This window comes from Chenopodium quinoa, unplaced genomic scaffold (assembly GCF_001683475.1).
Source record: "Chenopodium quinoa cultivar QQ74 unplaced genomic scaffold, ASM168347v1, whole genome shotgun sequence".
Taxonomy (NCBI): Eukaryota; Viridiplantae; Streptophyta; class Magnoliopsida; order Caryophyllales; family Amaranthaceae; genus Chenopodium; species Chenopodium quinoa.
Genome location: NW_018742974.1, coordinates 438,503 through 510,591, shown reverse-complemented (window position 1 = coordinate 510,591; position 72,089 = coordinate 438,503). Strand labels below are relative to the sequence as shown.

General features: G+C 38.1%; 2 protein-coding genes and 1 long non-coding RNA gene across 9 annotated transcripts; 2 read left to right on the top strand and 1 right to left on the bottom strand.

Annotated features, from left to right (window-relative positions):
- The first annotated feature begins 7,160 nt into the window (after positions 1-7,160).
- LOC110729217 lies at positions 7,161-15,911 on the top strand. 5 transcript variants are annotated; one of them, XR_002512845.1, is made up of 5 exons: positions 7,161-8,178; positions 8,360-8,588; positions 8,684-8,913; positions 13,378-14,063; positions 15,122-15,911. It is a non-coding gene; the product is annotated as an uncharacterized LOC110729217 (long non-coding RNA). The 5 variants fall into 5 exon arrangements; XR_002512847.1 differs by having other exon boundaries at positions 7,163-8,588; positions 13,378-13,435; positions 13,626-14,063; XR_002512846.1 differs by having other exon boundaries at positions 7,162-8,588; positions 8,701-8,913.
- A 927-nt stretch (positions 15,912-16,838) lies between these two features.
- Positions 16,839-19,191, top strand: LOC110729216 (probable glutathione S-transferase). The gene is made up of 2 exons (XM_021908927.1): positions 16,839-17,420; positions 18,271-19,191. Exons 1-2 carry the CDS (start codon positions 17,106-17,108, stop codon positions 18,610-18,612), a joined length of 657 nt encoding a protein of 218 aa, XP_021764619.1. The 5' UTR covers positions 16,839-17,105; the 3' UTR covers positions 18,613-19,191.
- Positions 19,192-21,341: 2,150 nt separating this feature from the next.
- Positions 21,342-47,069, bottom strand: LOC110729215 (kinesin-like protein KIN-14Q). Of its 3 annotated transcripts, XM_021908925.1 has the most exons (17): positions 46,871-47,069; positions 26,483-26,605; positions 26,231-26,284; positions 26,018-26,119; positions 25,727-25,932; positions 25,424-25,634; positions 25,269-25,345; positions 25,084-25,183; positions 24,886-24,984; positions 24,605-24,781; positions 24,216-24,501; positions 23,408-23,569; positions 23,103-23,318; positions 22,965-23,002; positions 22,587-22,750; positions 22,379-22,504; positions 21,463-22,245 (listed from the first exon to the last, which is right to left on the bottom strand). In XM_021908925.1, the coding sequence occupies exons 2-17, from the start codon at positions 26,562-26,564 to the stop codon at positions 21,463-21,465; spliced, it is 2,883 nt and encodes a 960-aa protein (XP_021764617.1). In that variant the 5' UTR covers positions 26,565-26,605; positions 46,871-47,069. The 3 variants fall into 3 exon arrangements, with proteins under 3 accessions (XP_021764615.1, XP_021764617.1, XP_021764618.1); XM_021908923.1 differs by lacking the exon at positions 46,871-47,069 and having other exon boundaries at positions 21,342-22,245; positions 26,483-26,929; XM_021908926.1 differs by lacking the exon at positions 46,871-47,069 and having other exon boundaries at positions 26,018-26,098; positions 26,483-26,930.
- Between the last annotated feature and the right edge of the window lie 25,020 nt (positions 47,070-72,089).

Below are 72,089 nucleotides of genomic sequence, written 5' to 3'. Positions count from 1 at the left end.
TCTCACTTTTTCCCAAATATTTCATACCCTTTACCCTAAGCTTACATTACAAGCTTTAAAGACCTTCCGACCTTTGTGCATAGAATTGTGTAGATGTGAAAGTAGTTTTTTGTCAATGCAAGGGATGACTTGATGTATTCCGAGTCGACTATTTAGGTTGAGTGCTATTCTCTTTAAATACGCTAGTGTTGTGAGTTTGGGAGGGCATTGTTCACAATGAAGGGGTGGTTGGAGAGCGATCGAGTACATTCTTTACCTGCCACATGAGAGTTGAGTTTGTGAGCACTAGTCTTGAATTTTATATGCTCTTGTGGTTTGCTCTACTTGACAATTGCTAGGGAAGATAGGAAGTCGAATGGATTTGAATGATTGATTTTGAGCATGTTTGTTAGATTGACCTTGAGTTATATTTTGGATCTTTGATTTGATTTGGGGTGAAATCATGGTTTGTTTTGATTCATTGCCTTGCTTAAGGACAAGCAAGGGTTTGGCTTGGGGGAGTTTGATATGTCTATTTTATATAGTGTTTTACCCCCATCCCTTGGTCATAATTAGTAGTGTTTTTGGCTATTTAGAGCCACTTTTATTACTAAGTGGTGTTTTCTAGTGTTTTGGTAGGTAGTTTTTGTTGAGTTTTGTTGGAAATTGCATCTTTGGAGCTTTTTCCCAGGATTATAGCGGAACGACTACAAGCATTGGAGGGCACGGCCGCTTGCATTGGACACCGAGTATTCAAGACCCGAAGAGGTGATTTGAATTGGGCTAAGAATGAAGCCCAATATAAGACAATCTTATAGCCAGGCCCGGTCGAGAAATCATTAGCTTGATCGGGCGGTTGCCCAGAATGAGAGGACGAAGAAAAAGGCGAGCCCGATCAGGCGGCCCTACGCCCGATCAGGCGCGAGTTACTGAGGAGTTATGTTCAGCGAATTACTTGGTTTTAATTAGGAGTAATTATGAGTTTTGTATAAATACGTTTTAGAGTGTTTTGTTTAGCACCTCTTCTATTAGACTTTCTCTCTCTATTTAGTTTTATTTTCTGTCTCTACAACTCCATACTTTGTTCTTAATTCAAATCCTAGTTTACGATAACTTCGGTAACAATTTCTTCTTTATTAATTTCAGTAATTTTATTTCTTTAATTTATCATGTTTCTTTTAATTGCTTTGATTAGTATAGATTCAATTATGTGTGAGTAGTTTTCTTTCTAGGGTTTGTGGGGATTCGTAAATAATATTTGTTATTGTTGATTGTCAATGCTTAATTAATTTCCTATTGATTGATTTAATGCTATGCAATTAGATTAGGCCTAGTTTAATTGTATGAGTTTAGCAATATTGATTCGAGATTCGAGAGATTCGAATTGATGTTTAGGCTTAGTTTTAATAGGCAGACTAATTTATAAATGGTTAAGGCGAGATTCGAGAGATGAGATTTAATACCGGTAAATTAACTCTGTGATTCTAATATGTAGCGAAAGCCCTTTATGATCTAATTAATTGATGCATTGATGATTGATTGTTATGTTTTACCTTGGAATATTGTTTATTGGTGAACCTATGCCCTAGACTTTTATTTCATTGATTTTCCTCCTACTTTTATTCCTTCCCACTTTTACTCTTAGTAGTTTAGTTCCCTTTTATAATAAAAATTTTGTTACTTGATAATAGAGATTATATTTACTAATTAGGAATAAATTGACTTGTTTCCCTGTGGTTCGACCCTTCTTCCCTATCTACATAGTTAGTGGATTTAGGTATTATTTTTTATTAGGTGAGTACGATTTTAGTCTATCACTTCTCTCCTTTATTACAACTTAATTAAATCCACCCACACATCATTGATATAAACTAAAAGTTTTTCCTAGGAGTTCGTAAAAACTCCCTTTGGTGCAGATAATTGTGGGCGGATCGGAGGTAGTAATTGAATATTAATAAAATATTCAGATGTTATCCACATTAAAAAGAACGTGTGTGATATTTTATTTGGAACTCTTTTAGATATGGATAATAGTAGAGATGATGAGAGTGAAAGAAAATCCCTAAAGGAATTGAATCTAAAGCCTCATCTTTGAATCAACCCTCAAGGTTACATCCCGCCGGCCTCATACACCATGTCTAATGAGGAGAAAGAAAGATTTTTGAAAGTCTTAAAAAAGATGAAAGTTCCTGATGGATACGGATCTAATTTGCAAAAATATGTGAATCTAAAGCAGCGAAAACTTATTAATATGAAAAGTCACGACCATCATATTCTCATGCAAGATATCCTTCCTGTTTCTTTAAGGGCGTCGAATGCCACAAAGTTATTGACTTGCTTGAGGAGTTGTCAGGCTTTTATAAAAAGATATGTTCAACTGCTATAGATACCGGAGAATTAGATACCATTCAATCAAAGCTCGTGTTGACACTTTGTAAGATGGAGATAGAATTTTTACCAACATTTTTTACGATCATGGTTCATCTACTAATTCATTTAGTGGATGAGGTCAGACTTGGCGGACCGATTCATTACAGATGGATGTATCCCATTGAATGGTGATTTTTTTTTTATTATTATTATCTATTTATTTATTTATTTATTTATATGTTTTAAATGATATTTTTCCTTTTTTCACATTCACATACATAATCGTTATTATAATTCAAGGTACTTGGCCTTTTTAAAATCTCATGTAAGCAATAAAATGCAACCGAAAGGTTCTATAGCGGAAGGTTACCTTTTGTGGGAGACAATTGCATTCTGTTCGAGATATTTAGAAAGTGTTGAAACTATATTCAATAGACCCAGAAGGAATGAAGACGGTGTATCAAACACTGAAAATTATCTATATAACTCTGGTGGTCGTGTTGTTGGAAAGAAAGAAAATGTTCGTGTAGATAATAGAAGTTTAAAGCAAGCACATCGTTATGAACTAACATCGGTTCTAGAGTAAGTAGCAATGTAGCGTTATGTGTTTCTTTAAAGCGTCCAATATTTAATTGTTATTAACATAAAATTATCAATCTCGATAGTGAGTTTTTAAAAAAAACGACAAGAGAATGGCGTTGGAGGAAGTCAATCTAATGAGTCTATTGAAAATCAGTGGATAATTAATGAATTTGCAGATTGGTTGCAAAATCAGGTTATATGCTATTACAATTAGGTTTTTTTTTTCTTCTAATTTTCATTTTATATAACAATTTTAGTCTAACTATATATTCTCGAATTGTAGGTCCATAATTTAGATGATAGCACGGTAGAAGGAAAGTTAAGAAAAACCTTAGCAGGTGGCTTGAGTAACCGCGTGAAAAGGATGAAAAGTGTTATTATTAATGGTTACAAATTTGATATTGTGGATCGTGAGCGATTTCGAACGACTCAAAATTCAGGAATCATGGTGGAAGCCGAGGGCCACGAATATTATGGAAAACTCAAAGAAATTTTTGAATTATATTATTATGGTTCTTTTAAGGTTGTATTGTTTCATTGTGATTGGGTCGATATTCATAAGGGTATCAAAACAAACCAAAATGGAAGTGTTCGTGTCAATTTCTCAAAGTTGATGCACACCGGTCGATTTTTACATGATGATCCATTTGTTTTCTCATCTTAAGCAAAGCAAGTTTTTTATGTTAAGGATGAGATACAAAAAGGATGGTGTCATGTTGTGAAGACTAAGCCTAGGGACTTGTTTGATATACCTGAATAATTGGCTTAAAACATTTTGGAAAAATTTTCTATTAGTGTGTGTTTGTTTTTGTTCGAGTACACAACTTCGATTAGGTGTAATTTTATATTCGATTTATTTATTGAAATTTGTCAAAGTTGTTAATGGAATAAATGTCTTTAGCCAATCTTGTTTCTTATTTCAACTCTTGTGATTAGATTTTATTGCTGCTCTTGTTTGTTATTTCAATATTGAATTAAAAGATTGGTAAATTGTCAATGGTTTAATGTGTAATTCAAAGGATTATTATTATTTTTTGGGGGAAAAATGAGCAAAATTATCAGATTACCGTCATTTATGTGATTAATTTGGAGTTGCTATGTTTTGTTCTTATTCAGGTTGGTTCTAGGAAGTACATTGTCATTATTCTTGGACGGTGGATTTACACCAAGAGACTCAAAGGTGCTAATGTCAATGACAAGGTGAGGTTTTTAACTTGAGTGTGTGTCGATTTTGAGACTGCCTTTCCAGATTATTCTTATTATTGACACAAAGTGGTGTAGACTGAGATTTATGATGAATGAGGCAACTTTTGTCGAATGTGACCCATAATTTTCTTACTCTAACGGCTAGATTTTTGAGTTAATATAAGGCATTATTATGTTACACTCTAGTTGTGTGGAGATATTGCAAGACTAGTGTCATATAGTCTTTGGATTTCACAAGATGCTCTGAATTAGTTCGAATAATTCAAGTTTGTTGTGAGTCTTGTGAGGGTTTAGACTACAGTGTTTCTGATTTTTTGTATCGATTTCTCATTATTGCAAGACTAGTGTCAGTTTTGACGAGAGTATTGGTTTAATGATATGCATGTCTATGCAACATTTAGCTGGGAGGATTTTGCTTCAAAACGTAGGTTGATTGGGGTAAATTATTAACTGGACCGTATAAGCCATCTAATTTTGTTGTAGGTAAGCTTTAGTGTGTTAGTAGGTAGTTTGCTGAATGTTGGTCTAGCATGTTCATAATGATCAAATTCACACCCTTACTCATTATTAATCTATTGATTTCACGTGGCAGATCCCTTTCACGAAGTGAGAAGGAGACTAGAGAAGAAGAAAGAGGTAATTTTTTGTGATACCTATCATTATTGTTTGTAGCTGGAAAAAGCAAATAAATTATTTGTTCAAATTATTGCTGCTACAAGTTGTTACCCTAAATTGCTTTTTGATATATGTATACTCTTTGCTGGGGTTTCTTTGTAAATTCCTTGTATGCAAACTGCTATCTTGTCTCTGAGCAGGGCATGTAACAATTGAGGACTGCTCCTTTTACCTGGTTGTGACTATAGCTTCTGCTGTTTTGAGTATTTTAGGTTGAGCTTGTGACTTATTCAAGTAAATATTGATATGTGTTGCCCTCTGGATGTGGCTATGTATGCTATAGGCCTATAGATTGTCATTTTTAACTAGAAATACTAATCACTAGAGTAGAAGGGATATATACATTTCTATCTGTTCAATTTGTGTCAATAATAGACAATATGATATTAAGTACCTACTTTTTTGGCTTATGTGGTTGTCTTTGAGATGGAAAGAGTAGGGCAGTGTGTCTAATAGAAACCAAATTTAGAGGAGTGAAATTACTGAAATATATTAAAGTGATCTATGTTGTGACCAAGCTTTTGTGTTTGTTTTGTCTTGCAGAGATCAAACGGTTCACCTTTACGTGGAATTGAGGAGGAGAAGTTTTCATACGTAGTATTGAGACGAGGAAAAAGACCGCAGTGAGTATTTTATGCTCAAGCTTTACACTTGCAATTAAATTTCATTATGATATAGTGATATACTACCATAGTTATTTTTGCTCTACTCATTATAGATTTGATTTTTAAGAAAACTTTGAAAAAGACGATTGGGTGCAAGATAATGTAGCCATTTTTATATGAAGCTTTGCTATTCTACGTTTTCCTATAACTTGAAAAGTGCATACCCAGTAAATATCCATTTGAGGTGTCTGATATCTTGATCTGTGCCAAGACATCAGACACCTCAAATGGATATGGTTACTGGGTAACAATGGTCCTATATACCCATGATGATATTACCAAATTGTTGTTGTTTAGAAAATTTAGTTGCCTCTCGGTCAATCTTTTTGTTGATTGACTGATCTGTCTATAAAGTTGACTCACATTTAAGGTTTTAGTTCTCTTTAACGACAAGTCTTTTCTAATATAAACTAGGCCCCTGTGACACTGCTATGTTTTCATTACTATTTGTAGGATTTTTGTGCAATCAAATTGTTCAAAATTGGGTTGGTTGTTGCCGTTAGTTACTATACACACTTTGTGTCTGACCTGTAGCCATGAAGAGGTGCTAGAATAGTGGAATGTATTGCAGACTGTTGTAAATCTTTTATTTACACAGTAAATGCATTAAAAATCAAGATAGGAAAAGGTTTAATCTGAGTTTTACATGTGGCTTTAAACTGGAGGATGTAATTTTGTTATGAAAATTTTAAACCCTAAACAAATGCTTTGATGCAGTTCCCTTATAAGTACATCATAGCTTGCAATTCTTGGAAGCTTTCATTCCATTGGTCACATTAGTGGTCGTTCTAGTAATGAAATTGAAATTTGTTGGGTAGGGTAGACCATATTATTGACAACATAGTGAAATAGGAAACCTAATTTATATGTTCTATACTGAGGTCTTTTACTTGCATTGTCATCAACATTCCAGACTTAAAGTTAGTGTGATCTGACTCGAGTTGGGTTGAGCTGATGATATTCAGCTCTTCCCTAGGTAAAGGGCTATAAACTTCTTAATATTTAACCACCCTAATTGATGCCCCAATCTATTCATAAAAAACTGGATTATTGGAATAACAACATTTATAACTTCCAAGAGTTAGATCATCAATAGTTTACAAGTCAGTAAACTTGCCCTTGTTTGACAAGCAATACAGGTTAATAACAGTATATATGTCACAACAGCAACAGCAACAGCCTATAAGCTTCAAGCGTCAAACCTGTTTTTGACACACAAAGAGTTGGCCAGTTTCATATCGAGGGATAAGGCTGAAAGCTGTCAGTCCAATACCGGGAAAACCATACCTGACCAAAACAGATTAGCCAGTAAAATAGAAAGTCTACTCAAGCCCAACACCACCTTAAAGTTAGTCTGATCTGACTCGAGTTAGGTTGAGCTGATGATAATCAGCTCTTCCCTAGGTAAAGGACTATAAACTTCTTAATATTTAGCCACCCTAGTTGATGCCCCAATCTATGCATAAAAACCTGGATTACTGGAATAACAACATTTATAACTTCCAAGAGTTAGATCATTAATAGTTTACAAGTCAGTAAACTTGCCCTTGTCTGACAAGCAATACAGGCTAATAACAGTATATATGTCACAACAGCAACGGCAAAAGCCTATAAGCTTCAAGCGTCAGACCTGTTTTCGAGTTTTTCCTTCGTCAGAAAGAATTATCGCTTTATATATTTTAATTGATTAATGTGCACGATCTTAGAGAACTTTAAGATCCATCTCCAAGGGGTCAGTAGCTTGAATTTCATAATGTACACCATCAAGATCATGCTTAAAGTTCTAAGGACTTTTTTCTTGTGAATTAGACTGATGATTCTCTTTTTTCGAATACTTTATGCTTCTGATCCTTCACTGTATTTTGACTAAATGAACTAATTTGATTTTTTGACCAAATGAACTAAAAATACAAGAGAAAAGTTGTTAAGTGTCAGAAAATGAGAATAAAAGCTAAGGGTTAGAACTCTCAGAAGCGAGATTTATTAGTGGCTTGCTGAATGAGCTAGTCAGAGATTTATTTTGCCGTCCTTGTTTCTGTTATTTTTGAAATAAATTATCTTGCGGTGTTATATATAGTACAAGATGAATTATCGAAGCAAATGAGCAAGGGAAATACTTGCTGCCACAACTAAGTCACAAGATCCACAATCATCACAGTCACCAAATACAACTACATCTAAGTTGCATGATCCACTATCATCTATAAGTGAATTTGCTTCCAAACCAACCAAAAAACAAGTTGTTCTGTCACCACCAGCTGAGGTTCTTAAGAATGATAAGTGGGGGCCATTTTCTTCACTTGATACAACTACAAAATGTGCACAACCACCACCTAACAGACTAGGATCTATTTGGAAAAAACCTCCACCTAATGTACCAAATTCAAAGAAACTCAACTCCCTTAACAACCACTTCAGCATCCTCAACCTGGGAAGGGAGGTTCTCAGAACCTTGGTACTAGTGCTGTGAAAACTTCGGCAGCAACTCCTATTTCTCACCAACCACTTCAGCATCCTCAACTTGGGAAGGGAGGTTCTAAGAAAACTTCAGCAGCAACTCCACAATTTAATCAAACACATTAAAAAAGTGTTGAAACTTCCAATGATATCCAGAAAAAAACTAAGTCTCTACGACCAAAGTCACTTCCCGATTGGCCTGTAGACATAGATTTTGATGATAAGGAGGAGGTTCTGACCATAGGTAATCTTTTTACCTTCATTATTTTTTTTACTTTATCATTGAGATTCTGTTTGTGGTTACATAAAATAGATGATTATTAGTTGCATGGTGTTAGTTAAAAGCAAAATTAGTTCTTCAAGAGCCCTAAATGATGTTTTCCAATTAGTAAACTAATGGTTTTTTATTTTTATTGTTTTTATAGACGCCAATGGTAATACTACATTGGTGAGTGGTATAATTCTTCCATTTGACGTTTGGAGCAATAGTGACGTCAAGTACTATGTTGAATTCAATGATATATGCCAACCGATTAGGAAAGGTGGACATATATTTGTATGATGGCAAAGATGGAGACTCATTGTCCAGTTGGAGAAAAAAATTGGCATGCAATCGACGGCCATATAAAAGGAAGGATAGTTACGGATATGAGAGTAAGTACATTAAACACTAGCTTTGCATAAAATATTCTGATCAATTATTAGCTTTTTTCAAGTTAGACCACTTACAAGTTACTTACAAATTTCAGATTGTCTTATTAATTAGGACCACTTTGTGATTCAATGGTGTGGAATATGACAACCAAGCTCTCAAGCGTGCCAATAAAGCTTGGAGACAGTTCAGATTCTTTTTAAAAAACCGCATTACAAGCCATATGAGAAAACAGTGGAAGAGATGTGTAATCAGGAACTACCACATGGAATAAGCAGGAATAATTGGGTCAAGTTGGTGAAGTACTGGGATTAAGAGAAAGCGAAAGTAAACAAAATATTCACTACCACTAATATATTAAGTTTTAATTAGTCTTGGTTGAATTATTTGACAAATACTAATTGGTTGAATATGAGTGCAGAATTTGTCTATAGCTGGAAAAAAAGCACAAGCCTTCGTAAATCAGCTTCATAGATCTGGCTCTTATAGCTTTGTAAACCAACAAACTGATTATGAATGGATTAGTTATATACGTGGCCTTTTATTTAACTTAAAAGAGTGTAACGTAGAGGTGGCCAGTGGGCCGGGTTGGACCCAGCCCACCCTAACTCGCACGGCTGGTGGGTCACGTGGGTCCGACCCGGTTTCAATCCGGCACAGCCCGGCACAGCTCGGATTTAATCCGGGTTGTGTCGTGGGTCCAAAATTTTCGACACAACCCATTTCAACCCAGCTCAGTTTAACCCGTTTGATTCGACCCAAATCGCACAACCCGTTTTGACTCATTTAATTCGACACACCTAGCCCGTGAACCCACCTAACCCGACCCACCTGGCACAACCCAGCCCGCACGGCCCACCCGCACGAATGACCCACCCAACCCGCACGAGCCAACCCACCTAACCCGCACGCATGACCCACCCAACCCGCACGCATGACCCACCCAACCCGCACGGCCGGCACAACCCGCACGGCCCGCACAACCCGCACAGCCCGCACAATTCGCACGACCCGCACGGCCCGCACGGCCTAACATCCATTTTAAAAAAAAAACGGCTAGTTTTTTGTATCTAACGGCTAGTTTTTTGTATCTAACGGCTAGTTTTTTAAGTGTATGATCATCCATTCTATTTTTCCTATAAATACCAATTCCATTTCACTCAAATTTCCACACAAATTCAAGCTTTCTTTCTCTCTTACTTAAAAATTCTTATTGTTCTCAAATTCTCAAGTGTTATATAGAGTTATATTTTTGTTAAAAAAAATCTCCTTAATATTATTATTAGTATTCTTAAGATTCTAAAAAAAAAAGTTCTTCTCCATATTATAATTAGTAATCATACAAAAAAAAAATGAGCTCAAGAGGAGGAATGGGAAGGAGTCAAAGTGGTGGTCGAAGTGGTAGCCAAAGGAGTGGTGGTGCAAATTTTTCGTATGAAATTAATACGGAAAATTTAAACCAATTTGTCAATGAATATGGAGATTATGGTTTAGGAGATAGGCAAAATATTCAAACGTCTCCACCACAACATTTCTCCCACGAGTCCCACCAATCATCAAGTTCAACTATGCCACCTCCATCGCAACCAACATCTCAACCTTCATCTCAAGGTAATTTCTAATTAAATTTTTATTGTTATGAATATTTAAAAAAACTATTATTAATGATTATAAAGTTAGTTTAGTTTCCAATTTTCTATGATTTACAATTAGTTAATTACCATGAAAAATGCGTTTAAATAAGTATAATTAAAATATTTAAAATTTAAAAGCTTATTTTCATGAATAGCATTTAAAAATTAATTTTAATAATTTGATTTATGAAAGGTGGTGGCGGTGAAAGTAGAGGTCGAGCACATTTTTCTTGGGTGTGGAAACATTTTGAACGAGTTGAGGTCACACCCCCGGGATGGCAACCTGGTCAACCAAAGAGGTTCACGTGTACATGCCTAGTTTGCAAGGCGCTAGGTGCAAATGTCAAGTCATATAATTGGAAAACGGGAGATGGAACCGGAACCTTGAGTCGGCATTTGCAAAATAAACACGACTTGTTCGAAAATGGCCCCCGTCCTTCGGGGGGTGGCGTCCAAACACAATTGGGTGGATACATGAACCAACCCGGCGGAGGTACACCTTTCATTTATAATAAAGATAGAATGATTGATGAAATGAGTACTTTAGTTATTGCTAATGAATACCCTTTTAGTTACGGTGAAAATGCAAACGTTGAGCATTTTAATAAAGTTGCATTACAACCTGCATTTACTCGTGTCCCCCGAAATACCCTAAGACGTTATACACAAACTTCTTATTATAAGTATAGGAGTGGTTTGATTGAATTATTTCGTACTTTTGATGGTCGTGTTAGTTTTACAAGTGATACATGGACTTCTAGTTTTGGCGAACCTTTTCTTTGCATTACTGCTCATTGGGTGGATGATGATTGGTTTATTCAAAAACGTATACTATGTTTTCAAGCTATGGAAGAAAGGCATACCGGTTTTAACATCAAAGTTCGTATTTTGGATTGTTTAAAAGAATTTCACTTGAATAATAAAGTTTTTTCTTTGTCTCTTGATAATGCAACTGCAAACACAAAGTGTATTGACTATTTGAAAAATGACTCCGAGTTGAATTTGTTGTTGGGTGGTAGTCTCTTGCATGTTAGATGTTGTGCTCATATTTTGAATTTGTCTGTTCAAGAGGGTCTCGCTGAGTTGCAACCATTGCTAAACCCAATTAGAACAGTTATAAAATGGATTAGGATTACTCAGTCAGTTAGAAGAAAGTACATAGCTATGTGTAAAGAGAGAGGTCTTAAGAAAAGACAATGGTCTATTGATACCCCTACCCGTTGGAATTCTACTTTCAAGTTGTTGAGTGATGCTATAAAGTATCGTGATATTTTGACCCAACTTTACAATGAGACTCGTGTTGATCCTACTGAGTTAATAACCGAAAGTCATTGGACTAATGCTTCTTTTGTTCGTGATGTTTTAAATGCTTTTGATAGTGCAACTCATATTTTCTCTTATATTTATGAGCCTAACGTTCATTTAGTCATAATTGAGTGTGTTAAAGTTGTTCACACCATCGAAGAGCATATGAAGATTGATGGACTTCGTCCCGTTCTTGATAGCATGAAACGTAAGTGGCATACTTATTTTAGTGAATTTCCAATCATTTATGGAATTGCTGCTATTCTTGACCCCGGTGTCAAAGCTGAAGGTTTGGAAAATCTTTTAGAATTTTATTATACAAGTTTAAGTATCGATTATGATGTTAGTGAATATATTAACAAATGCAAATCTGTTTTGGGAGACCTTTATGATCATTATGCATCTATTTATGGTTTTGATTTGGCAACACCAACTACTACTAGCACTTCCGATTCTAGATTTGGTTTTCTTGATAAAGTTATGAAAAAAAAACACAAAGCATCTACATCATTCTCATCATCATCTTCTTCAACACTTGCTATTAATGATTATTTGTCATATCAACATGAGACCAACAACGACTTTCAAATTATAAAATGGTGGCAAGAACATAAAAAAAGTTTTCCTATATTGGCGAGAATTGCAAAAGATATACTTGCAGTTCCCGCTTCATCTGTTGCTTCCGAGTCTGCTTTTAGTGCAGGTAGAAGAGTGTTAGATGAAAAAAGATCTCGCTTAACTCCGGAAAGCATTCAAATTTGTGTTTGTAAGAAAGATTGGGATCAAGCTGAAAGAAGAACTCAAGGTTTAAAGGAAGACGAAGACGATGAAGATGATCCTGTGATGATATTGGAGTCGTCAACGGATGATGCAGCTTCCGGGGATGATGATGCAACAAACATGGGTGGCTAGAAAAGTCTAAATCAGGTACGCTAAGAACTACGTGGGCTTTGATTCTTTCGGGATACGTAGGCAACTTATTTTTCGAAAATTACAATTTAATTGCAAAATTAAATTTTAGTTTTCTAAAGATAGGTCCAAGCCCCCCCCCCCAAATTTCAAAAGAAGTACAATATAAGAACTACGCTGGCTTTGATTCCTTATTTTATAATATAAGGATACGTAGGCATCTTAATTAAGAGCAAGCCATCAAATTGTTAATTTTGTAAAAATTAAAACACCACACAACCCACCCGACCCTAACCCACGAACCCACCCGACCCTAACCCACAAACCCACCCGACCCTAACCCACCTAACCCACAAACCCACCCGACCCTAACCCACTAACCCACCCGACCCTAACCCACCTAACCCACAAACCCACCCGACCCTAACCCACTAACCCACCCTTCGACCCACCCTAACTCACTAACCCACCTTGACCCGTCTAACCCACAAACCTAGCTCGACCCACCCATGACCCGTCTAACCCACAAACCCAGCTCGACCCACCCACGATCCGTCTAACCCACAAACCCAGCTCGACCCACCCACGACTCGTCTAACCCACGAACCTAACCCTGGTGTATCCAACTTCTCCGACCCAACCCACGACCCGGCCCACCCTACCCTACGTGTGTCGTGCCGTGTGTCATGAAACCCCAACCCGCGACCCACCTAACCCTAACCCAGCTCGCACGACTCGCACGGTGGACACCTCTAAGTGTAAGTCTCAGAAAATATAAAATCAAATAAATAACAATATAGATTTGTAGCATAAATAAGCTAATAAAGTACGTATAAATGAATATAATTCCTTCTCTTATTCATATACATTGTGTAATTTATGATGCATCTCATTGACATTGTCGATTTCTCTTACAATGCTCTTTTGACATTTTTGTTAACAGGAAGATGAACATGGAGAAAAAATGAGCTTATTATCTCTTTGGATAAAAGCTCATACAGGTAAGGACGGAAGCTTTCTTCCCGACACTGTCACTACAGACTTTGTGATATGATTCCTGACATAGTCACTGTAGAAATTATGAATTAATAAAGTTCATGTCATTGCTCTTGTTGTTGGTTATGCTAGATGGTCTGCTAAATGTGTGGCTCTGTTTTTAATCCCCGTGTTCATTACTTAAACTTGGTACAGGATGATGTAAACGCTAAGGTTGAAGAGTTGAGGATGTTGTATCCTAAAAAGTCACAACAAGAGCTCGAAGATGAAGCTTTTCACTATACCATGTATAGCAATGAGATTCCGGATCGTCCTTTAGGTTACGGACTAGGGGTAAAAAAGGGCGACATTTACGGGGTGCGTGGTTTCTTAAGGAAGAAAGTTTATGGAAAAGTTCAAAGGAGGATAAATTTAATGGACAATGTCAAGGAAGAAGTGTCTGCTTTGCACGAAAAAAATGATACACTTGAATAGGAAAATGAAAAGCTAAAAGATAAGGTCGAACAAAATAATTTACTTCTTAAAACGCTTGTTGGACAGTTTTCTGATATTGTGGGTGCAGTTCGTTAGGGGAATGCTTCTCCGGATCTTCTTAACAAGACATCTCAATTCTTGGGTTTGGCAAACCAACAGGTACTATTATTTTGGCAATAAAACTCATATTAGACTTATTATTTTGACAATGAACTAAGGTATTAGTTTCTGAAGATCTCTCTTGATTAGTTTGACAATAAAACCCATATTAGACTTATTTCAAGGTCGTCTTTATAAGAAACTAGGTAGAAGGTTTCTAAGTCTAGTAAGTTTGTCACAAACATGGAAGTGTCCTATTAGATCTCCCTGCAGCCATTTGATTAGTCTTGAATCTGGCGTATATGCCTCTAAGTGCCACAGTCTGTGTCTCAGAGCTTCTGCAGCTCCTTTCGGCATAGCTTCCAAAAGATAACTACTTCTGTTACCCTGCACGAGCCCTTCAACAAGGTGTGTGCTGTCATCAAGAGCAGTTAGAATCCTTCCTTTCCTACTTTCTTTAATGATTCGTATATATATATAACAACATTTAGGATGACAAATCTTTTTCCTAATGAGTTGTTATATATATGTAATATATATATATATATATATATATATATATATATATATATATATATATATATATATATATATATATGCTTCCAGTTTCTTGATGATCGAAATGTTTGTGTGTTGCGTTTGGCAGGACTTTCTATAAGTGTAGAGGTAAATTGGCTAGTGTAGCTTATTTTGGTAGCTTTTCAGTTAGCTCTAAGATAATTTTGTCTGTTGAATTAGATCCCAAAATTGGGATGCAAAGCAAAAATAATAGATCAATAGAATTTTGAATCTGTAGAGGAAGTGAAAGTCATACATACGATTGAAACCTAACTATCAATTATACATGCAGTACTATTTTTTTGGTAGCTTAGAGTCATAGACTGATTTAGTTGAACCAAGCTTAAATCTTCATCTTTATCCCCTGTTTGGTTCGCAGGATTAGCTAAATGATTCTCTCTCCGGTGATTTTCAATGGTCCTTCCTATAATTTGTCGAGTGATTTTAGCAGTTTTTTTTTTTTTTTTGTGATTATTTATTTAGCATTTGAACTGACTTTCAGTATGTAGTGTACTAATGTTAGTGAATTTGTGGTTGTTCTCTGTTGTACGACGTACAAGAGCTAACTGGACCCCCATTGTGGCTGAAGTGAAAGCAGTAGCCATGGCCATCAGACTGGCCAAGCGTTTTGGGCTAGCTGACATTGTCATAGAATCGGACAGCCAGACTCACATGGGCATCAGACTGTCGAAGGCAGTAGACATGGGCATCAGACTGTCGAAGGCTGCAGTCTAATTCACTGATCCTTTCACATATTATTTACAGCAGCTGGGTTAATTTGAGTTATATATTGTTTCTAGGATTTTAATGTGTTTTATTCCAACTGGGTTTTCGAAGTTTAGTCATAATTGCATTGACTTTCAGTCATAAAGTTTATAAAAAAGCTAAGTTCATCAGTATGTCTTTTGTTTTTTTTTTTTTTTTTTTTTTGAAGGAAAAGTTCATCATCAGTATGTTTAATATTTATATATATATATATGTACTAATTACTTTTTAATTTTATCTTGAAGGTTGGAAAAGATAATTTGATGAATACAGGAGAATGAATTAGGGCGGATATTTGAGCATTAAAAAACTAGCGACTACCAAGATATCACCCATCATCATCATCATCATCATCGGTTTATCAAGTGCAACTAATTGGTGTTTTTAGTCTTTGTGTTATTATTATTATTATTTTTTATTTGAGGCTAATTAAAGTTTTTGTTTTTGACGATTATGTTGTTGATGTTTTTTTTTTTTTGTAATTATTTTGTTGGATAGTTTAATTAACTATGAACAAATTACAATGTTGACCAATCGCTAGCTAGCTAGCTTTATCTTTTTAGTATATATATATTTATCATTATGTTTGAAATATATATATATATATATATATGTTTTTTTTTAATAAATTCATCGTTGTGGTGTTTATTCGATTTACATGCATTGTAATTTTAATTTCAAAAAAAAAAATTACTACAAAAAATATTGTGGACGCTTTTTTATGTTAAGGACATTTGATTTGCATTTTTTAAAAAAATTCCCGCCAAAGAAAAATTGAACGCTAAAAAGCGTCGCCCAAATCAAAATATATGGACAGCAAAAGATGTCGAAAGGATATATGGACACCAAAATGCGTCTACCATCCTATTTACAGTAGACACATAAAAGCGTCGCAAACATTCAGAGATAGCGTGAACCAACCCATTTTTGGACATTCCGTATAATAATCTAGACACCAAAAAGCGTCGTGGTTGTCGACGCTTTTATTCGTCCACAAAAAGCGTCGAGAACAAAAACAGCCTATAAAGCGTCGCAAAAACACGGAAATTGTAGTAGTGGTTGAGACGGTTATAATAAAGTACATACCCATAGGACTATATTTAATATTCGGTATAAATCACAGGCAATAGTCAAAGTGAATTAGATAAATAGTGCTAATAGTCAAAACGTTTCAATTATTTAAACACGAAAAGAATACAAAAAACATTAAATTATAGTTATACCTAACGAATTCGAAGTTCATTTTGTTGAGTAGATCAGACAAGGAAAAATTGACTGTAATGTGTTACAAATAATAATGTATGCCTATTATAGTTTGTAACTATCTCTTTAATATGACTATCTTATTTGTCTTTGGAACTTCCTTTGTAACCTCCATATGCCTTTAGTTCACATTGTAACTCTTCATGAATGGACTCTTCATTGTCCATATGGGTTACATTGTTCACATCATGTATATATATAGATGACCCATAAAATGAATGAATAGAGATAACACAATTACCATCTACATCTCTCTTTAATATTCTACCTTTCCCCTTATTTTATAATACAATGAGAATTGTCACGTGGATTTTACATTCTTACAAACAACCAACTATGTCGTCACCCATGACCACACACCAACAGCAATTCCTAAACCACGAGAACTATCAAGCAATAACCAACAATTTATTTCTTAGCCATTCCCATAACCCCTATGTATACACCCTTCCCTTCCCATCAACATACTAAAATTCTTACAAAATTATCTCTAAAGTATTTAATTTCCTTCAAAAAATGGCAAATGAATTGGTGTTATTGGATTTTTTGCCAAGCCCATTTGGGATGAGAGTAAGGGTAGCATTAGCTGAAAAAGGAGTGAAATATGAATATAGAGATGAATATTTAAGAAACAAGAGTGAATTCCTACTTAAAATGAACCCGGTTCATAAGAAAATCCCGGTTTTAGTCCATAATAACAAACCGGTTAGTGAATCTCTAATTATTGTTGAATACATTGATGAGGTTTGGAATCAGAACAGCCCTTTGTTGCCGTCTGATCCTTATCAAAGGGCTGTGTCTCGTTTTTGGGTTGATTTTGTTGACAAAAAGGTAATTCTTTTTGCTAGATTTCATGCGTGTGTTTTACTTTGTTGCTTTATTTGAATAACAAATACAAATATATCTTGCATGCAATTAATCCGTTTTATCATATACCACCATTTCTTATCAATTACTATCAAGGAGATTATTTGTGATACATAAAGAATTTATTTATTGAATTCTTTATTTGTTTGACTATTAACAGCCATAAGGGCGAGTGATGAGAATCAATTCCATGATCTCTGAAATCGGGAGGAAAATTCTAATTATTTGAACTATTCCTCACTCTCTACATCAATTAAATGTGATAATAGTAAAATATATAGTGATCCTAATATAAGTTGCTTAAATGTGAACTAGGTTTATTTAAGAGTTTTGTAAAGGTTCAATTATAAAATTCATTAAAGAAAGGATGAAACAATCACATATTGGTGATAACCTTTTGATAGATTAACAATGTGGATGGACCAGTGATTGTTTACAAGTCTATTTCATGTGAGGATATTTTAGTGAAGTGTGTAGCTCAATATTGGAAGTAGGAACAACGTGTTACTTAGGCTAATTGTCTTATTAGAGCCACGTTGAATTTGGTGGTCCACTGGTCCTAGATAGGAAGTTGACATTTTTTATTTGTTGAGAAAATGATCTAAGTAGTTTTTAATCGTCTACAAAAAAAATGTAACGAAGTAGAAGCGTAAAGAACAAATTGAAATAATTTCAACAAAAAGGACACGAAGCATATAAGAGAATGAGGGTAAAATATTTTAACGCCGTTCCTATACATGTCCATCATGAATTTGTGATTATCGTTGCTCCAATTTGATGACTTCATAACAGTCATGTGTACGAGCACTTACAGATGTACGAGACTGGAAAGAGAGTTTGGACCACAAAGGGTGCGGATGAAGAGGCAGCCAAGAAAGAGTTCATTGAGCACATCAAATTATTGGAGCAACAACTTGGTGACAAGCCTTATTTTGGAGGGGATACTTTTGGTTACGTTGATGTTACCCTAATTCCGTTCTATAGTTGGTTTTACACGTACGAGACATTGGGTAACTTCAGCATCGGAGAGTCGTGCCCAAAGATCATCGAATGGGATAAGAGGTGCATGGAAAGGGAGCCTGTTAAGAAATCACTCCCGGAGGAGAAGGTGTATGAGTTTGCTTTGATGATAAAGGAGGCGTATGGCATTGAGTAGAAAATCAAGTGTGCGTTGCATGGCTAATAATGAACGTGTTGGGTGCTTGGATCTGAACATGTTTTTTTTTTTTTTTTTTTTTTTTTTTTTTTTTGGTTTATGCAACGTAAGGTTTAATAAAATCCAAGATAATATCAATCTTTATAAGGACTTGTTTCTTTATTTTTAAAAAGCTTTTGGACTCATTTATGAATATGAAAATTTAGAGTAATAAAAGCACATGGAGCCATGCAGGAATACATACTTTGCTACCTGCCAACAATGAACAAGCTAGTAATTTCTACTTCCTCCACTTCTTTATAGTTGAAATATTTCCCTAAAATAAAAATGTCACAATAGTTGCAACACACTATAAAAGGTACGGAGTAGGTTTTTATGGTGAAAATTGTAATATTACCTTTATATAAAGCACATGGCCCACTTGATTGTACTCTTAACAACCCTTTTAACCTCATTTTAAGTATATTATATCACGTGAGGTCCAGTTTTCTTAAATATTGTGATAAAATACGTGTTGCAACGCTAAAGAAACGAAGGAAGTAAGTTATACCAACACATCTATTTTGTGGTTACAAAATTTCCAATTTATCAAAGATTTTAAGTTATGTACTAAAACTAAACATAGTAACCCCTATACCATTTCTTTGGTAACTTTTGATACAATTGCACAAGTAACCCCTAAATTGATAATTAGTCAATTACGGAACCCAAATGTTAGATAAGTACGTAAACCTTTAAACCCTTAATACAGATGGTTTGGTGGTCGTATAAAACCATTATTTACTGACTTTTAACCGTCTGTAAGTAGACTTGGCAAATGGGTCATTCGGATCGGGTATCGGTCGGGTCATTTCGGGTCGGATCAAGTTCGGGTTAAAAAGGTTATCGAGTCAAGTTCGGGTCGGGTCGGGTCATTTCGGATTTCGGGTCGACAGATAATCGGGTCGGATATCGGGTCACCACTTCAAGTCGAGTTCGGGTCGGGTCAAGTTTGGGTCGGGTCAATTTTCGGGTCAACTTCGGGTCGGGTCCACTTCGAGTCAAGTCATATTCGGGTGATTCATTGGGTTAAATTCAACTCTGTATATATTATATATATATTGATGAAAAACTCACTATATATATTAAGGCATTTTTTTCATGGATTATAGTAATTGTTTGATTTTTATTAACTTTTTTTTTTTTTGTGTGTGTTTAGACTGAGAATCACTTTCAGGATCTCCTGAAACTAAAAGGGATGCTCTAACTAATTGAGTTATACCTCACTCTCTTATTGATTTTAGTTTTAATACGTACTCTTATTATCATTGTCATTGTTGTAATAATTTCTTTGAATTATTCTTATACTCCCTCCATCCCAAATTACTCTTAACGATTTAACATTTTACACTACTCACACATCTCACTTTGACCATATTTTTTTAGCTATTATATGAAAGTCAATGTAGTCATGTAAGATGTTGTTGGGTCTTTCTTAATGTATAATTTCCTAATATAAATTTTTTATAACTTATATAATTATTTACTAAAAGAAGTTAAAGGTCGGGTCATTTTCTGGTCGGGTCAACTTCGGATCTCGGGTCAACTTCGGGTCGGGTCGTTTTGGGTCTCGGGTCAACTTTGGGTCAGGTCATCTCGGGTCGGGTCGTTTCAGGTTGGGTCGTTTCGGGTCAAGGTCGGGTCAGTTCCACTTTAGGTCGGGTATGGGTCGGGTCGGGTTAATTCGGGTTTTCGGTCAATATCGGGTCACTAGTTTCGGGTCGATTTCGGGTCATGGGTCGGGTCATCGGGTTTGGGTTAGGATTGCCAGGTCTATTTGTAAGGGAGGCAACCCAGATCTGTAATCAGCAAATAATCTATTCAGAAGTATATATTGTGAATGACGGTAGTATATAATGCGAATTAAACACCAGTAAGAAAAAGAAACCCAAAAAAATAAAAACATACAAGCAATATTCTAGGTGATGTTACTATCAGATGTCATTACAGCTTGAATTATGATAGTTAAAGGTGTTAGGATTAGTGTGGAGATAGATAAATACATGGAGACATAAGGAGATTGCATAGAAGCTGCCTTATTGTTAAGGTTCGACCAAACTTGTGAAAAGTTCGGTCGAACCCGGTTTTAAGTCAGTAGGTGCACCAGTTTTCATTTCTAGAGGAGGAGTGACCAAACCCAAGGAGGTTCGACCGAACCACCCCAGGTTCGACCGAACTCTGGGTAGGTTCGGCCGAACCTCCCTGCTCCCTATTTCGTCGCTTCGTTTTCGGCTTGTGCGATTTGCTTTAATCTTAGCCGTTAGATTGTATTTTCTACCTAGACTATATATACCTTTTCTAAGCCTCTTTGTTGAGTATTCACAAACATTTAAACACATAGAGAGGTTTTGAGAGGGTTTATGAGGAGCATTTGAATTCTATACAATTCATGCTTGTAATTCTTGAGTTCATTCATCATCAATAATACTCCATAGTGCAAGGGTGGGTTTTTTCTCCCGGTTCTCGGGTTTTCCCACGGTAACATTGTCTTCCTTTTACTTGCTTTGATTCCTTCAAAGTTGTTCTTGATTGTTATGCTTGTTTGTTCATTGCTATTGTGGGTTGATTGCAAGTTAGTTGAACACTTTAATCCTTACAAAAGGGTCCTAAGATGTGATTTAAAGTCCCATGACAAAATTAGAAACATCTGAATTTTTTTTAGTGAAATTGCAGAGATGAAAAGCTTAGAATGAAGTAAACTCAAATCAATATCATGTTTATATACTCAAAGAAATCTGTTACAAGTGTACATAATCAATTAAGATGAAAAGCATCATCAGCAAGAAATTATATAAACAAAGATTTAACCATTCAAAAGTTCCATCCCCTCTCCTTCTCCCTTTGACTCTGCTTCTTAGCTTCCCTAGTAGCCATTCTTCTACCATTGCCCAACAACACCCTCTGTCCCAATCTTCCCCGACTTCCAATTGAGACTCTAACCTTCTCAAGTCCTACATTTACACCTCCTTTCTTAAGCTGTTGCTGCATGGGAGATTTCCCTTTTTTCTGAAGACTTCGCCTCAGTACACTATTCAACTTTTTTACGCCACTCTTACAAGCTACGGGGCAGCATATAGCAGGCTCTAACGAACACTTATCTACCTCATATCTCTCCTCTTTCTCGTCTTCTAGAGGTGGAGGAAATGGCGACGCTGAAGGATGGTAGACTGTCATTGGTGTGCTGGGTAACGGAATTAAAGAATTTCTTCTTGGATTTGATGCTACAGGAATCCGCTGTGTAGTCGGGCAAAGAGAAGCTCTACCTGTTTTTTTCGGCTGCATGAGTAGCTCACCTGTCTCAGGATTATTTTCTTTCTCCAGGAGAAAGCTCTCTGCCAGAAGAAAATATGATGGCATTTTGTGGTTGTTATGATCAGAAAATAAACGAGGAAGACTTGGTGAATCACATGTGTTTTCATTGACATTCTTCAGAGTTCCCAGTGTTTTAACTACTAGAGGAGGTCTATTCGGTGCACTATTTTGGTCTTCAAACTGTTGCCGCATTTGTTGTTGTTGTTGCTCAGCGATTTTTGTGTCTACATGTTGTCGTGCCAACTTTCTTTCTACCAAAAGCTGTGCCTCAAGTTCCTTCAGCTGAAATATAAGACCTCTTACTCTTAGTAACGGTTTAAAATTCTCAAACACACAAAAATGATCTATTAGCCAATAAGATACATTTACTGCTACTGTTCAATGGAATTTACTTTCTCCTGTACAAGAAGAATACCTTTTCTTGAAGATTCTTGTTCTTCTGGTCCTTGTCTTTGATCTTCGACTCCATATTGTGAATTGTTTCCTCCATCTTCTTAACCTGCAAATCCTTCAATTTTGCCTCTTGCTTGGTCTTCTCAGCCTACAAGCAAAAAAAAAGTTGTTCAATTAAAAGATGATATTAATAATTAAAAAAGAAAGCTGAAGTGTGGAACCATTATTACCAATTGCTTGTATCTGAGAAATTCAATATTGTCCAATTGCTTCTTTGCTGGACCTAACTCAACTCCTTTAACCCTGCTAGCAAAATTAAGTGAGCATATAGTCTCACTTAAGTCATTTTCATTGGGACTGATCTGTAAAAACATAAGCGCCTTGGAGTCTCCACCTACGAATTAAAATTGAAGGAAACGTGAACCAAACTCCATTTCAAGTTGAGGGTATCCAGTTTTCTCCATAGCTCATACATTAATGGTCAAAAAAATTTATATATATATATATATATATATATATATATATATATATATATATGTATGTATGTATGTATGTAATAATAATAATAATAATAATAATAATAATAATAATACAAAATCTCACGTTACCTAGAGAATCTTGAAGTAGATGGGTAAGCTTGGAGTTCCTGCGGAGTAATATGAATGTTAAAACAGGACCACAATGGTACTATGATGTATACAGAAAATCTGCAAGGACAACATTCACATAAATGATTGACAATGCACCTGAATGGTACATGTTGACTCTTATTTGCCAAAGCAGATATGACATCTCCAAGAACCGAAAGAGATTTATTAATATTCTGTGCTTCCTTCAGTCGTTCACCTTGAGCTTCAGTTTTGGCTATCCGTTCACTGCCTGCTAGATCAACCAACCACAACTTGCTTCTAGTGCATTCTCCAGTCAGCAAATTTTTGCCCTTTACCATTACACAGTGTATGCTGCAACAAATGTTAAAAGCATAATGTACATTGATAATGTCAAAAGCTAGAAAGAAAGAGGGTAAAATAGCATGAACTCGGAAGCGAACCAATGAGACCGGCTACTGTGCTCATTTGCATTAGTAGAGCCAACTGCCCTGGCATTACTTCCAGTTTGTAAAACATCCCAAGCCTCTCTAATGTTGCTTACATGTGCTTCAATCAACCCAGGAACATGAAGGACACCTTCACTGGCCTGCCTGATCTCAAGCCTAGAAAATCAATATACAATTACACATCCATTCTTAGTACGATATCAGACCTTTATCACAAACATGATAATCAGTAAATAACGCTCATAAAAAGTTTTATCAGTAGTGATGCCTGATGATAATTCAGACGAAGCAATACAAGTCAAAATTCTAGCTGAGCAAACTCAATGTAAATTAAAAGGAGGGAAGTACAAGCCATATAAATTAACTAGAGCAGCTAATCTGGTAGCGATAACACGATAACACTACCGGTGAAGTCCACTAACTACAGAATGGTAGAAAGTGGAGGCAGCATACAATGTTTTTATATACTTCGTATATAATCAATCAAATCAGAAGGAAAGTATTGAATCTTGTTGATGAACTAGCTCCTACAAATTGCTTGAAGTATGGAGTAACCATTAGAAAGTTATGGGCCACACTCTTGGAGGCTCAAGAAATATGTTGTTAAATCCGTGTGAGGTGCCATTCAGGGTAAATTGCTTGAGTTGAAGGCACTTGTACAGTGTAATACTATAAACATAAATATGTAACTCACGTGTGATTTACGAGTTATATAGTGATATTTAATGGAGCATGAATCCCACATGATCAACCATTTCTGACCTTATATCTATTGTAACTTTCTGAACATTAAACAGCCTACCTCTTTGAAGCTACACAAGGCTGAGTTCCAGAGGCTAATAAATCTCTTATTTGCTCATTGTATACCTCCAAGACACTCACACATATTTCATACTGAAATAGCTTCTGTCTCTCACTCATAATTTCAAACAGTTCAGCAAGCGTCCTATAATTGACACCACGAGCATCCTCTGTGCCCTCCATTGTGAATGTCTTTCCTGTCCCAGTCTGCCCATAAGCAAAGATACAGACATTGTATCCATCTAAAACTGAGGTCGCAAATGGTGCAGTATCCTCGAATACATCAGCTGGTAAAGGAATAATAGATGGTAAATAGTAGAGGTTCAATGAATAACAATCACAGTTGAATGATTGATATAGATAAAAGGTGATTATTAAAGATCAAACTACCTTGGCCTGCTTGCGGACCAAAAACAGCATCAAACTTGAATGTCTTACGTGGATGACCATTTGACTTAATTGTGAGTTCTCCATCTCTAACAGATTCAAAATCAATGGCTGCCTTATCTCCCATGGATATTTCCACTGGATTCATCGGCCTGCAGCGACAGAAAACACGTATATTACCTGCAAAGCAGAGCACAGACTAGGATTAAGTTCTCAACAACTTAATGTTAAGCAATAAAGTTTCCTTAGATTTGTAACTACTTGATTTCAGCACAACGTCAGACCTTTTAACTCCAGAACTTTGTTATAAAGTTCTTTTCTTTGTTTTTCCCCTTCACTGATTTTCGTCTTCAGCTCATCATGATATGAAACCTGCTGAGTTACTATCAACAAAGAGCCAAAAATTAAGTACAAAACCATCAGTACTTATTGTTACAAAACCATCAGCACAAAATGTCTAGATAGAGCACTAGTATTGTTACATGTGGCTTGCATTATAGATTTCAAGTCATCCATATGTCCAAGGCAATCCTTGTATTTCTTTGCTTCTTCTGATAATTTGATTTGATCCAATTTCAGAATCTGAAATTCAGAAATATATACTCTAAGAATCTAAGATTTCAACAGACCATATATGAAACTTGGTCAATAAAATCGATGTCAGTACCTTCAAATGTCTCTTTAAGACACTCAAGGAGGAGAGCCATTTGCTCTTTTCTTTGACTTGTCCTTCGACCGCAAATGCTGCATTATAATGAAAGTTCATCAAGGTGCAAACCAAGTGCATTCGCAGAATAGACCACACATAGAACACTCGATTACCTAATGAGCCAACATGCATTGACTTGCGCATGAGCTCATTTTGGAGATCATGCAGGGATTTTAAGGCCTTTTGGCACTCATTGTTCTTGACCTCATTCTCTTTCTTCAGCTCTCCTATAGCTTTCCTTGCTTCAATTAACTGCTTCTTCTGATTATCATATTCTCCTTGCAACTTCTTGATACCTCCCGTTGACTCAGACCCATATATATCCTGTGCAAAACAATTTATCAAACCACAGATTAACACTCAAGTGTCGCGGCATATCTAACTACTAGAGTAATCCATGAGTGTAAAATAATTACTTCAGCCGAGTGCCAAAATGATGAAAACTTGGAAGATTCATGGCTACCCCGAGACGCTTCTGCTTCAACTCCATTTATGCCTTCCTCTAGTGAAAGTACAATATTAGCTGCCCTCTCCTGAGCAGAACTCTGCTTCAGAATATCAGGTGAACCAGCACAGACAACCAAATCAGGCTCCGTTAACGAAAACCCCAACATCGACCTACCTGCATTTATCACCAAATCAAAATTCCAAGGCTAATCTCAATACACATGTACATTGTAAACAGACAATGGAAATTCCTACAGTACCATTGTTTGTATCACCCTTAATCAGATCAGTAAATCGCTGCGGACTAATAATTTCCAAGCTTTGATGCAACCCAGTAGATCCTAGAACATCAAATTTCAGACCTAATTCAAAATCATCATTTACTTAATCTCAGTCAGGCAAATCATCAAACATATGGGGTTCATGATATACTGTAACATTTACTTAATAATCTGAGAATATACTGTGATTACCTTCTGAATTTTCCATCTCCTTTGATTGAGAATCTGTAGTAATCGAAGAAATGTCTAACAAAATTGAAACAAACCCAGACTAAGAATTCAACAAAATTAGGGTTTAACGGCGAAAAATAAACAATTCTAAACACATCTTGATTCCCACATTTTAGGATTTATGACAAACTAATAAATTCGGAAAACCCAGATTGAGAAAATTTATCAAAATTAGGGTTTAATTGGAAATAATATTATCAGAAATTTGCTTACCCTGAGAAAAAATTAGGGTTTGTTGTTGACGAGAAACATCAGTAAGAAGAAGTGGATCATGCCATTGATTGTGGTCCTCCATTGTTGTTGAAACTATGGAAGTTTGCGCTAGATTATTTTGAACTGAAAAAGATGAATAAAGAAAAAATGCTTTAAATTTAATTTGATTTGATTGAGAGGGAAATTTTTAGGGGTGAATTTTGTTAATGATTACGTTAAAGCCAAATATTGCATTTCGTTGTTCTAGTGAAATATGACCGTTGTTGTCTTGTTGATGTTTAAATTTCAAATTTAGTGAATGGAACATTGCTTATTTACAACAAACTGGAGATGGGAATTTTTTCTACTTCGTATATTTTTTTTGGAGTAAAAATGTGCACCATTTTGTTGATTTGAGTGCATTTTGGCAAATAGCTAGGTTAAAGTAAAAATTAAGGATTACACTTTTCTACTTTTCACTTTTTAGTACCTAAGCTTTTCTTCCACCTTTCGGTAGAGCTGTTAAAAATTGACCCGACTCGAGTACCCGACGTGAATTAGTAATGATCTGAACCTTTTCTGTACCCGAACAATGGGGTGAAACTAGTAACCCATAACCCGACCTGAACCCAACCTGATGTTAACGGACAACCGATTTAATCCAATACTTTATGACCTGAACCCGCACCCGACCCGATAATAACCGTCAACCGATTTAATCAGACCCGACAACAATCTGAACCCGAACTAGTTTTCGACCCTATTAGAACCTAAAAACGTTTATAACACAACACAACCCGTCATTGAAGCGAGTCATGGACGATTTAATAAAATTTTATATACCTTTTGTTCTACTTATATATTGGTACAATTTGTTCATCTTATATACATTTTGTTTTCTATTACTTTGTATATAGTGATTAGGGGATTTTTCCCCACCAATCACCATCTGACAAGTGGACCAATCAGGTTCCGCCATGTGTCCGTCACATGGGCCAATAGGAGCCTGCCACGTGTCAAGCAATGATCCGTCCACTATGGACCAATTACGACACGACACGTGTCCTTCCCATGACACCTGGGATAACCGGTCACCTAGGCCCAACTTCCGAGGGAAGCCCAATCAGCCTAAGGTTAACCTAAACCTAGATTGGCACGTTTCCCGAGGTTATAAATACCTCCCTTAATCCTCATTAAGGGGGATTACGCAGAAAACGCAGATTACACACATTAAACTCTCTCACCTAGAGAGACCCAATCACTTTAATTTCCGCACTAATTACTCCTTAATCAAAGACTAACTTGACCGTCGGAGGCGGATCTCCAATCATCCGGAGCATCCGTTAGTTTTGCAGGTACGGGCGCCCGGTTCCAGTCTCGGAATTGTAACTCTCCCGCAAGACATCAGAAAACCCCGAAACATCTTGGCGCCGTCTGTGGGGAGAGTACTTCTGAGATGGCATCCACGTTTGTACCGGCTCCTGAAGAGAGGCGTCCCCTAGACGACCCTCAAGTTCAGTCGGGCCACGATACTGAGAATGAATTTGAAGTTGAAGCTCACACAGCTTCAGACGGGACCCTAAGGGCCCGACGTACCCGTCATACCGAAAGGAGGGAACGGGAACATCTTCAAACTGGAAGCGAGCCAGCAGGCGCACCGCCTGTTCGGCAGCAGCCAACTGATGGGTCTGCTCCCATCACAAGGAACGAACTCATGACCTTCATGAGGGACTTCAAGGGAGAAATTCAAGAGTTGATCAACAAGAAGCCGCCTGCTCTAGACAAGGAGCAGTCGGCTAAGAAACCCTCCACTTCACGGAAGAGGAAGCCAGTTCAAGGGCGAGAGGCGACCCCTCATCCTAAATCTAGGAAGTGGGAGCCACCTGCCCTTGATTTCTCAAAATACCGTTTTCCTACTCCAGGAAATAGGAAACCTGTTCGTCATATTCAGGCGGACGGGTCGAGAAAAACATACACAGACGCTCGGCTACTGCTAGAGCAGAAGAAGAGTGACCGATTGTCAGAGTCAGCCTCTACTTCAAACTTCCAAGACAGTCTGCGAAATACCTCGATGAGGCATACTCAGTCGTATCATGAGAGTCAGTCAGGCGGCACCTCCCGTCAGTCTGGTTATCATAGCGACCAGGCGGTACCAAACTTACCGTTTGTACCGCAACAACAGTATTTTTTACAGCCACCTCCATTTGGTGGACAAGCAGCAAAAAACGTCCAACCTATGGACTGGAAGCTACAGTTGCTTAGACTTGGCGAACAGCCGTCGGCCTTCTCCAAGGAAATTACTGAAGCCGCTCAGCCGGCCAAAGTGAAAAATGTATTAGTAGGCGCCTATGACGGCACTACTAACCCAGAAGACCATCTGATGGCATTCACCAACCTGATGTACCTTCAAGGGTTGGATGATCCCACTTGGTGCAAGTGTTTCCCAGCGACTCTCAAAGGAATCGCACAACAATGGTTCGGCAACCTGCCGACTGGTTGTGTAAATAACTTCAAGACGCTTGCTTACTTATTCACCTCCAACTTCGCCATGAACATCCCTGCGAAGAAGACGACCCTTGATTTAGGAACAATTCAGCAGGGCGAGAAGGAGGGGCTTCGTTCTTACATCAGGCGGTTTAACCTGATGAGAATACAGATTCAAGGGTTACCGGATGAAGTAGCCTATACTGACTTTTTCAGAGGTCTCAAAGACGGGTCGACCTTCAAATTTGATTTGGTCCGAAAGAGGGTGGCGACTCTTCAAGAGGCCTTGATTGAAGCGGAAGCTTATATACAGGCGACTGATCTTTGTAGTACGGTAAAACAGTCAGACGGGAGAAGGTCCGACAAAAGAGAAGGACGACAGAAACAGTCGTCAAACAAAGACGAGAAGAGAAAAGAGGTCTGGGCGGCTGATTCCTCTAAACAGCCGGCCCAGAAAAAGAAAAAAGAATTCAAACCATACTCCCCAAAGTATGCGTTTAACAAGGATAGCCAATTTATCCTAAAGGAAATCAAGGGACGGATCTCAATTGAGAAGCCGGTCCCCATGAAGGGTTCTGCAAACAACCGGAACCAAGAAAAGTTCTGTGATTATCATGAAGATGTTGGTCATCACACCAATGAATGCATCAGTTTCATGCGGTATCTGGACCGCCTGGCTGAGCAAGGTGATCTTGACACTTATGTCAGGAAATCTACGAGGAACACTTCCTCGAAAAAGCAGTTGGCCAAAAAGAATCAGCAGGCCGACAGTTCAGATACAGATGATGCAGTCGTCTACACCATTGCAGGCGGCTTCTCAGGAGGTGGCCCCACTATTAGGGGCAACAAAGACAATATCAGACGGTTAGATGTAAATTCCGTTCACCAAGAACGGCCCTCTAAATATTCATTTCCTGAGATTGTCATCACTGAAGAAGATCTAGGAGGGGTAAGAGGGCCGCATGACGACCCTATCGTTATTGAATGTAAAGTGGCCAACCAGAGAGTTGGCCGAATCCTCATAGATACCGGAAGCTCCTCAGATCTCATCAGTAGCAAATGTCTGTCGAAACTAAAATATCAGACTGATTGCATACATCCGGCATCCCACCCTTTAGTAGGGTTTGGAGGAGGAGGAGTCCACCCAGTTGGACGAGTGGATTTACCCATCCGCCTGGGTGAAAAAGGGGAAGGACGAAACATGGTAGTCCGGTTCCTGGTAGTAGAAGAACTCTCGGCCTACAACATGATTCTGGGACGACCAACCCTGAATAATTCCAAGGCTGTTATAATCCCATCTCTTATGTTGCTCAAGTTTGAGAGGGATAATGGAACAGTCGGGTCCCTAAGGGGAGATCAGAGGATGGCCCGAGAGTGCTATCTCTCGGATATCAAGCCCAGTGTTATGGCCACTATGTCGAGCGGTGGAAAAATAGACCTTGACAATGTCAAGGAGAGTGCGCCTGTTCAAGAAGCAGGCGGCAAGAAGAGAAAGGCATCCCAGACAGGGGCCGCAAGAAAAGACAGAAAATAGCAATCATTGGCAGAGGAGTGGTCGGATGAATTCCGCCCTCAGCCAGCTGGTGAGCATACGGACCTGATGTTAGATGACTCGCGTCCTGACAGAACAATCAAGGTTGGGACGACTGCTCTAAGGGACCTGGGTGACGATTTTCACAAACTATTGGAAGAATACAAGGACATCTTTGCATTCGAAGTCCATGAAATGCCAGGCATTAGTCCTGATCTGGCAGTACATAAACTGGCCGTGGATCCGAAAAAGAAGCCGGTACGGCAGAAGAAGCGGAACCATGGCGAAGAAAGAAGTCAGGCGGCAGCCGCCGAAGTTAAAAAATTACTTGATGCAGGGTTCATTCGGCAATGTTACTTCCCAGACTGGGTTGCAAATGTGGTGCTTGTTAAAAAGCCGAATGGCACCTGGCGAATGTGTGTAGACTACACAGACTTAAACAAGGCGTGCCCCAAAGACAGTTACCCTCTGCCTAAAATTGATAACCTGGTCGACTCAACAGCCGGCCATGCTTTGATGAGCTTTATGGACGCCTACTCTGGTTTCCATCAAATTCCTTTATGGGAGAAAGATCAGGAGAAGACAGCCTTCGTCACTGATCAGGGGTTATACTGTTACACGGTCATGCCGTTTTGTCTTAATAATGCCCCGGCCACTTTCCAGCGAATGATAAACACTGTGTTCTTTGATCAGATTGGGAGAAATGTCGAGGCATATATTGATGATATGATTGTCAAGTCTAAACTTCAAAAAGATCATCTGTTGGACCTCCGAGAAACTTTCGCCACACTAAGGCGGCACCATGTCATGCTCAATCCCAAGAAATGTGTCTTTGGAGTTGAGTCTGGGAAATTTCTCGGATTCCTTATCAATCAGAGAGGAATAGAGGCGAACCTTGAGAAGGTGCAGGCGGTCATCGACATGCAGTCGCCTCGTACCGTCCGAGAGGTTCAGAAGTTAACAGGTTGTCTGGCATCATAGTCAATTCCATCTTATTGGTGATTACCGAACACCACTAATCTTGACTTAAGACGCTCAATATCACCATTGGATAAATATTTGGTCTTATAGACCCATTGACTGCCAAGAGCACGTTTTCCGGGAGGAAGCTGTTCTAGAGTCCATGTACCATTATCCTCTAAAGCACGGATTTCTTCTGTCATAGATTTGCGCCATCCATCATATTTCATTGCCTCCTTAATTGATTTTGGGTCATTACCCTTAATAATTGCTGCAAGAAATTTCCGATAATTGACAGAAAAATTGTCACAATTTATGTAATGTGCTAAAGGATAAAGAGTACCTGAGGGTGACTTGAAGGAGAAGATAGTGAACTATTAGCAAAAACCGTATATGTCACAAAATCATGATGTAAGACATTGGGAAAACTTTTGACGATGGCCACGACCCAATTCTTGTGCATTAGCTCCAATACCGTGAGCTTCATTGTCAGGAACTGGCCCAACATCAACATGATCTATGGGAAAGGAGTTGGGCTCTTGTGAAGCATGCGGCCCAGCGGAGAGGGACTAGTCCGAGCTGGGCTCTTGTGAAGCCTGTAGCCCAGCTGGTGTGATGACCAAAGTGGGCTGTGATGAAACCTACGGCCCCTTGGTCGAATTGGGCTATGGTGAAGATGGCGCAGCGACCGATGAAGACCCATTTGGCTGAACAGTAGGTGTTGGGTCACTGACTGAATCGCCCACTTCATGATTTTCATCAAAAAATAAGTCTGAAAAATCCTCTGAATATTTTTATCCACAAACTCATTTACCGGAATGTTCACTTCCTCCGGACTCTCAAACGAAAAAATTTCTTCGATAAATTTCACATCCCGAGAGACGAAAAATTCCTTTGTAGTCAAGTCAAACAACCTCCATCCCTTTTTGCCAAACGGATAACCCACAAACATACACTTCCGACTACGACTGGCAAACTTATCACCTTTGATTTTTTGATTATGTGCAAAACATAGACATCCAAAGGTTCGAATAGTATCAAAGAAGGGTGGTTTGTCAAATAGAATCTCAAAAGGAGTTTTATTTCCCAAAAGAGGAGTTGGGGTACGGTTAATCAAATGTGCGGCGGTGAGAACACATTCCCCCCAAAAATAAATTGGCAATTTTGCTTGAAACCTCAAAGCACGACTCACATTCAAGATATGTTTATGTTTCCGCTCTACACTCCCGTTTTGTTGGGGAGTTCCCACACATGATGTTTGAAATAAAATTCCAATAGCTCTGAAATACTCAAGTAAACAATTAAACTCTGTCCCATTATTGGACTACTTTAATTGTTTGAGAAAATTGTCTATCAATCATAGCGACAAAGGCCATAAACATTTAAAAAACTTCTAATTTATCAACCAACAACTAAACCCAAACTGCTCGTGAATACTCATCAACAATTGTTAAAAAATATCGAGATCCACATAACGAAACATGTCGATATGGACCCCACAAATCACAATGAATTTTCTCAAAAAATTGAGATGCTTTATTATTACTTGAAGGGAATTTGTCTCTCGGATGCTTAGCATGCACACATACTTCACAACCTTTATTTAAATGATCTTTGCTACTACTAACATGAGGAATTAACTTAACTACTAATATGTCCAATTTATATAGTGTTTTACCCCCGTCCCTTAGTCATAATTAGTAGTATTTTTGGCTCTTTAGAGCCGCTTTTATTACTAATTGGTGTTTTCTAGTGTTTTCGTATATTTGGTTGACTTTTTCAGGGATTAGCACTTTGGGAGCATTTTCCCGAGATATTATGGAGCAATTACGAGCATTGGAAAAGCACGACCAGTTTCTATAGCCTAGAGCCGGTTAGAGCCATCGAGCCGGTGATTAAGGGCTCGGTATATGTGATACCAGGGCATTTTGACTAAGTATTCAAGACCCGAAGAGGAAATCCAGATTGGCCCGAAGAATTAAAGCCCAATTAAAGTCCAAATAGTGGCCCAAGAGAGCCGCCCGGCCAAAGAGGTTGGCGCCCGGAGGCGCGTCCGGCCAGGCGAGGAAAGCAAAGGCTGGCGCCCGAACTCGCGCCCGACCGGGCGCGAGATTCATACTTGAGAGGAAAAAGGCGCACTCGATCGGGCGGTGCCTCGCCCGATCGGGCGTGTGTTATTTTTAGGGGTTAATTATTCGACGTTTAAGTTTGTTTTAGTTTAGGATTCTTGCTTAGTATAAATACTTTTCCATTAAGCGAGTTTAGGATCTTCTTTTACTCTTTTCTTAATTCTTTCTTAGATTTTCTCTCTCTAATTAGCTTTTAGATTAGTTTCTCTCTCATATACTTTGTTCTTAGCTCTATTCTTAATTCCATATTTCTTTGGTAACGATTTCTCTTCTCTTAATCTTAGTTATTTATTTTATTCCTTTGATCATTTCTTGATTTATTTCTTTGATTAGTTTAGTTTTTATTATGTGTGAGTAGTGCTATTTCAAGGGTTTGTGGGGATCCATAAATAATATGAAGGGGTAATTTATTGTTGTTAATTGTCAATGCTAGATTAATTTCCTATTGATTGATTTAATGCTTAGTGACTAGATTTGCGAAGATCTTTTATGCATGAGTTTGACAATATTGATTCGAGATTCGAAAGATGAGAATTGATGTTTAGGTTTAGTTTCAATAGGCAGGTTAATTTATAAATGGTTAAGTCGAGATTCAAGAGATGAGATTTAATGCTGGTAAATTGATTGTGTGATTGTAATACGTAGTGAAAGCCCTTTATGATCTGATTAATGTATGCATTGATAATTGATTATTATGTTTTACCCTGGAATATTATTTATTGGTGAACCTATACCCTAGGCCTTTTATTCATTGTTTTCTCATTACTCTTAATCTTCGTAGTTTAGTTTCCTCTAATTATTTTATTTTGGTTACTTTATAATCTGGATTATATTAATTAATTAGGAATAGAAAGACTCGTTTCTCTGTGGATTCAACCCTACTTTCCTATCTACATTAGTTAGAAAATTTAGGAATTACTTTTGATTAGGTGATACGACTTGAGCCTGTCAAAATTTGGCGCCGTTGCCGGGGAACCGGTTTAATTTTTATTTCTAATTATTTTTGTTGTCTAGGTTATTTCTTTTTGTCTCAGTGAACGTTGGTTCTTTTAGGCAAGTCTCATATTTGCTTTTAGTTTTCTTTATTTATGCCCAGGTGTTCCAGATCAGCTTATATCTCATTCGATCCTGAGACCGAACAATCCTTCCATAGACAGAAGAACCTTTACAAGCAAATTCTGGCGGATTTTGGTGATAATAACAATCACCGAGATCCTCTAACTGATTCTAGCGATTCAGAGGTATCATCAGATCCAGAATCAGAGATGACGGCTCTAAAGAAGCTTAGTGATTACTCACAACCAAAGCTTACAGATTTTCCACACCTTACTCCCACTCCGGCTCTTGATGGGGTACAATTTGAGATTAAACCCCAATTTAAAACGATGATAGAAAGGAAGCAATTTAGTGGAGCTAAGGGTGAAGACCCAAATCTTCATATTGCAGACTATTGTCAGTACTGTAATACCATCAGGCAAGCTGGGGTCACACAAGACCAAATCAGGGAGATTCTCTTTCCTTTCTCTTTAATTGGAAAATCCAAATTATGGTTTAATGGATTAAATAGAACTGCACTTGGTATAACTAACTGGGAAACTCTTGTTTTAAATTTTTATAACAAGTATTATCCTGCAGAGAGAACAACCGTACTACAGAGTGCAATTCAGAACTTTGCCCAAGAAGCCGATGAAACTTTATATGAGGCTTGGGAGAGGTTCAAGGACCTACAAAGAGAATGCCCCCACCATAATTTGGCACAATGGCAGTTAATCCAAGCCTTTTATAATGGCATTGGAAATTCATCTAGAATAATCTTAGATTCTGCAGCTAGTAGGAGATTTATGAATCTTAATGTTGATGATGCAGGTCAGGTTATTGAAGATATGGCGATACATAATTCCCAATATGGGAATCCTAGAGGCTTTGCTAACAAGGGGAAACATAGTGTTGACTCTGTATCCTTTTTGCAATCTCAATTAACTTCTATCTGCCAGAAATTAGATAATCTTAGCACTGCTAATACAGCTAATGTTTCTGCAATTAATAATAATGCTAATGAGGCTTTATGTGAAAATTGTGGAATTTTAGGTCATTGGGAGCAAGATTGCAGGAGTTCCGTGGAGAAAGTTAATGTCTTTCAAGCTTATAGGCAGAATAACCCATACTCCAACACCTACAATCCTGGGTACCGGAATCATCCGTACCTTTCCTACCGGAGTATTATTGTTCAAAATCCACCACCACAAGAACCACAGGCGCCACAACAACAACAACTGAAATATTACCACCCCAATGCTGGCCAGAAGAACCAACCACAACAACCCTCCTCATCATCCGACCCTTCTTTGGCGGAAATTAGAGCGATGCTGGTTAACATACAAAAGCACATGGAAAGTAGAGATGCACAAATTGATTCAATTCTAGCACACAATAAAATTGTAGATAATCAAATTGCGCAACTTTCTGTACTCTAAAAGCCCGCGAACAGGGAGCACTGCCAGCACAGCCGATCAGGCCTACAGATCAAGCCTATGCAATTACTCTAAGGAGTGGTTCAAACTATGAAGGGCCCCCTATGCCCAGAGACGATGAACCTGTTTTAACAAATACTTCTAATCTTGATTCTGTTAAACCTGACAATGTAGCTAATAGCCCTGCAGGGCTAAAGCATAGTACTAATATATCTAATTCTACATTGCAGGGTACGAATCCAGAGAAGGTGGCCATTCCAGATAAGAGTAATAATGCTCCAAAGCAAGTTATCAAACTTCCATTCCCCAATCGTCACTTGAAAACAAATTTGGATAAGCAGTTTGGTAAGTTTTTGGAGATGGTAAAAGATTTGAAGGTAACAGTTCTCTTCACAGAATTAATCACACAGATTCCTGCGTATGCAAAATTTATGAAGGAAATATTGACAAGAAAAAGGTCTATTAGTGAGGTAGAGACAGTAGCTTTCGTTGCAGAGTGTAGTGTCTTACTTCAAAATAAATCTCCACCTAAATTAAAATATCCAGGTAGTTTTTCTATCCTTTGTCATATTGGCAATCTAATAATCGATAATGCATTGTGTGATTTGGGTGCTAGTGTTAGTGTTATGCCATTATCTGTATGTTCCAAGTTAAAAATGGGTAAATTAAAAGCTACTTATATTACTCTACAAATGGCCGAGCGTTCTTTCAAATACCCCTTAGGTGTTTTAGAGGATGTTCCCGTTAGAGTAGGTAAATTTTACATACCCGTTGATTTTGTTGTTTAATATGGCCGAGGATATGCAAACCCCAATTATTTTGGGTAGACCATTCCTCAACACTGCAGGAGCAATTATAGATGTGAGAAGTGGCAAATTAACACTATCAGTAAGGGACTATAAAATTATTTTTAATATTAATAATACCCCTAAAAGCCCCATGACAGAGGAGAAGTGCTTTAGTGTTAATGTGGTCATAATTATTCTAACAAGCCCCAAGCTCTTGTAAAAAATCTCTTAGAGGCGGTATCTTGTGTTGCATCCCTTTCAGATGAGATAGACAAATGGCAGAAGGAAGTTGATGCGATAGAAAGAGCCCTCTACACTTTCGGTCTTGGTTTTGAGGACGAAAAGGTGGAATCAATCAAGCAAGTTGTGGAAATTGAGCCTACGGTGAGTGTTCCGCCAGATCGAGTTGCAAGTGCTAAATGCAATGACAATTTGAAGCAACCCTCGATCAAAGAGGGATCTTTAGTGCATAGCATTGAAGAGCCCCCAATCCAAGACAAGGACGATCCACCAGATAAAGTGAATTGGCGTCCCACAGGGTATGTCAGGAAGTCGCGTCGTAGCCTACGCTCAACCAGGTGAGGAACCACCCGGCCAAGCGTTAGGCCAAGGGTCCTAGTTCCTGTACTTGGTAAGAAGGTCGTGCGGGACCTAGATAAACCAGCGCTTTGCGGGAGGCAACCAGTAATTTAATGCTTTTTAGACTAGTTTTTCTTTATTTTTCTCTTATGAAAGGAGAGATGAGGGAATTTAATGAGTTTTATGAGTTTGTACAGGTTTGAAGGAAAAGAGTTAGCCAAAAAATTTAAGAAAAAAAGAAAGTAAAAAATTCGTCAAATTAGCCTCGGGCCCGACCAGGCGAAGCTCGCTCGATCGGGCGCGAGAGCAGGGTATAAAAATCGGGTGTTTTCGCCCGATCGGGCGCAAAACTTGTCGTATACAGACATCTTCGATCGCCCGATCCGACGAATCTCGCCCGACCGGGCGCGAAAAGAGATGAAAATTTAAGCACCAGATCGCCCGATCGGGCGAGTGCCGCCCGACCGGGCGCGAGAGTAGAAGAAGATCGGGCATTTAGATCAACCGATCAGGCGAGTGCCGCTGACCAGGCGCGCGAGCATAGCAGAAAAAAAATCCAGATCGCCCGATCGGGCGAACACCCGCCCGACCGGGCACGACAGCCATCCGGGCTTAATTCTTCTTTTTCTTCTTCAATCTTCTTTCTTTTCTCATTCTTATTCTTTTTCCTCCATAACTTTCTTTCTCTAAAACCTTAAAACCTCTACCTTCTCTCTAAGATTTTCTTCTTCATTTCTCACCCAAATCCGAATATTTTTACATATTCTTAATCCTCTCTTCATCCTCTACAATCTTATATATAAATTTTCGAATTCCATTCAAATTGTTTTTCATACCCATTTCACATTATGGATTCAAAGAGGGCTTGATCGATTTTCGGAAGGAGTTCTAGCTCGAGGGAGGAGTACGACCCGGATTTACAACTCCCCTACTGGCCAACGATCCGTATTGTTAGCCAGGAGCAAAAGGAACGGCTAGAACACCTAGTCGGGCGCGAGGTAATTCCTTCACGGTGGTTACACCGCCCTACTTTAGAAACTTATGGTTTGTATGATTTTGTTAAACGATTTTTGAATGACATATGAATGAGAAAATTCGTTGATATGCATTATCCTACATATCGTGAATTAACTTGTGAATTCTTGTCTTCTTTGAAAGTTGTAAATAGTAGAAATGAGCCGAATATATATTTTAGATTGAGCAATAGGAATATTAGTTTAACATATGTTGAATTTTGTAAATTGTTTGAATTGAATTCTGAATTACCATTCCAATGGCATGTTGATTACAAAATGGGTGATATTTATCATGCTCTGACTGGTTTTCCTACCCCCGACCCCCAACATGCTAGTACAGAACCTATCCATCACCCTATCTTAAAAATCTGGCAAAGATTTACGGGTTTGTGTTTTCTGGGTAGGAACGAGCCCCATAACGCCCAAACCAACGGACTAGCTGTTATAGGTCACTATGTGTATGGGTTTGGGAAACTGAACATGGGTAGGTACATCATCCACCATCTGAGCAGACATGCCACAGCCAGTACCCAATCTCGCACCCCCAATCGTCTAGGAGGCCTTATCATTAGGATAGTAGTGAAAAAGGCCGGTTTTGTTGAAAGTGGACCCCACCAACTGACCAACTGCGGACCGGATACCTATATGACTGCTAGGTATTTTGAGGAGTTGGGGTGGGTACGACTGGATAGTGAGCAGACACCCCACTGGTGTATTAGGACTGGGACCGAGCAACCTCTGCCCATCTTTTCCCTACCTAGTCCTGACTTGACCGTCTTTCCCCACGGGTAAGTGTCCTACACATACGACCTTTTAGTTGCCAACACTAGGGAGCAAGCACCACCAGTTCCACCACCAGTTCCACCACCAGTTCCACCACCCCAGCCTGAGCCCGAGGTAGCGTTTTCTCCACCTCGCATGTCTCATTCTGTCCCCCATGTTGTCTCTGACCCAGTTTGGGACTTTCAGAGTATAGGTCAGGCTTTGGGCCGTATCAAGCATTCTCACACTTACCTTAGGAGGATGGTAGGCTCCATTAACCAGAGGTTAGGGTACCTTGAGAGGAACCAGGGTAGAGCTCTCTACCCTATGTACGATGACTATGCTCGTCGGGGCAACATTCCCGACGATGCTATTTACCCTTATTGGTTTCAACCTCCACCCCAAGGATACGATAGGGATCCTAGTTCCCATGGCATTTATACTAACTATTCTGCCTTCCATGGGTACGACCAGGACATTCCTTTCGGGGGTCCGACGGGGGGGGGGAGTTTTCATGCTAATTATTTTGGTGGTAGCTCTTCTGATGCAGGTGGCAGTGGAGGTTGAGGTTTCGGCTCCATGGATGAGGATGATCAGGACTAGCTATGCTGGGCTAGTTCCCGAGCCAATGAGGACATTGTCTGATTCTGGCTTGGGGGAGATTTTGGATTTGGTATCTTTCTTTTTCTCTTTTCTTTTATTTTTGGTGTGTTTTCTTAGTTTAGATTTATTGCTTTCTAGGTTAGTTTTATTGCTTTCTTATAAATGAAAAATAAAAAAAAAATTGAAACATATAAAAATTACAAAAATACGTTCCAATGAATTGTAAATCATGCTTCCCTATGCCTCATACTTGAGAAAATTGTTTTGATTCTTGGTTATTGATGATAAATATTGTGGTTTTGTTGATCATGATTTGATATTTGATTGCCTTGAAACCTTAACATGCGTCAATCTTGCCCAACTACTTGTGAATATAGTGCTTGACTAGTTGATTTGGTTAGGAATGTGTGTTAGAGCCTGGTATGTCAATGAATTTGAGTATTGATTTGCAACTATAAGTAATGTTTGTATGACTCATTGTTATGCACATTGTGGAGGACGAAGGCATTTGTTCTTTTAGGTGGCCTCCAGATGATTGTAGATACATTTATTCCCTTCTTGCTACCCATGATGTTGCCTTGACTTTTTGTTGTTTATTAGCTTCATTACAAGCCTACTTTTCCCTATTGGTTACTAGTCCCATGCTTGGCTTGGGGGAGCTATTAGTGAGTGAGGCGAGGGAGTTTGTAGTGTGCTTATTATTTGCACAATTTGGGTGGGTTTTGAGAAGCTATTTTGTTTTTGATCATGTTTATTTGTGATGAGTTTGAAAGTTATATCTTCTTGAAAAATAAAGTATGATGTTATGAAAAAAAGAGAAGTTCAAGAAAAAAAAAGTGAAAAAAAAGCAAAATGAAAAAAAGTTATCAATGTTCAAATGTTCTAGTTGGAGGTTGATCAAAAAGGAAGAAAAATTTTGAGCTTCTATGAAAACTTTAAGTTGGAAAATAAAGTTTGATTATTCACTCAAGTTCTTTATTATTATATCTTATGAGTGAAATTGTAAGAGTTGGGACTATTTATAGTGTTTGGAGTTGTATTTGGTGGATTAGTGTTGGGGTTGAGTTGTCTAGGAGGTGTTGATCATTATTTATTTTGATCATGGGTTTTTCTAGGATTTGCTCCCTTAAGCATAGCTTTTCTCTCACTTGTTCCCAAATGATTCCTACCCTTTACCCTAGACTTACATTACAAGCTTTATAGACCTTCCGACCTTTGTGCATAAGAGTTGTATGAATGTGAAAGTGTCGTTTATCAAAGGAAGTCATGATTTGACATATTTCGAGTCGACTAGTAGGTTGAGCGTACATCTTTTTATACACACAAGAGTGTTAGTTAGGAGGGCATTGTTCACATAAAGGGGTTGGTTGGAGAGCGATCGAGTACATCTTTTACTCGCCACATAAATGAGAGTTGAGTGTGTGAGCACTAGTCTTGAATTCTATACGCTCTTGTGGTTTGCTCTATTTGACAATTGTTAGGGAAGAAGGGCAATTGGATGGATTTGATTAGTTTATTTTGAAGCATGTTTATTTGATTTAACCTGAATTGTTTGTGCTTAATTTTTACTTTTTGGGGTGAAGCATATTTATTTATTCATTGATGAGATCTTTGCTTAGGGAAAAGCAAAGGTTTGGCTTGGGGGAGTTTGATATTTCCAATTTATATAGTGTTTTACCCCCGTCCCTTGGTCATAATTAGTAGTGTTTTTGGCTCTTTAGAGCCGCTTTTATTACTAATTGGTGTTTTCTAGTGTTTTCGTAGATTTGGTTGACTTTTGCAGGGATTTGAACTTTTGGAGCATTTTACCAAGATATTATGGAGTAATTACGAGCATTGGAAAAGCACGATCAGTTTCTATAGCCCAGGGCCGGTTAAATCCATCGAACCGGTGATTAAGGACTCGGTATATGTGATACCGGGGCATTTGGACCAAGTATTCAAGACCCGAAGAGGAAATCCAGATTGGCTCGAAGAATTAAAGCCCAATCGAAGTCCAAATAGTGGCCCAAGAGAGCCGCCCGGCCACAGAGGCTGCCCCCGGAGGCGCGCCCCCGGGTGAGGAAAGCAAAGGCTGGCGCCCGAACTCGCGCCCGGCCGGGCGCGAGATTCATACCTAAGAGGAAAAAGGCGCGCCCGATCAGGCGGGGCCTCGCCCGATCGGGCGCATGTTATTTTTAGGGGTTAATTATTCGACGTTTAAGTTTATTTTAGTTTAGGATTCTTGCTTAGTATAAATACTTTTCCGTTAAGCGAGTTTAAGATCTTCTTTTACTCTTTTCTTAATTCTTTCTTAGATTTTTTCTCTCTACTTAGCTTTTAGATTAGTTTCTCTCTCATATACTTTGTTCTTAACTCTATTCTTAATTCTAGATTTCTTTGGTAACGATTTCTCTTCTCTTAATCTTAGTTATTTATTTTATTTTTTTGATCATGTCTTGTTTTATTGCTTTGATTAGTTTAGTTTTTATTATGTGTGAGTAGTGCTATTTCTAGGGTTTGTGGGGATCCATAAATAATATGAAGGGGTAATTTGTTGTTGTTAATTGTCAATGCTAGATTAATTTCCTATTGATTGATTTAATGCTCTGTGACTAGATTTGCGCAGATCTTTTATGCATGAGTTTGACAATATTGATTCGAGATTCGAAAGATGAGAATTGATGTTTAGGTTTAGTTTTAATAGTCAGGTTAATTTATAAATGGTTAAGTCGAGATGAGATTTAATACCGGTAAATTAATTGTGTGATTGTAATACGTAGCGAAAGCCCTTTATGATCTGATTAGTGTATGCATTGATAATTGATTATTATGTTTTACCCTGGAATATTATTTATTGGTGAACCTATACCCTAGGCCTTTTATTCATTGTTTTCTCCTTATTCTTAATCTTCGTAGTTTTGTTTCCTCTGATTATTATATTTTGGTTACTTTATAATCTAGATTATATTAATTAATTAGGAATAGAAAGACTCGTTTCTCTGTGGATTCGACCCTACTTCCCTATCTACATTAGTTAGTGGATTTAGGAATTACTTTTGATTAGGTGATACGACTTGAGCCTGTCAACTACTTTTTCCGACGGATGCCCAAGTCGACGATGCCACAACTCCAACTTTGATGTAGCTTCCACGGTTGACACTGTCAGTTTGCTAAAATAATATAGTCCATCTCTCCTAGTTCCTGTTCCAATCAGCTCCTTCGCTTGGTCCTGTATAGTACAAACATGGGAATCAAATTGGACAATAGTATGTAAGTCATCATTAAGTTGGGAAACAGATAATAAATTGCAACTCAAGTTTGGGACATAAAGAACCCTGGTGAGAGTAATCTTATCCGACAACGAAACAGATCCCACCAAGGTAGCCATTACTTTTTCACCGTTTGATAGCCCAACGGGGCATTCAATTTTCAGAGTATCAATTAACCAATAACTATTTCGTATAACATGGTGAGTTGCTCCGGTATCGATAATCCAAGATGAAACATCAAACTAATCAGTGAATCTATTTTCGGGAATTTGAGCATTACCGACGACCCCGACAATGGCTTTCCATTATTCGGGTGTAAAAATCTGCCCCAAAACTGAAGTAGTAGAAGAATTTGATGTAGAAGGCGCACAGCCACCTGCTGTCGCATTAGCACGAGGATGGCCTCGCCCCTGCCCCTGCTTTTTGTTATCGGGTCTACCCACGAGATCATAACAGTGAGTCTCGGGATGGCCCTTTTTCTTGCAATGACCACAAACCATCTCTGCCTAGCAGCTTATGGCCTTGTGCCCTGTCCTCCGACACTTGCTGCAAACTGGTCTCTCAGAGCCATATCCTCGACCCCTCCTACGACCCACACCAGCCGCATCAGACCCTGCACGCACAGCAAACCCTACGGCATCAGATTGTGCGGGTGGGACTTCGTGTTTCGAATTGCGAACACGCTCGTCTTGTGTCACTAATTGATATGCTCTGTCAATATTTGGGAGTGGATCTTGAGACAAAATTTGTGTACGAAGAGAGGAGAAAAAATCAGAATCTAATCCCATTAAAAAATCATGTAGCCTCGCCTGTGCTCTACGCTCTTCATGAAGCCTCCCTGCCAAACAATTATCGCAACACGAACATGAAATCAGAGGTTCATGAAGATCAAGCTCTTGCCATAGAGTATGTAGCTTGCCATAATACATAGATACGGACATTGATTTGGTCTGCTCACACTTTGCAATCGAGGAACATAGTTGTTGAATGTGAGGACCGTTAGTTTGAGCGAATCGTTGTTTAAGGTGATCCCAAAAGGGTTTAACTTCTCTGAATTTTGACAGGGTTGATTTTAAATCGGGGTCGATTGTATTCGTTATCCATGATATTAGCATTGCATTTTTCGCTGTCCAATCAGACTTTGTGCAAGGAGGTGACGGTTTAGTGATTGTGCCATTTAAAAAATCAAATAGTCTTCGAGCTTCTAAGGCTGTTTAAATGTCGGCAACCCAAGTTTCATAAATTTCATCTATTAAACAAGTAGGAGTAACGAAATCTCCCGGTCAATCTTGTGAACCGAGGTAATATGGTGAATTTGGTTCAATTTTTGGAGGTGGTGGTGGTGGTTGATCACCACCGCCAGCCATGATTAATTAACAGAATCTAAACACTTTGGCCTGATACCATGTAGAATTAGGTAGAAATTATCTTTCCCCTTCATTGATCAATACTGCCGAAATATATAATACAAATATCTCTAGATTCCTAGTCCTAGATAAACATGGAAATTAGAGAACATAAGGAAATAGAAAAGATATCAAATAATTATTCTCCTAAATATATGATATTTCCTAAATATATCCTAATAAAATCCCTTTAAGCTCTCGGCTCCCAAAACATGAGCTAACCTGGGCTTTCTCAAATGACGGTAATCATTCGGTTAAAAACTTAAATCCACATATATGTTGGGAAAGGGTTGTGATCTCGATGACTTTCATTATGCGTGGGTTGACATATGGAAGGCCAATGTTTGTCCTAAGGCAAGAAATTTCCTTTGGCATCTTTGTAGTCAAACCCTCCCTATGCGAAGCTTGCTTAAATACCTGTCACTTGACTAAGGATGATAGTTGCCCATGGTGTGAGAACTGTGATGAGACTTGGAGACATACGTTTTTCGAGTGTGTGAGAGTTAGAGGTTTGTGGGATGATGCTAATTGTTCAGAGATGTATGCCTAGAATTTTTTTGGAAATCCCTATGAATTGGAGGAACTAGAAATGGAGGAAAGTTAGGCATTTACAAATGCATAACAAGGGGTATTCATGTAATTATACATTTTTACAAACAAATGCATATTCTGATATCACTGGATGATCAAATGGTACCACTGAATATACAATGATACTATATATGCACATAATGGTATTATATATGCATTTAATTGTACAAAATTTATGCATAAATAGTACCACTGAGGATTCAATGGTACCATATATATAAACTTTCAGAGCAACAATCAACTTGTGGTCCCCCATCATGTGATACAATATGACAAAAAAGAGGTGGGGTCCACCTACAGACCTCTCTCTTCCTATCTCTCTCCTCTTTTCTCTCTCTATCATGTGTTTTAATAATATTTTATTCAATGTTATGAATTAAGAAAGGCCTAACTTTTCTCCCTTTAAAATTCCTCTATGAACTGCTCAAGAATTGAAGAATATTTGCCCAAAAACTAAAGTTTGTGGGCTATATCTGCTATGATGAATAAGGCAGGAACGCAACCTGAAAGTCTTCCAACAGAAGGAAACTCCTTCAACTATGTTGTTCGAACGTGCTCCCAGGAGGGTTGATGAGTATGATAGGTATAGTAAAGCCATTTATTCATCATCTTTGAACTCACATTGTGCTACCCCTAGTATTTGGCATTCCCCACCCAAAGATGTAATCAAAATCAATACGGATGCATCTTTGTGTGATTCATCTTTGTGTGATAATGTAATACCCCGTGTCTCATGGGTATAAATATCCACCACCATGTCTCTCTCTCCTCTTAGTTTTTCCCCTTCCCCTTTTGTTTTTCACCTCACACGCACACAGAAATGGTGGTTGGCTGCCACACCACTTCCCACCGGTAGACCACCGCCGCCAGCAACAGGCAATAGCAGCAGCCACCGGCGTGGAGGGCATCAGCAGCCCCATCCTGTCCGTGAGGATGTGTTTTTTTTTTTTAAAAAAAAAAAAAAGCTTCTCTTCCTATTTTAATTTAATCTAGCCTTGATTTAATTATTGTTTTGGGTTTTGTGATGATTTTACGATATTTTGATTATAATTTTTATGTATATAATTTTCAATCATTGGTCGGGTCTAAATCTACCGCAAGTGTACAGGTCAATTTCAGTAAATATAGGGTGAGCAAGGTATCGTATACACAAGGACGTCTACTCAATTACCAAGTTAAGAAACTAAAATATTATATAGACAACAGAAAATATGAGAAAAGTACTACTAATACTATAAACGAAATGATTAAAGTTGCAAACAAGTATGAGAAATAGTTCTAGGTTTCGAGTGTCGCCAATTACTCTCTACAATGAAATTAAACTAATTGCAGGGTTGAATAAATATAGTATAGCAATGATCGAATTACGAGTATGTAATCTCCTCTCCCAAGGTAGAAAACGTATATTTAAATCAATCTCATGTCTACTTCCGTGATCAAAACGATTGAAATAAACACATTAAGAAGGAATTCAATAAGACCACCCCAAGTGGATGACTATTCCTAAAATTATACTACATGACGTTTGATAATCCCACGAACTAGTATTGAAAGTTCACTTCCGCTAATAATCCAATACCTTAAACATTAATCAATTGGCCTGATTAAAAGTACAAATTAAAACAAGATTATCAAATTGCAATTATATAAATCAAACCAAACAAAATAATTCAACTCATAGATAAATTGTAAAAGACTACATCCCTAACCTAGAACAAACGAAATTAGCTAGACATGGAAATCAAGAGAACACAACTAATTAATGAAGAGTCAATATTAAACATATCAAATCAAGCAAAAACCAGTCAATTGCATAAAATTAAAGGAAGAAAGAATACTGCTCCAAGCTCGGTCCGGTCACGATTTTTGCGAGGTGTTGTTGTTCGTCTCCTCTCCTCTTTCGTGCATCCTCTGCTGCATCGTCTCCGTCTCCCCTCTGCGAGTGTGTGATTTATACAGTAGTAGTTGTGAGGGTTCTTTCGTGGGTTTTTCCTCTTGCTGCCGCTGCTACTTTCTTTTCGGAGTATTGAGTTAGTGGGTTGCAAAACATTAAAACCCATTACTTTTCTTAAGACCCTCTCCAATGGTGAGACTCAAGTGAGTATTTTTTAGGAGACAAAGAGTATTTTTTGCAATGTATAGTATACCAATAAGTTGGTACCTTAGCAACTCCAAAAGAAAGTTGCTAAGTTTAGATACTCAACTTTGAGTCTCATTTGACAAAAAGTGTGGGCCCCTGTCAATATTCTAATATGTTCTTTTAATTATTTAAGTTTTACCTGTTTTTTTAATCTTATAATAATTGATGAGTCATAAATTGAAAGTGACATTTGTATATTTTAAAGAGTCTCACCATTGAGAAATTAGACTTCACATGAGTTGCTAAATTGAGAATTGGGTATGGTATCACACTAGTAGAATAAATGTGACGGGAAGCTCCAATTGGCAAGCAGTTTTAAAAATCCGGTTGCCATTTACCTAATTTTTTTTTTAAAAAATTGTCATATGAATTGGCAAGCGGTTTTGGAGCGAATTGCTTGCAATTTAACTAATGGCAAGCGGTTTGGGGTTGAACCGCTTACCATTAGTTAAATTGGCAAGCGGTTCAACCCCAAACCGCTTGCCATTTTTTTTTAAAAAAAAAAAAGCGGGCTTACCCTCTTCTCCTCTCTACTGTCTCACTTAATACAATTTTCCCAAAATATTTCATCACCTGCCTTCACTCCTCCTCTCTGTCTCACTCCTTACCCTATGTAGGGAATAATTTCAAGCGTTAATCCCCCTAGCTTGAACCCCACTGTGATCATACACTAAAGTACGGTGGCGTCCAAAAGGGAAGAAGATAGAGCAAAAGAGTAGCCAACAAGTTTTTTTAGGAACTTGTAAACCATTCACAGGGTGAAGGTTACACCCCTTAACGATCCAAGAGATCGTTAACTCCATAAGGTCTTGAACAAAATAGGGTTCGGGGATGAAGGTACAAATCCAACCTAAAAGAGATTGAACCTGCCCTAATAATAGGCCTCTACTTTATTCTGATCGTATTCACGTGCGCTTTCTGACTAACATGCAATCAATAGGTTAACCCTAAATCTTTTTATCTATGTTCGTTGAATATAATGCACAAATAAAACTATTATTGGCGATCACTTGAATTATAATCCTATTAACCCTAAACAAGATTATTTATTATCTTATATAAGCGTGATTACAAGTACTAATTCCCTTTAAACATGCATAAAAGGCGTGATCACGCAATAACAATAAATATCAAGCAACATGATAATCATAATAATCATAACCATAATAATAATAATTAAAATTATAATAATCATAATCATAATAATCATGTTAAAGCATAATAATAGCAAGATCCTAGGCATGATACTAACAAGATTAATAACATACCATAGCATGTCACTAACAATAAAAATCAAATCTTTAGCCCTAACATGATACTAAGAATCATAATTATTTGGAAGAACATAAAAGGCATCGTAACGATCATATTTAGCATTAAAGTTACCCTAGACATGATACTAGGAATATCATAATAACAACCTAAACATGAACTCTACATCATAATATCAATAAAAACCATTAAAGTACTTACTTTGATGCCTCGTATCTCTTTCTAATAACAAAATACACGCGTTAGTAACTTCAAGGAAAATAATAAACAAAATAATTAAATTAAATAATTGAAAGAGAGATTTGGGACCAAACCCTCAGAAATTAAACCTTTCACGTCTAGGGCGAAGGCAACTTTGAATATGGCTAGGTGTATCTAGATCTAATGAATGCGGAATTTTTATATTTGAGAGAAGCTAGTTTAGAAAAAGAGAAAGGGAGAGAGAGCTAGAGAGAGAGTAATCAAGAGAATCTTGATGAGAGTTGGTAGATTGTAGATGAATTTTGATGAAAACTGGTTATCGAAAACGGAGTTTTTACGACGTTATTATAGAAAAAATCAGCTAAAAAGATAAAATATCAAAACAGAGTCTGGCGCAGACAAAATTGAACCAGCGCCAATGCTGGCTATTGGCGCCAGACACCAACATTAGCGCCAGACGCCAAGCGTAGCGTCAGGCGCTACAGTTGGCGTTTGGTGATGATTCAGAAATTCACGCGTTTTCTAAAATCAAATAGAAATTTCCGTACAGGAGGATAAAATCGTATATTTCCTTAAAATATGTTCTTTGATTTTAATTAAAACTCTGAAAAGTCAACAAAAGTCAATTTATCAATGCTAATTGAATTAGGAATGAAAAGAACCTTCAAGAATAATCTAGAAGACTAAAACCATTCCTAATTGCATTAGGGATGATAAATCTATATTAGGCCCTCCCCAAGATCATTGGGCCGCATATAAGGCTCAAACCGGGCCTAGTTCGGTAAATTGGCCATAAATTCCTTAATATTCATCGGAATTTGGCTTATAATATATCGTTGGAAAGCTCTTGTCAAGCCCCATCCAACTACACGATTATTGGACCAATATAATGGACCAACCAAATTGGATTGGCTGTTTTCTAAAAATAAGTTTTCAAAAACAAAGAGAAGAGAAAAGAAATTAAAACTATCCGCAACACTAAACTTTCTACACTTTCGCTTCATTCGATTATGATTCGACACGAAAGATACTCATCACCGGGTTTGGTTTTGGGGAGACACATTTGGATGTCTACACCCTCTCTTCTCACTTCTTTTAGATTCCGGCTACCAGCACCACCAGATTTCCTTTTGGTAACAATTTCTTCTCTTTTAATTTCAGTTACTTTACTTACTTCTTTGTTTATGCTTTTATTTATTTATTTGATTAGTTTAGTTATGATGATGTGTGAGTAGTTTTATTTCTAGGGTTTATGGGGATCTAATAAATGATATGAAGGGGTAATTTTGTGATTGTTAATTATCAATGCTTTGGTTGATTTCCTATTGATTGATTTAATGCTATGCAATTAGGTTTGGCCAGATTTAATTGTATGAGTTTAGCAATATTAATTTGAGATTCGACATATGAGAATTGATGTTTAGGATTAGTTTCAATAGGCGGATTAATTTATAAATGGTTAAGTCGAGATTCGACAGATGAGATTTAATACCGGTAAATTAACTCTGTGATTATAATACGTAGCGAAAGCCCTTTATGATCTGATTAACCAATGCTTGATGATTGCTTATTATGATTTGCCCTGAAATATTGTTTATTAGTGAACCTATGCCCTAGGCTTTTTAATATTTGATTTTCTCCCTACTTTATTCCTTTCGACCTTATTCTCCGTAGTTTAGATTTTATTCATAAAAATATTGGTTACTTAGATAATTTAGACTATAATAATTAATTAGGAATAGAAAGACATGTTTCCCTACGGAGTTCGACCATACTTCCCTATCTACTTTAGTTAGAGGACTTAGGTAATTATTTTTGATTAGGGGATACGACTCTACCCTATCAAAATTTGGCGTCGTTGCCGGAGAAGCGGTTCTATTTTTGTTTTTTGATTTTATTTTTGTAGTCTAGATTATCCCCTTTTGCCTCAGAGAACGTTAGTTCTTTGAGGCAATTCTCATATTTGTCTTTTAGTTCTTTGTTTATGCCCAGGTGTTCCAGATCAGGTTACATCCCATTCGACCCTGAGATCGAGCGCTCTTTTCATAGGCAAAGGAAACTCTACAGAAAAATTCTGGCGGGTTTTGAGGAGGACAACAATCGAAGAGATCCTCCCTCTGATTCTAGTGACACAGATATTCCTTCAGATTTAGAATCAGAGATGACGGCCCAGAAGAAACTCAGTGACTACTCGCAACCGAAGCTCACAGATTTCCCGCACCATACTCCCACTCCGGCTCTAGATGGAGTTCAATTTGAGATCAAGCCCCAATTTATCACTATGATAGAGAGGAAGCAGTTCAGTGGAGCTAAGGGTGAAGATCCTAATCTTCACATCGCAGATTTTTGCCAATATTATAACACCATTAGACAAGCCGAGGTCACGCAAGACCAAATCAAGGAGATTCTTTTTCCTTTTTCATTATGTGGCAAAGCTAAATTATGGTTTAATGGTTTGAATAGAACTGCACTTGGTATTACTAACTGGGAAACTCTTCCTTTGAATTTCTATAATAAATACTATCCTGTAGGGAGAACAGCGGTGCTAAGGAGTGATATTCAGAACTTCGCTCAAGAGGCCGACAAAACGTTATATGAGGCTTGGGAGAGGTTCAAGGATCTACAGAGAGAGTTCCCCCACCACAATCTAGCACAATGGCAATTGATCCAAGAATTCTATAATGGACTTGGAAATTCTTCTAGATCAGTGCTAGATTCTGCAGCTGGTGGGAGGTTTATGAATTTAAATGTGGACGATGCAGGACAGGTTATCGAAGACATGGAAATACACAATTCCCAATATGGGAATCCGAGAGGGTTTGCAATTAAAGGAAAACATAATGTCGATTACGTATCCTTTTTGCAAGCTCAATTAACGTCTATTTGTCAAAAATTAGATAATCTTACTGCTGCTCCTAACTCTGTAGCTAATGTTTCTGCTGTTGCTAACAATGAAGCTTTTTGTGAAAATTGTGGAATTGTAGGTCATTGGGAGCAAGATTGTAGGAGCTCTATGGAACAAGTTAATGCCTTTCAAACCTATAGGCAGAATAACCCCTATTCCAATTCCTACAATGCCGGTTATAAAAATCATCCTTATCTTTCGTACCGGAGCACCAATGTACAAAATCCTCCACCTCCACAACAACCACAACAGCAAACCCCACCACAGCAAAAATATTATCATCCTAATTCTGGCCAGAAAAGCCAAGCATCACCCTCATCATCTTCCGACCCTTCCGTGACAGAAATTAGAGCAATACTTGCCAATATGCAAAAGCATATGGAGAGTAGGGATGCGCAAATTGATTCTATCCTAGCCCATAATAAAATCATGGACAATCAAATTGCACAACTTTCATCTACCCTACAATCCCGTCAGCAGGGAGCTCTACCATCACAACCTATCCATCCTACAGATCATGCCAATGCAATCACTCTAAGGAGTGGTTCACATTATGATGGACCTCCTATGCCAAAGGAAGATAGACCAGTTCCTGATCTAGATTCCTCTATACCAAACGCTAATCTTGCTAGCCCTGCAGGGCTACAAATAGATACTAACCCTACTAATGTTTCTATGCAGGGTAAATCGCAGGATAAGGGAGGAGATGTGCAGAGCCCGGTCATCAAACTTCCATTCCCTAATAGACAACTGAAGAGTAAGTTTGATAAAAAATTCGGTAAGTTTTTAGAGGTTGTGAAAAACCTGCAGGTAACAGTTCCTTTTACTGACTTAATCACTCAAGTTCCTGCTTATGCTAAATTTATGAAAGACATTCTGACTAAGAAAAGGGCCTTTAATGAAGTAGAAACTGTAGCTTTCACAGAGGAATGTAGCGCTTTATTGCAAAACAAATCCCCTCCTAAGTTAAAGGATCCCGGTAGTTTTTCTATCCCTTGTCATATTGGAAATGTTTTTATTGATAAAGCTTTGTGTGATTTGGGTGCTAGTGTCAGTGTCATGCCATCGTCTGTCTGCGCTAAACTTAATATGGGAGAATTAAAAGAGCCTAATATAACTTTGGAAATGGCAGATCGTTCAGCAAAATACCCCTTAGGTATTTTAGAGGACGCACCTGTCAGAGTTGGTAAATTTTTTATTCCTGTTGATTTTGTTGTTTTAGACATGGCAGAGGACACACAAATACCCATTATATTAGGTAGGCCTTTCCTCCATACTGCAGGAGCGATTATTGATGTTAAAAATGGTAAACTAACCCTTTCTGTAGCTGACGATAATATTACTTTCAATTTAGGGAAGGTTTTGAAAGGGCCTATGTTAGAGGAAAATTGTTGCTACATTGATATAATTGATATAATGGATGATATTTGTGATGATAGCTTGCCACAGGTTCTAGAGAAGGATCCCCTAGAGGAATTTCTCTGCGGGAATTTATCTAGCGACAATGCAAGCGTTTGGGGTAATGAGATACATGATATTGAAAAAGGCTCTTTCCTTAAAAGAGTTAAGCCCCAAGGAAACAATGAAGGTAGTAAATTTAGTTGAGGAATCAAAACCTGCAGAGGTCAAGAAACCTGAGCTAAAACCTCTCCCTTCTCATTTGAAATATATTTTTTTGGATGAACAGGAACTACACCCCGTGATCATCAGTACTGCACTTACTAACCTACAAACTTCCCAACTTCTAGGGGTTCTCAAAACCCATAAGAAGGCTATAGGGTACAGTATTGATGATCTTAAGGGTATTAGCCCTGACTTTTGTATGCACAGGATACATCTAGAGGAAAATTACAAGCCCTGCATTCAACCCCAACGAAGATTAAATCCCAGCATGCAGGAAGTAGTCAAGAAGGAGGTTATGAAATTACTTGATGTAGGTATTATCTATCCTATTTTTGACTCCAAATGGGTAAGTCCTATACAGGTAGTGCCAAAGAAGGGTGGGATGACTGTGATAACAAATGAAAAGAATGAATTAATTCCCACTAGAACTGTAACAGGGTGGCGTATGTGCATAGACTATCGTAGATTAAATATCGCCACTAAAAAGGATCACTTCCCTCTTCCCTTTATAGATCAAATGCTTAAGAGGTTAGCCAATCATAAATTCTTTTGCTATTTGGATGGGTATTCGAGATTTTTCCAAATTCCGATTCACCCTGAAGATCAGGAAAAGACTACTTTTACATGCTCTTATGGCACTTTTTCATATCGTAGAATGCCCTTTGGTTTATGTAATTCACCCGCTACCTTTCAACGTTGTATGATGAGCATTTTTTCAGATTTCATAGAGTCTATTATGGAGGTCTTTATGGATGATTTTAGCATATATGGTTCTTCATTTGATTCATGTTTAATTAATCTCGCTAAAATTTTAAAAAGATGTGAAGAGTGCAACTTAGTCCTTAATTGGGAAACATGTCACTTTATGGTGACAGAGGGAGTAGTCTTAGGTCATATTGTATCTGATAAGGGCATACAAGTAGACAAAGCTAAAATATCAGTGATTGAGCAATTGCCTCCCCCAGTTAATGTTAAGGGAGTTAGAAGTTTCTTGGGTCATGCGGGGTTTTATCGCCGCTTTATCAAAGATTTTTCAAAAATTGCTAAACCACTGACACAACTTTTGCTCAAGGATGCCCCATTTACTTTTATTAACGAGTGTCTTGAGGCTTTCAACAGGATTAAGCAGGCTCTGATATCGGCACCCCCATCATATGTGCTCCCGATTGGAACCTTCCTTTCGAGATCATGTGCGATGCAAGTGACTTTGCGCTAGGAGCCGTGCTCGGACAGAGGAAGGACAAAGTTTTGCATGCTATTTATTATGCTAGCTAAACTTTGGATGAAGCCCAAGTCAACTATGCCACCACGGAAAAGGAGTTTCTTGCTGTTATTTATGCTTTAGAAAAATTTAGATCATATCTTGTTGGTTTTAAAGTTATTGTTTTTACTGATCATGCAGCATTGAAATATTTGATAGCTAAAAAGGCGGAATCAAAGCCAAGGCTACTCCGGTGGGTTCTCTTGCTCCAAGATTTCAACATAGAAATAAAAGATAAAAAGGGAGCAGAGAATGTAGTGGCGGACCACTTGTCACGTATCAGGTATGATGAGTGTAAGGATTCTCTACCTATAGATGATTCTTTTCCTGACGACAACCTATATGCAGTTGTAGAGCAACACCCATGGTATGCGGATTTTGCTAATTATTTAGTGGGTGGTACTCTACCTCTTAACTTGTCCTACCAACAAAAAAAGAAATTCCTTTATGATGTTAAACATTATTTTTGGGATGATCCATTTTTGTTTCGTGAGTGTGCAGATGGATTATTTCGCAGGTGTGTTCCCGAATGGGAAGTCCACGGTGTGCTTACTAGTTGCCACACCTCACCATATGGAGGACATCATGGCCCCACTAAAACGGTGGCCAAGATTAATGAGTCAGGTTTTTATTGGCCTACAATGTTTAAGGATGCTAACATGTTTGTGCAGGCTTGTGACTCTTGCCAGAGGACTGGCAACATCTCGCGGAGGCATGAGATGCCCCAAACAGGAATCTTAGAAGTTGAAATTTTTGACGTTTGGGGTGTTGATTACATGGGACCGTTCCCTTCTTCAAAAGGGAACCGTTATATTCTTGTCGCCGTAGATTATGTATCTAAGTGGGTTGAGGCCATCGCCACTCCTACCAATGACGCCAAGGTCGTCCATAAACTTTTTAAGAAGACCATCTTTCCAAGATTTGGTGTACATAGAGCTATAATAAGTGACGGAGGATCTCACTTTCATGAACGGAAGTTGGACACCCTCCTCAAAAAGTATGGTGTCTACCATAGGACAGGTTTAGCCTACCACCCCCAAACTAGTGGCCAAGTTGAGGTTTCCAACCGTGAGATCAAGGCCATTCTAGGGAAGGTGTCAAAATCAAGGAAAGATTGGAGCGACAAGTTGGACGCCACTCTTTGGGCATACAGAACTGCATTCAAGACCCCTATAGGTACTACTCCGTATAGACTCGTGTACGGAAAAGCATGTCATATCCTGGTCAAATTGGAATATAAGGCATATTGGGCTATTAAGGAGCTCAATCTAGATGCCAAACTAGCGGGAGAAAAGAGGTTACTTCAACTTAATCAAATCGATGAGTTTAGGTTGACGACCTATGATAGTGCTCGAGTCTACAAAGAGAAGATGAAGAAGTGGGACGACAAGATGATCCTTCCGAGAGAATTCAAGGAGGGTGATAAAGTGTTACTATTCAACTCACGACTTAAACTTTTCCTAGGAAAGTTAAGGTCAAGGTGGTCAGGTCCTTTTATCGTAAAAAGGGCCGACAAATTCGGTTCTGTGGATGTTTTCGACGAACATGGTAACGAGTTCAAGGTTAATGGCCAAAGACTCAAGCTATATCATGAGGGGGCTACAATTGGTGTAGTTGATGTACTTCACCTAAGTGGTTCCGATTCACTCTGAGTTTCACTATGGTAAGAGGGTCGTGCGGGACCTAGATAAACTAGCGCTTTGCGGGAGGCAACCCGTATTTCTTGATTTCTAGACTAGTTTTCCTTTTTTTTTTTTTTTTGAGAGGCGAGGAGAGTGAAATTTTACCGTTTATAAGTGTTTTTGTACAGGTATAGGTTTAAGAGGTCAAAAGACTTAGAAAAATTTGAAGACGAAGAAAAAGCTAAGGAAATCTGACTGGGCACGAACCCGATCGGGCGCGCAAGCAAAGAAAAATTCCAGCCTAAATTTCGCCCGATCGAGCGCGCAAGGAGAGTTGGAAATCGGAGCTTATTTCGCCCAATCGGGCGCGCAAGTGCAGTCAGAAACTCGAGCAAATTTTGCCCGATTGGGCGCAAATCGAGTGAAGGAAAAGATATGTCGGGCGAAGCTCGCCCGATCGGGCGAGTGAAAGGGCGAAATTTTCGTTCGTGTTCGCGCCCGATCGGGCGGAGCTCGCCCGATTGGGCGCGCAACTGAGATTCTGGACTTCAGCATTATCCGCCCGATCGGGCGAGGCTTGCCCGATCGGGCGCGCCTATTTGGCCGACCTTTTAACTCTTTTCCTTCTTTCTTTCCTCACTTTCTTCTTCTTTCATCTTTTTCTCCATTACTTTCTTTCTCCATTTTTACACCTTCAAACTCACTTATTTTCAAAGATATTCTCCAATCCTTCCATCAAAACTCAATTTTTTTGCATATTTTTAATCCTTTCATCTTTCTCTACAATCTACACCCAATTTCTACCCTTTTTCTCAACTTTCTCTAAACCCTAAGAGAGAGAAACTATTCAATTCCTATATTTTCTAATCTCAATGGCTCTCAAGAGATCAAGAACGGTAAGGGGGGAAAGCTCAAGGAAACAAGAGGCCAGAATTGACCCGGATTTGCAAGTTCCGGGATGGGAGAGGGTGTTCATCACCACCCAAGAGCAAAAACAAAGGATGCTCAACCTCACTACGAGGCAGGTAATTCCCACTCGTTTCATTCATCACCCCACCCTTATTAGATTAGGAATTGATAAGCATGTAGAAAAATTGTTCAAGGGAGTTGGCATGAGTGGTTTCTTTAACATGCATTACGATACTTATGATTATTTAACCTTAGAATTCGTTTCTAGTTTTAATGTCATAAAATCAAATGCTTTGATTTCTCATGTTCAATTTCGATTATTTAATAATGATGTTAGATTGACATTGAAAGAATTTGGTAAACTTTTTGAGTTGAAATCGGATAGGCCCCTTGAAACGCCCCAAGACAACATTGTCGTTGTCTATCAATCCCTTACGGGGGATCCTAATTTGAACCTCCAACATGCCAAGGGCACTTGGATACAACATCCCGTGCCAAAGATTTGGCAACGGTTTGCTAGCCTTACCATTTTTGGAAGGCATGAACCCACCAATGTTAGGCGGGATGAGCTTGAATTGCTAGGGTCATACATGATCCCTAGGAGTGAAAAGCTCAATATAGTCCACAAAATGGCCAACCACTTCCAAGGGGTGGCCAATGCGGCCGAGGCGGGTAGGTCTAGGGTACCCATTTACTTTGGTGGCCTAGTTACATACATAGAGGTCAAACACCTTAGCTTTGTCCCTAACGATGACGGTAAGGTAGTCGGCCCAACTATTATGGACCTACCCTATTTAGGTGGCCTTAATTGGATTAATGTCATGGGAGGGGAGACTTGGTGGGTGATTCAACGGGAATCGGGTAGGAGGGATAATGCTTTCACTTTACCCAACCCCACCTTGACCAAATTTGAGAAGGGGAAGCCTTCTTACACTTTCGAGCTTAACGGTCAAGGTGAGGTTCAACCACCTCACCCTTCACCTCAACCCCACCAATCTCCCGTAGACCACTCACCTCATCACCATTCACCACATTATCCACCACCTCCACCCTTTACATACGATATTCCCACTTCCTCTACCAACTACAACATAGACCCCGACGCCCCTTATGACTTCTCGGCTTTTAGGAGCCAATTAGATAGGATTGAGATGGGGCAAGCGAGAGTTGAGGGTTAGGTTAGGGATTTGGACACTAGAGTAGGGTCTCTAGATAGAAGGGTAGGGTATGTGGAGAGGAACCTAGGGAGGATATACGAACCCAAGTGCCTTTGGTACCTACGTCGACTACTCATCGGCCCATGGTTATGGGACCGATGTACCTTTTGGTGGACTTGGGGGGAATGTGGACCCTGACTACTTTGCAGGTGGTTCGGGTTATGGAGGTGGTGGCTCTAGCCATGGAGGAGCCGGTTCTAGCCACGGAGGGGGCTATTCGAGGATGGATGAGGATGAGGAGTAGGCTCCACTCCCAAATCAATGAGGGCATTGCTTGATTTGGCTTGGGGGGGTGTTCTTTTGCTTTGTAATTCTCTTCCTTTTCTCTTTTTATTTTCTTTCTAGTATAGTTTTTATTGCTTTCCTAGTGTAGTTTTTATTGCTTTCTTATATATGAAAAATACAAAAAAATTCAAAAATAAAAAAATTCAAAAATACGTTCCAATGAATTACGAATCATACTTCCCTGTGCCCCATACTTGAGAAAATTTGTTTTGATTCTTGGTTATTGATAGTGAGCATTGTGGATTTGTTGGTCATGATTTGAAGTTTAAATTGCTTGGATTCCTAAACATGAGTCAATTTTGCCAACTATTTGTGAATATAGTGCTTGACTAGTTTATTTGGTTAGGAAATGTGTGATAGTTCCATAATTCCTGGTATGCCAATGAATTTGAGTATTGATTTGCAGCTATGAGTAGTGTTTCATGACTTATTATTACGCACATGAGGAGGACGAAGGCGTTCATTCTTTTAGGTAGCCTTCAGAGTATTAGATACATTTTTTCCCTTCTTGTTACCCATGTTGTTGCTTGTGCCCTTTTATTGTTTATTTAGCCACATTACAAGCCTATATGAGCCCCATTGGTTACTAGTCCCAAGCTTGGCTTGGGGGAGCTATTAGTTGGTGAGGTGAGGGAGTTGTGGTGTGCATATTATTTGCACAATGTGGGAATAAAAGAAGAGTTATTATTCTTTGATTTTTGATTGGAAAATATTGATATTGTGTTTCAAAGTTCAAATTTCCAATATGAGTTAAAAAGAAAAAAAAGGAGCAAAAGAAAAAAATTTATTAATGCTCAAATGTTCTATTTGAAGGTTGTTCAAAGAAAAAGAAAAAAAGAAGAAGAAAAAATTCAAGTAGAAAAAAAAAAGAATGAGTTCAAAGTTTGTTTTTCACTCAAAGTTCTACATTATCATATTTTTATGAGTGATTATTGTAAGTGTTGGGATTGTTTATGATGATTAGAGTTGTATTTTGTGGTTTTTGTTGGAGTTAGTTATGTTGATGGAGATGTATGATCATCATTTATTTTGATTATGGGTTTATTAGGATTTGGCTCCCTTAATGCGTAGCTTTTCTCTCACATAATCCCAAATTTATCCTACCTTTACCCTAGCCTTACATTACAAGCTTTAAAGACCTTCCGACCTTGTGCATAGAAGTTATGTAAATGTGAAAGTGTGTTTTATCAATGCAAGTTATGACTTGGCATACTTCAAGTCGACTAGTAGGATGAGCGTTCATTGTTTTTATACACACGAGAGTGTGAGTTGGGAGGGCATTGTTCACATTAAATGGGTTGGTTGGAGAGCGATCGAGTACATCTTTTACTCGCCACATAAATGAGAGTTGAGTGTGTGAGCACTAGTCTTGAATTCTATATGCTCTTGTGGTTTGCTCTACTTGACAATTGTTGGGGAGGAAGGGTGATTAGATGAATAAGATTGATTGATGTTGAAGCATGTTCATTAGATTTGCCTTGAATCGTTGGTGCTTGATTTGATTATTGGGGTGAAGTATGTTTTATATGTTCATTGATAAGCTCTTTGCTTAAGGACAAGCAAAGGTTTGGCTTGGGGGAGTTTGATATGTCCATATTATATAGTGTTTTACCCCCGTCCATTGGTCGTTATTAGTAGTGTTTTTGGCTCTTTCGGTCCACTTTTATTACTAATTTGTGTTTTCTAGTGTTTTCGTAGTTTTAGTTGTATTTTTCAGGAAATTTCACTCTTGGAGCATTTTCCCGGGCTTTATAGATCAACTACGGAAGCTAGAAGGACACGACCACTTTCGAAGCCCAGGATCGGTGAGAGCCGGTGATTAAGGGCTCGGTAATTGGGATCCCGAGGTTTTGGACCGAGTATTCAAGACTCGAAGAGGAAATCCGGATTCGGCTGAGAAATCAAGCCCAATCGAAGTCCGAGCATCAAGGTGAAGCAAGGGCCCGATCGGGCAATCTCTAGCACGATCGGGCGCGGCGCTCTAGTGCTGTGCGTGGCTTATAGCGCGCCCGATCGTGCGAGCCTCTAGCACGATCGAGCAATGCTGATGGGAAGGAACGCGAAGAAAAAGGCGTGCCCGATCGGGTGGCCGTTCGCCAGATCGGGCCCGCGTTTTTTATAGGACCTGTTTAGTTAGCCTTAATTTTTGTTTTAGAAAAACGTTTAAGTATGATTTTTGTACGAATTTTAGATTACCTTCTTTCTTATACTTTCTCTCTCTACTTAGAATATTTTCTCTCTCTTAATTTTTCTCTCAACTTTTGTTCTTAATTATTTCCATTAATTCCAGATTTCCTTTTGGTAACAATTTCTTCTCTTTTAATTTCAGTTATTTTACTTACTTCTTTGTTTATGCTTTTATTTATTTATTTGATTAGTTTAGTTATGATGATGTGTGAGTATTTTTATTTCTAGGGTTTATGGTGATATAATAAATGATATGAAGGGGTAATTTTGTGATTGTTAATTATCAATGCTTGGTTGATTTCCTATTGATTGATTTAATGTTATGCAATTAGGTTTGGCCAGATTTAAATGTATGATTTTAGCAATATTAATTCGAGATTCAACAGATGAGAATTGATGTTTAGGCTTAGTTTCATTAGGCGGATTAATTTATAAATGGTTAAGCCGAGATTCGACAGATGAGAATTGATGTGATTATAATACGTAGCAAAAGCCCTTTATGATCTGATTACCAATGCTTGATGATTGCTTATTATTATGATTTGCCCTGAAATATTGTTTATTAGTGAACCTATGCCCTAGACCTTTTAATATTTGATTTTCTCCCTACTTTATTCCTTTCGACCTTATTCTCCGTAGTTTAGATTTTATTCATAAAAATATTGGTTACTTAGATAATTTAGACTATAATAACTAATTAGGAATAGAAAGACCTGTTTCCCTGTGGAGTTCGACCCGAATTCCCTATCTACTTTAGTTAGAGGACTTAGGTAATTATTTTTTATTAGGGGATACGACTCTACCCTGTCAATAAAATCAGAATTTACCTTTGAACCATGCTTCGCCCCCAAGTCGGGCTCTTACTTGAAATCTTAAGCTCCGAAAATACGCGAGCCTCCTACGGAAATCCACCTGCAAAAACTACTAGCGACTTTTAGCTCCGTTACCTTGACATTAGCAAGGTCCGTCCAAAACCCGAGTATTATATGAGTTTAAGAGTTTTTGCTAATGCAATGCTCTATTGAACTCCTACTCAAGCAAAGAATTCTCAAGCCATGCTTTGGCTATTTATGAGGAAGGATAGCTAGTGAATTCCACTCTTCTTTCAATGTGGGACTTTTTCACAAAAAGATCCCACATGGAAAGATTGATGAATTCAACCCTTAGTTAAAAAAACCAAGGAACAAGTAACAAGTGTCACATGGCTAAGTGAGGACCACTTTCTCCCTTGGTCCCCAAGCCATTTCACATGCATTGTGAACTAAGCATGTGTCACCCAACCTTGAGCCCCATGTTGGGTTCGGTTGGGCCATTATGTTTTGGCCCGTGTCCAAGACCCATCGCCTCGGGTCCACGACCCTTGCCACATGTGTCGCCAAAGTGGCGAAATGCCACCATGACACGCTGCCACGTGGTGGCTGCCAACGTGGTGCTACCATGTAAGCTGCCACATGGCGCGATGCCATGTGTTCTGCCACATGGCGCGATGCCATGTGTGCTGCCACATGGCGCGATGCCATGTGTTCTGCCACATGGCGCGATGCCATGTGTGCTGCCACATGGCGCGATGCCATGTGTGCTGCCACGTGGCACGCTCCTATTTGGCGCACTCTTTTAGCCTTTAGCGTGGCTAGAATTTTACTTGTTACTTGAAGCATTTTCCCGTCTCGCCAAATCCTAAATTTTGGATCGACATTTGAGATTCTCCGACGCTCGGTTTCTACGCTCTAAGCTTGAATTCCCGACATCTAAAAATATTTAATACTTGGGCGACGAATTAATTTCTTCTGAATTAATTCGTCGAGTCAGTTCGTTTACTGCTAAGGGTGTGACCCGAAGGGTTCAGTCAAGATTAAGCTATAATATTAATTATATATTAATATTACTGATCGAAAGCGACCTCCACCTAGGCATTCCGATCACTTGACCTTACTGAATATATTAGCTTTCTAATAATTCTGAACCCACTTTCAGAATAATACACTTGTTCGAAGGACACCATTCCTTTCAATTATCAGAGGCTGCCAAAAAGCCTTTGTATCCTGGGTCCAAAAAATACACAAAACTCTCATCCGTGCTTACACTTTTTAACATTAAATCTAAGCATAATTGGAGCGACACTAGTTTCATTTCTTTGTTGAATGCGGTATGTGATATGTTACCAGATGGGAATGAACTTCCTAATTCCTACTATTATGCAAAGAAACTAATGTGTCCATTTGGCTTGGATTATAAAAAGATACATGAATGTACTAATGATTGTGTTTTATATCGAAATGAATATGAAGAGTTGTAGGAGTATCCACGTTGCGATAAGTCGTGTTACAAGCGATCAAGCTACAATGCTGGTATGAAAGGACCTCCTGCCAAGGTGTTGTGGTATCTTCCAATTATTCCAAGGTTAAAGAGTCTATTTTCAATACTAAAAGATGCTAAGAACTTGAGTGGCATGCTGAGGGAAGAAAGAAAAATGTTTTTTTGAAGCATCATGCTGACTCTCCACAATGGAAGAACATTGATATGAAGTTTAGGACATTTGGTGGTGAAGTTAGAAATTTAAGGTTTGGTTGTGCACGGACGGTATGAATCCATTTGGCACTCTTAGTACCAAACATAGCACATGGCTGGTACTTTTACTGATATACAACTTGCCTCTGTGGTTGTGCATGAAACGAAAATACATAATGCTTTCACTTTTGATAACGGGGCCAAGGCAACCTGGAAACGACATTGATATTTACCTTGAGCCCCTTATTGATGTTTTGAGAAAGATGTGGGACGAAGGAGTTACCGTTTTTGATGCCCATAAGAACAAGATGTTTCTATTGCGTGCTGCCCTTATGTGGACCATCAATGATTTTCCCTCATATGGCAACCTGTCCTGGTAAAAGAACAAAGGGCATAAAGCACGTCCCATTTGTATCGATGACACACTGAACGTGTACCTTGATCACTATGGCAATGATCTGTACGTGAGGACCCAAAGATTTCTTAGGCGCGATCACCCGTATTGTAAGCAGAAAAAGGCCTTCAATGGGAAAGTTGAGGAGGGGGTTGCGCCTAGGCCATTGAGTGGAAAGGAGGTTTATGCTAGAGTGAAGGGTATACCATGTGTTTTTGGTAAAACAACAAAACTAATTGACCCACATGCTCTCTTTAAAAAGGAATCAATCTTTTGGAAGCTTGAGTACCGGAAAGAACATGATGTTAGACATTTTCTCGATGTGATGCATATAGAGAAGAAAGTTTGTGATGCAATTATTGGGACAATTATGAACATTCCTGGAAAAACGAAGGATGGAAAGAGTGCGTGATTAGATTTGCAAGCGTGGGGTATTAGTCAAGAATTGTGGGTTCAAAGAAAGGTAGGGAATCAAAGGTAAAGGAAAAGGGAATCGAAGATGGTGGACAAAACCGTAAGGGGAAGCGCAAAGAAAAGGCCACGGGTATCTTAAAGAAGAAAGGTGACGGAAAAGGCAATAACCAAAAGGTGTATTTACCACTAGCTTGCTACACATTATCAAAGGAAGAAAAACGAAGGTTTTGTGCTTGTTTGTATGACATTAAGCGTCCATTTGGGTTCTCTTCAAGCATGAAAAGTTTTGTTTCCTTAAATGGAGAATTGAAGTTGACAAGTATGAAATCCCATGATTGTCATATGATGATGCAAGTATTCATATCGATTGCAATTTGTGGTATTTTACCAAAGCACATGAGAGAAGTTATTACAAGCTTCTGTGGGTTTTTTAATACTATTTTCAGCAAAGTTCTTGATCCCTTTACACTGATTCTCTACAGGAAAATGTTGTTGTAACTTTGTGCAAATTTGAGATGTATTTCCCACCGTCACTTTTTGACATAATTGTGCATTTGATTCTGCATTTGGTTCGTGAGATTAAGTTGTGCGGTCCAGTTTTTATGAGGTGGTGCTACCCTTTTAAAAGACACATGGGTACACTACAAGATAAGGTCAGAAATCCAGCCCATCCGGAAGGCAGTATGATACAAGGAATTGTGTCCGACGAGATCGGGAATTTCTTGGCAGAGTATGTTGCCGTTGCCGAACCTATTGGGCTTTCCACTTCAAGACATGAAGGAAGACTTGATTATCATGGCACAATTGGGTCAAAAAGGATCTGGGCTACTCGAGATCAAATCTTGCAAGCTCACCTATTTGTGTTGCATCATATTGCGGAGGTTCACCCATATTTAGAAGAGCACATGGATAGTTTGCGTGTTGAATTTCCATCAAAAGGGGAAAGAGAACTAATGTAGTTGCATAATAAGATGTTTATGAAGGGGTTCCATGATCGTGTGATGCGTCAACTGGATGAGACTGTGTCTGATGCAATAAAGTGGCTAGCTTATGGTCCAAAGGAAGATGTTCATTCATTTGAGGGATATGACATAAATGGGTACACATTCTGGACTAAGAGTCGGGATTAGAAATCCTCATCAACTCAAAATAGTGGTGTCACTCTTGTGGCTTCATCAAGAGAGTTTGCAAGTGCAAGGGATACATCACCAGTTGACGCACTATTATCATACTACGGATGAATTCAAGAAATATGGGAACTAGATTACCGTGAGTTCAAGGTAGGTATATTCAAGTGTAAATAGGTCAATGATAATAGGCGCAACGTCAGAAATGATGACTTCACTCTTGTAGACCTTTTCCACTTGCGGGATAGTCTGGAACCATTCATCCTTGCATCTCAAGCTAAGCAAGTGTTCTATGTAACTGACCCATCCGATCCAAAATGGTCCATCGTCAAAAGGAGAATTTTAAGGGCTGGAGAGGTTGAAGACGAGGAAGAATATGATGCATTTGATGATTCTCCCCCTTTCACTGCTCCTACAGTTGATATAGCAACTGATGTAGACGATGATGCTACTTATATTCCATCTGACCACAATGAGAGAATACTCGAATGAGGTACTTTTATTGATGCATATTTTATTTACTAAATATCTTTCGCTCTTACAACCTTGTTTATTTCAGGATTGTATTTTAATTTTTTTTGCATTTTCAACGTATAAGCATGTAATATACACTAAATATGAATTGTTAAGAGGATTATATGTGAATTTGTTATGAAAACAAAGAAGTTGGGTAAGTGTTTGGCTTTTTTGGTGCCTCGGATTTGATTGCCATTACTGATGACTAACAACATGCTTTTCTTGTTACTATAGGTGTGTATATATCATGGGTCCTGATTAGAACCTTCATTGTGATGATTATATGGATGATGAAGATGATGACGAGTTGTATGATATTAATAAGGAGACAGATTTGGGAGAACCGGATGACCAAGCTTATGACGAGTTGCAACCTAAGCTTGATGAATATGAGCATATAGCTGAAAGTGCCTCGCCTATTCAAGATAATGCGGTTTCCGAGTTTGTAGATGATTCACAAGGTCAAACTCTAATGCAAAGTCAAGTGAAAACCACGGGTGGTGGAGGAGGGGTAAAGGCACCGGTGAACAGAATGAGTAGGGGTGCAATAAAAGCTTTCAAGAAACCCGGGGTTCCCATGGTGCTTGAGTTTGATGAGTTAGGTCAACCTACTGGCCAATGGCGCGACAAATTTTCTAGTCAAGTTGGCATACTAACTCGTAAAATACCCATCACACTTGAGTGGGCCGATATACCTCACAGGTTCCTTCAAACATTTTGGGACGACACAATGGTAACTATGATGAGTTAAGAACATAGCGCATAACCCGCTCACGGGCTTAGAATCACAGCGCATAACCCGAGGCCTGCTGCATGCAGCTACCTAGGTGATGTAGCTGCTTGGGCTGCTACATCTGCCTGGGCAGCAACCTGGGTGTTGTAGCTGCCTCGATTCACGTTTTTTTAATTATGTTGATTTCTTTTTTGCCTTGCCTAACGTGGATGTTTGCGCCTATTACAGAGTTTGTTCCATATTCCTTATGAGCCAACCAAGAGAAAGTTCTTTGAAGCTTTTGTACTAGAGAGATTCAAAAGCTTCAAAAGTTACTTGAGAACGAGATGGAACCATCAGAAAAAAAGGAAAAGACTAAAGAAAAATGTGACTGCTGCTGAAGAAGAGGAGAAACCTGATAATTAACCATGGGATTTATATCCACAAATAACGATGAAGGACTGGGAGAAGTTTGTGGAAAAATCTTCCACCAGAATCGCACTTGTATGTTTTTATTTATCACTAGAGTAGGCTACTGAATTTTTGTTTACTACAAAGGCTGATGCTAACTTATATTTTTGAATGTGTAGGAAAAAGGTGAATCAATCAAGGCGGAGATACGCGCAGAGCTGCAAGAACAGATGCAAAGTCAATTCAATGCCATTTTGAAGCACATGAACTTGCCGATTTTTCCATTATCCTCGAGTACCCGAGTGGAATCATGTAGTCACCCAGAAGGCCCCGAGGACAATCCATTAGTTGGGAGAGAGGTAATTTCAGTACAAGGACAAATTACATCATATGAAGTTGGTTAAACGAGGTCTTTTGTATGCTTAATTATTTTCTTTTGTTGGTTCCTAGTCCTATGGATGTAGAGTCAATGAAGAGAGCAAATCCGATGTCTGAACCTTTCCCAGATGTTAAGGTAAACTTCAGTACCTAATTAAATTTGCTTCTGTTAGGCTTTCGTTTGTTATTTCATAACTTATGTCCTAAGTCCTAATCAAATATGTAGGAAGAGACGCCTTGTGAGCTTCTTCACCCAGGGGAAAAAAAGGATGGATAGTTGCAGTTGGTGGGGTATTGTAGTGTACAACCTTTAGGCAAGGGCCATTTCAAGTCTAATACTAGCACCCACTATATCTCGGTCGGGATCGATTCTATAGTTGTTGGGTTTGAGGACTTACCACTACAGGTGCCTAGAGAGGAATATGATTTTTTTAAGCTGCGTGATGCGACTGGTAGCTTTGTGCAGTGGCCACGTGATCGGCTGAGGCTGGTAGGAGGGGTAAATATACACTACTTGTATGTAACTAGATTACCATGTGCTTTGTGCAATGAACATATTCTATTATATAACTAGATTACAAAGGAAAATCAGTCCTCTAAAAGGAAGAAGGTGGAGAAGCCAAAATCCAAGGAAGAAGGTCCTCCAAACATGGAACAAGGACAAGTGTCGAAGAAGAGTTCGAGAGCTTCTTGTACTCCACTGGTAGAAGACGATTTCCTTAAGTCGCTTTTGAAAGCATGTACTTTTCTTCACAGCCGTGTTAGTGAGTTGCCTACGGATAGATATATTCAAGTCAACTTGCCTAAGGCATTGTTCCGCTACGATGAGGATGTGATCGCATACATTTCCAAAGAGGATGTGACGGAATTTCTAACCAGTTCCATGTTTAACATTTCCATCATTCAGACTTTCATGAGGTAAATTAATGCGACTATTTCTAATCATATTGTATTTGTGATATTTTCGTACCAAAACAATGCAAATAGTAATTATTTGCCCACATTACTTTCTTGAAGGTCACTACAAGAGCTCCTAATTAGTAAACCCGATGGTGAGGCAGCAGTTGGGTGGTTATGCCCCGAGAAGACCTGTGTAACCAAATGCTTACATAACTCTCGTGATGTGGTAGATTACCTTGAGCGGGGTATTAAAGAATCAATACGTGCAGGAAACAAACTCATATTAGCCCCCTGTTTTGAGGAGTAAGTTTAAATATGTCACTCTTAAGTTTTTGTTAAGTATAGATGTTGACGTATAACAATTGATGGATTTTTGTTTGCTTTAATATATATGTGTAGTCCTCATTGGAGCCTTATAGTGGTTTTTGTTTCCAATAACAGAATCTACTACTTTGACTCGGCTCGTATCTGGCCACCAAGGAAGTTGCTAGTGAATAACCTACTGAATAGGTACATACCGCTTCCTATTGTTTTATATCATCACCTAAGTCATTGAGTGGTTATGTTTCTAATATTATGCTTATTTTTATGAAGTGTTATGAAGATGATGAATTGTCGTTTGGTTGCGAGCCCTACGTGGAAATATTCGAAGGTAATGCCTTGATATAGTGATTTGTTTAATAAACTTGCCTTCAATTATGGCTATGCATGAGTAGATTAGATTTGTGTCATGTCAGTGTGCGCAACAAGGTAACGGCGTTGATTATTCCCTGTACGTGATGAGGTTTATGTTTAACATAGTCAATAGGTGCACGGAAGCTCAACACATTAAGGAGGTATGGTTTTTTTTTTGTTTTCGTTTGATTTTGGATAAAATGCGTACTAAAAATTAGTTGGGTGCTCTTTGGATGTGATATCTAGGTAATATGGGCATGGTATGAGAAACAAAAAGTTCATATGAAAACAAATGTAGAAAACGGGCAACGTAGAAGTCAAATAGCCGATTTTGGATAAAAGTCGTCCTAAAACTTAGTAAAACCCTCTTTTGATGTGATTTCAAACCTTAGACACCTAAAACTAGGTAATATGGGCATGCTATGAGAAAAATTTAGGTCATTTGATAGAAAATGTAGAAAATGAGAAAGTGAGAACCCGAGGCAACTACAGCACCCGAGGCAACTACAGCACCCGAGGCAACTGCCTCGGGTTCTTCTAGGCAGCTGCAGCAGCAGCCATGGAAGCATCCCGAGCAGCTGCAGCAGCCATGGGCAGCAGCCCGGGGATTAAATTTCTTGCCTTGTAAGTTGTACCTCATGCAATTTTGTGTACTTTTTGCGTAATTGTTAGTGAATATGGTAAATAAGTCACTTACGCTGATTTTGGAGAAAAAGCTTAGTAAAACATAGTTGGGTGCTCATTTGATGTGATATCAAAACTTACACGCCTAAGACTAGGTAATATGGATATGGTATGAGAAACAAAAAGTTCATATTAAAAATAATATAAAAATGGGAAAAGTAGAAGTGGAATAGCCGATTATGTATAAAAGCTAAAACTTAGTAAAATTCTCTTTTGATATGATTTCAAACATTAGATACCTAAGACTAGGTAATATAGACATGTTATGATAAAGAAATAGTTCATTAAATAAGAAATGTATAAAACGGGAAAGTAGAAGTCAAATAGCCAATTTTGGATAAAAGCAATCATAAACCTTAGTTAAATGCTAATTTACTATGATTTCAAACATTAAACACCTAAGACTAGGTAATAATGACATATTATTATAAAGAAACAGTTCATTAGATAAGAAATGTAGAAAACGGGCAAAGTAGAAGTCATATACCCGATTTTGGATAAAAGCCGTCCTAAAACTTAGTAAAATGCTAATTTGCTATGATTTCAAACATTAAACACCTAAGAATAGGTAACAATGACATATTATGATATAGAAATAGTTCATTAGATAAGAAATGTAGAACACAAGCAAAGTAGAAGTCAAGTAGCCGATTTTGGATAAAAATTGTTCTAAAACTTAGTAAAATGATATTTGGATATTATAGACACCCCAGTGTGTCTCCCCAAAATCAAACCCAGTGATGAATACCTTTCATGTTATTTGGTTATCGAAAAAAGCAAAAGTGTGAAAATTCTAGTGATGAGGATGTTTTTATTAAAATATCTATTCTTTTTGTTTTTGAAAATATTTCTTTTCTTATCGTATTTATGAAAAACGTGAATTCTAGTTTAGTTTGGTCCATAATAAGAGTCCAATAATAGTGTTGTTGGGTAGGTCTTGAAAAAACTTTTCCAACGATATATTATAAGCCCAATTCTGATGAATAATGAGGAAGTTATGGCCAAAATACTACATTGGGCCCGATTTGGTTTTCATATGCGGCCCAATGATCTAGAGGAGATCATATTATTAATTATCATTCCTTAAGCTATTAGGATTGATTATAGTCTTCTAGAATACTCTAGAAAGTTCTCTTAAATCCTAATGGAGTTAGGATTGATAATTATGTTTCAAAGAGTTTGAAATTGAATAAAACTACTCTTTTTTAGAATCCTTGTTTTGTACGAAGTGGAATATATTCAGATTTTATTTTTGTGCCTCATAATCTTTATCCAAATATTATATGGTTGGATAGATCTTGAAATTATCTTTCCATTGATATATTATAATATTAAATCTGAGTTATAACGAAAAAGATATGAATGAGATACAAAACTCTATCCAAAACTGACACCCTTCCACTATTTCGGTCATATCTTTACATCTACAAAAGATTTTAATCTAATTCTAATTGGGTTGGAAATTAGACTTCAATAGATTTCCAATGACATATTATATGACTTATTTAGACTTCTGGATCAAAAGATATGATAAAAACAAAATCCACAAAAACTGTTTTGAAGCGTCGGACGCCAAGCCTAGCGTTTGGCGCCAGACCTGGCGTTTGGCCCCAGACTTAGCGTTTGACGGTGCAGTGTTTGGCGCCATGCGCGTGTTTGAGGCTGTGATCGTGTTTTGTTCTTTTCGAAACTCTGATTCTTTTTTTCACATCCGGCTGATTTTCTCTATAAATAGCCTCCTAAAACCTCCATTTTCAATCATCAGTTTCCATCAATTCTCTAATTCTTCTCATCAACTCTCATCAAGAATTTCTTGATTCTCTTTCTCTTTCTAAGCCAACCCTTATACAAACACAATTCCTCATACATTAGCACTAGACACACCTAGCATAATTCGAAGTTGCCTTCGCCCTATACGTGAAAGGTTTAATTTCTGAGGGTTTAATCTCTATTTCAATTATTTAATTTAATTGTTTGATTTTATTATTTTTCTTGAAGTTAATAACGTGTGTATTTTGTTATTAGAAAGAGATACGAGGCATCTAAGTAAGTACTTTAATTGATTTATTGATATTATGATATAGAATTCATGTCTAGATTGTTATTATGATTCCAAGTATCATGCTTAGGGTAATAACTATGATTTCTAATATCAAACATGACAATTGTGATTCATGTGATGCTCCCTATTTTCTTTCCTAATAGCATGTTAGTATCATGCTAGGGCTATATATTTGATCTTTAATGCTTAGGACATGCTAGGGTTTGTTATTAATCTTGTTAGTATCATGCCTAGGATCTTGCTATTATTATTATGCTTTATTTTTAACATGATTATGATTTAGGATTATTATGATTATTATTATGTTGCTTGCTATATTTATTGTTATTGCTTGATCACACTTTTTATGCATGTTTAAAGGGAATTTGTACTTGTAATCATGCTTAATAAGATAATTAATAATCTTGTTTAGGGTTAATATGTTTATAATTCAAGTATCGCCAATAATAGTTTTGATTGTGCATTAATATTCAACCAACATAAATAAACAGGTTTAGGGTTAATCCTATTGATTGCATGTTAGTCAGAAAGCGCAAATGAATACGATCAGAATAAAGTAGAGGCCTATTATTGCGGCAGGTTCAATCTCTTTTAGGTTGGATTTGTACCTTCATCCCCGAACTTCCAGTCATGGTTCCAAACCTATTGGAGTTA

What these genes read in the sequence shown, in the direction of transcription:
- LOC110729216 (XM_021908927.1), top strand. Translation starts at nt 17,106, where the DNA reads ATGGCAAATGAATTGGTGTTATTGGATTTTTTGCCAAGCCCATTTGGG. An exon ending in TTGATTTTGTTGACAAAAAG is followed by an intron (nt 17,421 to 18,270) that starts GTAATTCTTTTT and finishes GAGCACTTACAG; the next exon opens with ATGTACGAGACTGGAAAGAG.
- LOC110729215 (XM_021908925.1), bottom strand. Translation starts at nt 26,564, where the DNA reads ATGGAGGACCACAATCAATGGCATGATCCACTTCTTCTTACTGATGTT. An exon ending in TGGTCCGCAAGCAGGCCAAG is followed by an intron (nt 24,502 to 24,604) that starts GTAGTTTGATCT and finishes TTCCTTTACCAG; the next exon opens with CTGATGTATTCGAGGATACT. An exon ending in CCTTGTGTAGCTTCAAAGAG is followed by an intron (nt 23,570 to 24,215) that starts GTAGGCTGTTTA and finishes TTGATTTTCTAG; the next exon opens with GCTTGAGATCAGGCAGGCCA.